Source organism: Accipiter gentilis, chromosome 14, assembly GCF_929443795.1.
Source record: "Accipiter gentilis chromosome 14, bAccGen1.1, whole genome shotgun sequence".
Taxonomy (NCBI): domain Eukaryota; kingdom Metazoa; phylum Chordata; class Aves; order Accipitriformes; family Accipitridae; genus Astur; species Astur gentilis.
In genome coordinates this window covers 28,770,538-28,842,626 of record NC_064893.1, presented here as the reverse complement: position 1 = coordinate 28,842,626, position 72,089 = coordinate 28,770,538, and the positions used below count along the sequence as shown (strand labels likewise).

Here is a 72,089-nt window from a genome sequence, read left to right as displayed (position 1 = left end):
TAGCGCTGTGCCTTCGGAAGGTGAAATGATGCATGAATAATATACAGGAACCAAATCTTTACAAATAAACAAGTACTGAGTATAATGGTCTCTGTTGTTACTGTCTAATACTCCCCCTCCCCCCCCATAGTATCATGATAAAAATGTGGTTTGAAGTAGCTTTTTCTTGGGGAAATAAAGAGTAAGTGACCTTGCATTTACTGCAGAGCTGCTGATACACAGTGGTATGGTTTTTGTGCTAGACAACATGCTAAATTTGTCATTTTGTATTAGAATTTTACTATGCCAAAAATACAGCCTAGTCAGAACACTGCGTGTTTCAAATCTGGCTTTGTAATCTTATTTACATTAACTTGTACTCATGAGTATTCTCCCCAAAGTAAATGGTATGAATCCAGTCTTAATGAAATTATTTGTTGTTTATTTTCACTCATCTGGTAATTATACTTAGCAATCTGATTCATTTGTGACCCCTCAAGCAAAAGTCCCAAGAAATAAAATCTTCTTTGCTTCTGCACTGGAGCCAGTTCTAAAGAAATGAAAAGTTCTTATATCTTGTTCTTAAAAGCATCATACAGTCTGGCAAGGAGTATTCATATGGTATTGTGAAGGTTGCTTATATTTCAGATTTTTAAATATAGATGGGACTATGCATTACAGCTATTTTTTTTTTTTTATGAAAGACCGTGATCTAATATTGTACCTAGTTGCATCTGCCAGTAAGCCTAAAAGAATCTTTGATAAATTGAGTCATCACACAAAAATACAAGATAGGAAAACTAGTAAGTTGTTATTAAAGTCTAGAAATAAAGCATAATAACACTTACATATAGTAAATACACAATATAAATATATAATATTTATAATATATTTTAATCTTCCTACTCAAAAGCAATAAAAAAAACTTTAAAAGAATTTAATCAACAGAAACGTATTCAGGAGGGCTGCAAAAATTGCAAATTTTGAAGCATAGGTTTCCTTCTCCCAAAACTGCTGCTTTGTATTTTGTATAAAGTTCAGAAAGGATTTAGATTAAGTTTATTTTCTGAGGCACAAGAACTGCTTTGTCCTCTTCCCCATCCTACTAATATTACTACAAATTTTACACCATTTTCTGTTCTTTTGTGGAAGCAATCAGAAAACATCCATCCATTTTTTCAGACTCTGACTATTCATGCTTATTTGTGCAAAGTATTTTCTCCAGATGTTTCAAAAACTAAGGTCCAAACTTTCTTTAAACAACTTCATAACATTCAGTAATAATTTGTGTAGCCAATTTACTGTGTGGGTTTTTTTATGCTGTTTAATATAAAATGTTTGTTACTGATTGAAGCTTAAATTAGGGGAGGAAAAAAAAAACAGGAACATTTTAACAGATTTTTTTTTTTTTTTTTTTTTTTTTCCCCCCCCCCTATGGAGTACGGTCAGTGATGTTAGCAGAGTTCTGGGCTAGAGGTTTTGTTGGGTTTTGTTTGTTTGTTTTAATCTTTGCTGTGGAAGAATTCCGAGAGGTTTGGTCAGCTCTTGTCTTGCAGACAAAGTAGTGCCTATGGTTTGTGCTATTAATCTGTGGCATTTGGAGTAGTTTGTTTTTTAATAGTCTTAAAATGTGCAGTAGCACAGTCTACTTTATTGCAGCCAATATACAAAATTTAAAGTGTCTTTCACTAAAATATGTTATATCAAAGGTCCAGAATTCTAAATTCTAATAAAAAGTAACAGACTTAGAGAGAAAAATAATTAAAAAAAAAAAAAAATTCCAAAAGCGCTGTGTGCAGAGAAACAGGTGCATCCAGATAACTCTGTTACAATTAAGGTGTGACATGTATCTCTTCCTGTTCCTTGATATATTACTTTTTCAGTAGGATGAGACTGACAACTTTTATCACATTGGGATTAGTCCTGCAGGTCTAAAGACCTTCTTTGAGAAACTCGAAGTGGAAATGTTGATTTATTGAATGGAAGCTTTTTTGAAATGTTCCAGTTTGGGTCATTTGTCACAAACCAAACCAAGTATCAAGGCAAATAGATGTTTATAAACAATGCAGGTTGACATTGTAACATTTTTCCCACTGCAAACTTGATTTTCAGGTATGTAAAAGGTCTTATTTGAATATTCTATTTTTCTTTAAATCCTTTATTTTCTTCCCTGGTGGAAAACTGTTACAAATGAAAACACAATCAGATTTTGACTCATATTTAAGTTTTTTAATTGTAAGTCTATTTTTTGAAGAAGAAGAGTAATTATCCAAATGAGACTGTAGAAAACCAGTGGTTTCTCTGACTTGGACTTTAAATGGATATTTACAGTTTTATATGAACTATAGAATTAGGCTAACAAAACAGTATGCTGGCTATAGCTTTTTTCTGATCTTAAATATTTTATGCATGATGTATAAAGGAGTTTACAGATTAAATGCCTATCTTAAATATAATAGAGGTCACTTGCCTTGTTTTTTTTCTATGATTACATAAGTCTTCTTAGTTGAAAATCTATGTATATCTTTAGAAAAGGAGGAGGGGACAATGAAGTCAAAGGACTGACAGATTATATAGTGTGCTCAGAAATTAAATAAGTAGAAACCCTGGATAGATTTAAAGAGTATTAATGGAGATATTTTTATCAACCCACTTAAGATCTTCTATCTAATCAACTGTGAATTGGTCTCAAAGGCACGTGGTTGACAATGACCATGTGCAAAATAGTTTCTGTGAGGAACTTAGTGCAAACTATTTCAAAAAGTATTGTTGGCCCAAAAACACCTGTGGAAAAGTGTAAAGGAAATGTACTTCAGGGAGAAAATTCTCATTTCTGCTCCCACTCCAGATTATTTCACCCTTCAGTATATGTAGGGTCCCACATGGTGTAATTCTTCCATCCTCTTGAAGCTTAGAATCAGTGATCTTTTCCAGTTAGATTACTTTCTTTCTGACGTGTTTCCATATTTTTCTCTCATTTACATTTCTTAATCTGAAACAAAGTTATTATGCCACTTATGGGAACAGGCCAAGTAAAAGAAGTGTATGTACACATTAAAAAGATTCTAGTGGAAACCTAGATAGAGGTAAAAGTAGTTTTGGTAACCACAGCCATCTCTAAGAACAACCTAAATGACTTCACTGATTTTTAAAATGTTATTTTCTGTACAGTGATTCTAGTGGGGAAATGGAGCTCAAATGTTTTTTTGGTTTGAAGAATTATTTCTTCCTTTGGAAATTTTGTAACACATACAACACATGCACTTTTATTCCCATTGTTACCCAATAAAAAGGGAACAATGACTGATTTCCTGTTTTGCAGGGGTTTTGTCCAGAAGCATATACTATTCATTATGTATGCTGTTGGTAGAGATTAATTTTTCTCTTACAGAAGGTTTAAATTCTTTTCCTTCCCTGGCCGGTAAGCTTTGTAGGACTTCTTTTAGGTAAAATGTGCAGTGAATACCCAAGTAATTAATCTTTAGTCTATACTGAGATAAACCTCCTTACTCTAGTGGTATTTAAGAGTTCTTTCTTGGCTTTTCTTACAGAAAACTTTTTTTTATTTAGCCTTACTTTTGCCTTTACTTGAGATAATAGGGTCATCTTGTGTTAAGCAAAGGATGATGCAAGCTTAACATGATTCTGAAGATGTCCGCATGTGTTCAAGGTGAGGCCAAGCATTCAATGGAAAGTTCCATATGAGAGTGAAGCAAACCTAAAGAAAAACCTCAGTCTAAATGTACTAGTAGCTAGCTATCTTCAATATTACTAGTTGCCTATCTTCCTGTAATTATACAAGAAATTCTTTGGCTTGGTAACTATGTTTCTAAAACTGCAAGGTACCACTTAATAACAGCTTTTCTGTTAATCGTGTTTCTATTAATCACATATGACTAGACTGCGAAATTTAGATAGTTTCAATCAACAATTACTTCCCTCACACTGTTTTAAAAATACAACTGTTATGTATTTTTTAAAAGGAATGACATTTAGAAGCTTAAGGTTTTACACCTTATTAGTTCTCAGTAAGTCTTGTTTCTAGGATAGTATGTGTAACTTGAGGGTTTTATACTGAACTATGCTGTAGTTGATGACATCCCCATTGTACATGTAGAAGAACATAAGAATTCACCACAGAGGCTGCATGCAAAACGTTCTTTTCTATAACACTCACTTCTCTGACTTGTTCATACAGCTCCAAACGGCTTCTGTGGGAACTGCATGCTCGTATCTGAAGCTAAAACTAGATTTTCTTTATTCAGTGTAATTATCTCATGGAAGTCTCTGATGTCCATTTCCAGACTCATTAGCCTATAAAACTGTAACTTTAAGGTTTTGCTGATGCATTTCCAATTACACCGTGGGGGTGGGAGAGGGCAGGCCCGAGCAGCTTCCAGGCCGCTAGGTGGCAGTGTTAGGTAGGCTTTAGCAGAAGAGTAGGCCGCATGAATGGATTGGGATCAAATAGTGAGAATTGATTAAAAAGTTTGCACAGGTTAGTTGTCTTGCTTGAATATAGTTTTCTGTAATAAGTAGATTATTTTTTTCTTGCCCCTCCAGTACTGACAGCTTTTCATCTTTTCTTGAGGGGCAGCTTTCGTTTACCAGGTCTGCTAAATTACCCCTTGTTTTTTTATTTCTTAGGTCCAGAAGAGCTGCCTTATTGTATGTCACGTAAAAATTTAAAACAATTATGTTGTTAGACAGTAATTTCTCTAGATTAAAATAAATGTTAAGCCCCTTAAAAAGAAAATAAGTAATACCATAGATTTAAGAACTACTGTGTGATAAGGTCTCGGGGGAGACTTTATTGCTCTCTACAACTACCTGAAAGGAGGTTGTAGCGAGGTGGGGGTCAGTATCTTTTCCCAGGTAACAAGTGATATGATGAGAGGAAACAGCCTCAAGTTGCATCAGGGGAGGTTTAGACTGGATATTAGGGAAAAAGTTCTTCACCAAAAGGGTTGTCAAGCATTGGAACGGGCTGCCTAGGGGAGTGGTTGAGTTGCCACCCCTGGAGGTATTTAAAAGATGTGTAGATGTGGCACTTGTGGACATGGTTTAGTGGTGGACTTGGCAGTGTTAGGTTTACAGCTGATCTCGGAAGTTAAAGGCCTTTGCCAGCCTAAATGATTCTGTGATAGTCTTATGTGTAATTTTTGTCTTGTGTTCTTAAAAAACTCTAAATAACACAGATTATATTTATACACTGATAACACATGCATTCATATATACTGCCCTTTGTTTTCCAGTTGCAGATCTCTGCAGCGTTAGGTCTTGCCAGCATGGCAGTTCATTGCTACGTTAAGTTCCTTTAGGGAACATTGTATGAAAACCAAGGAATATGTAAATCACAGCGCAAGAGTACAAATGGCTAAAATGATGCTGTTATTAAATCTCTTGTTTGTTTCTATGTGAAGAATTAGTAACAGCCATATGAATTGTTGTGTTTAACAAAATACAAATTGTGATTTATGAAGTGGAATCAGGTATGTGGTTAGGACAACACCAAGAGACACAAAGTACAAAGAAATATCTTTCAGTGCTAGTGCTGAAAATGGGAGGAAAGCAGCAAATCTCTGACAGGAGCTTTCAGTTCAGAATGCCTACTTGGGGGAAGAGGAGCAGTGAGCAATCAGGATTTAAGGAAGCAGTTCAGTTTGTGGAAGATGTTGGATTTTGAGTTTCTCAGTTCACAAAATAAAGAAATAATGGTGTTTTTTAATGGTAGAAGCTACCAGAAAGGCTACAGACAGAGCAAGTCTTCTTTATGATTCTTCTGCTATTTCTGTGGTTGAAATTCAGCCATATACAGCAAACTAGCAGGAAGCTATCTGGCACCAATTATTTAACTTGCAACCCTCTACTGGAGGATCTAGATCATGAGTAAAATTTAAGCTGTGCCTCAGTTCAAACATTAATTTCATTGTGTGTAAATTACATGATATAACCAATCTATAGATTGATTACTTTAGAATTCTTTCTAGGTTTGAAGATCTTAAAATATCATTTAGCTATGTGTAATTATTAACATATAATCAGGAGTGCATTTGGAAGAATTTGTGTGTATCACAGTTTGCCTTTATTACCTCTGAATCTTCCTTTTGAAACAGAACAGCTCTTTGTTGTTCTTTGAACTTCAAAAGCTTTTCTACAATAGTTTTCCTTGAAAGCAGGTCCACTGCATTGTCAGGAATTTGTAGTTCTGTAGCATTGTCTCTAATTTAATTTAAACCAACAAATTCTGCAAATTGCTGCTTGTCCTCAAATATCTTTCAGATGGTAAAAGATGTCATTCTCGTTAACTTGTCTACTACTCGACCTAGAAAAGTCTCAGGTTCTACAAAAAAATGAGTTGCAAAGTTACATAGAAGTGTCTGAATGGTTTCCTGAGCTTCCTCCTGCCCTGTCCGTGATTCGGCCTAGTGGGTGGTCTGTCAGCTGCTGTAGTTGATCATGAAGAATTAGAAAAAGCAGTGCGAGAGTTCCCATTGCATAGTGGCTGCAGAGCTCTTTAGTATGTAGTCACTTCACAATATACAAGCTGCTTATGGTATTTTTTTATTCCTTTTTGGCAGTAGAGCCTAGCATGACTTCCAGTTCGGCAAGGTCACCTTAGATGTTTGCTACAAATGGTGGAACTTCTGCTGTTGAAGCTAAACTTAAACTTTAAAAGCTGTCCTGAATTGAGATGTAAATGTTGGTCTAAACTCTTGTGAAGTCACCCATTTGTTTAATTGGGTTTAGGCTAGTTCCTTAAACTTGTGGCAGCTATTAGGGTGCATGATTGGGGGGGGGGAGGTGCAGGGGGGACAACCAAAACAAGAAAAAACAAAAACAAATAAACAACCAAATGGAAAAAAACCCCACCCAAAAACCCTTGAAAATTTGTGTCACTTTACCACCCCTGGACATTTCCAGGGCTTGCCTCCCATAAATTTTTGCACACTAAAATATAAAGTTACTGCAACGTGTTCTCCCAGAAAGCTCTATTTCCATTTTGCATCTTTAAGAGGTTTTCCTTTTCTTTTCTTTGAATGTATCAACTTTGAGCAATATTGATGGTGATAATAAAACTGAGAGAGCTATTGCTGCAGGTGCATTTATATTTTCAATCACACATGAATTCTGCCTCTGTGCACCTTCTTGGCAAGCAGTAGCTCATTTTCAAGAGACACTGATGGCTTACTACTGAGTTCTTTCCACCGCCACAGAGCAGCAGTTGAAGACTGCTTTGTTTCAGAGCACTTGGAGGTAATTGCTTGGTGACAGGCAGAGCTTAATATGTTTGAACTGCCTAAAGGGCTGAGCTGACTCTAAAGAACTGCAAAAATTACAAAACTCAATAAGCAAACAGGGCCTGGCCCCAAGCCTACATTTCAAAGAGGCTGTGTGACCCATCAGCTAGTGCTGTGATGCAGCATGGGAATCCCTATATTACACAAAGGGACAAAACTAGGAAGGCACTGTTGCATCCAGTGAGGATACCCAGAGGGGGCACACATATATTACAGAAAGCATATGTGACATGTCATGAAAATATGGGGGGGGGGGAACCCAACTGGCTGCTTTCCTGGATGTGTGGCAGCCAGGTATTCAGAAAGGTGGGCACTCTTCTGATGAATAATGTATTCTGTGTGTTTAAAGTACTACGTACACATCATACATTTGGTCAATGCCTACATCTGTTGCGTACACGCAGTGTCTGTCCAGATGAAGGCAATTCATGTGAGGGTGATGCAGAGTCACTCGCCACTTGCACATTTTATTTGCTGGGTGCCACAGAGGCTGCTACTCAGTACTCTATAAAAGGCATCCAGACTTTGTGAAATGGCCGCATTCATTCATTGTACAAGTCCATCAGAGTGAGAAGAATAATATTTCAGAAAGGAATTGGGCCTGAGGAAAGTAAGCAAGAGAGGTTGTCATTAAAACTTAGGGAGGAAGATTTAAAGATAAATATCAGAATGCTCTGGAAAGACATTTCCCAGAGCAGCAAGCTTTGTAGGCCAACTTACGCAAGCCCCTGCTCCCAGCTACTTTTTCTGTGATACATGCCCAGTCTTCTCTAGGTAGATTTCTTACAGCTATGAATTGCCAAAGGTATAACAGCAGGAATATTCCCAGCACTGGCATAACTTAGAGCGTTTACTTTCAAAGACAATATTTTATTCAGGTGTCTGAAATCTCCTGATATGGGGCGGGGGGAAGTTCAGGCTAATAAGCTGTGAATATTTCATTAGTGATGAAGCGTTTTTCTTGAGAGGACTTTTTAAAGAAAAAAGTGAGGAGAAATCAGAATCTAAACATGAACAAACACAATGCAATTAACAGGCTTGGCCAAAAGAAGGCTGAATTAAAGATCTTAAGTGTATAGAAAATCCCTTTTCCAGACCTGCCCTACCACAAAAAAAAAAAAAATTTCTCTAAAAGCCAGGTATGAGACCCAAGAATGGAGAAGCAACTGTCAGGACTTGACTAGAATGATAGCTCATTTTTTTAAAATTTTCACAGTTTTAATCAAAGTTCTTTCTCCCTGAATCAGTATGCCAAGTATTAGTCTGCATTGTGTCCGTCATTCATAAATATTCCCACAGCATAAAACAAATCTATTTTGTTTAAATGCAAATAAATCACTGGATTTTATTACATAACAAATTTTGCCTTAGGTTATGTGTAGTCTTTGAAAGTGACTGTAATGTATTCCAAGCTTTTAATATTCCTGCCTGGTGTTTCTTTTTATTATTATACTCTTTTTGTTTGTCTGAAGTGGAAGAGATTATCTGTACTCTAACGTAAGCCTCCAGAATATCCCACTATGCAAAGGTTATGGGACTGAGCCCTATTTTTTCCACAGAATAAATAACTTTTGAACAAAAGGCTTCACTATGTTGTTAGTCAGATTCTCTTACGTTCCTTGCACTGCTGTTAAGCTGAAATGGATAACATTACCTTCAGTAGTCGGAGAGAAGAAGGCAGGTTGAGATGTAGCCAAAAATATCAGAATTAAGAAAATAAGGTGTGTGCGGTTAGCCAAGGAAATTATTTTCTTGTAGCAGTGGGAGCAGCAGCTCTCACAGAGGAACTAGTCTGAAACCTTTGGCAAAATTAGGATTCTGAAAGGAGTTACAGAGCAGTTTCCAACAACAACGCGACTCGGGATTCTTGCAAGGATGGAAGGTCTGTTTAAATGTGACAGCCTGATAAAAGGACTTTTGGGGTTTTTATCTCCCAATAAATTTAGTGATAAACTCCTTGAGTGTTTGTTTAGTTCCATCTGTAAAAATAACTTAATTGGGATGGAGTCTACATTACAGCTTCTTTTTTCTTGTTCTATTATAATTTTCTGACCCTAATTTCCTGCTTCTTCATTTGGTTTGAATTGGGCCGGTTCATGAGAAAAGTCTTCCCCATAAGGCATAAATTCTGTGTGGGGGAGAATTCTTTGTAGATACTTGTTCTGTGAATTGGAATAATAAACTATTATAATACTACTATGGATTTGAAAGCTACTTTGGCCGATGGCAGCAAGTCTGAAACTTTTATTTCATTATTATTCATTTTTCAATTAATCCCACTGTGCAATTTGAGATAATCTATTTGCTCTGTTTTTTTCCTTTGGCAAAAATGCAAAACCTTTCTTATCCACCAAATGCATGTGCATAGTATGGACTTGTGTTGTTGACACGTCTGTACTTCTAATTGAATCTCTGAATGAATAATTTTTAATAACCCACCATAAATGTTTTTCACAGAGTATTTCATAAATGTATTTAGAAATTATAATGCGGATTATTCTCAATCTTGAATCAGTGATGTGAAGTGCATTGTGTTCTTTATGTGAAAGATTCAGTGGTACTGAATTTGCTATAGCTGTTCTTTGGCTGCATCCATGCAGGCTGTCCCTGATATTGCTGGCTGTAGACGCTAGTATTCTGTAACATTTTATTCTGAGTTTGTATTTAATTTTGAATTTTTTCTTGTCTTATCAGGTCAAAGAATTTGGTATTTCTAGCACAAGAGCATGTTCTTTCCAAATCCAAAATTTTCATTTAATATTATATATTATTTATTATCATTTATTATTTCATTTATTATAAACTTTGTGAAATCCTTTGCAACATTTTTTAAAAGTTTTTAATTTTGCAGCTTTGTTAAGGTTATGACCAAATAACATAATCTAATCACCTTGCATTGTCTTCGAATGCTGATTTTAATCTCTTGTGCGCAAACTGGTAGTAATTGTGTTGGGCAATATATGTCCACGGTTTTTGACGCTCTTAGTTAAATAAGCTGTGTTTGAGTGAGCAGATATTATATATGTTAAAAAAAAAAAAATCATACTGCAGCTGCTCTTGTGATACAGCAGGTTTTTAAGGCTCCGTTCAAAGGTGCTGCTGGGGAACTTGTAGGCACTGCCTTATTTATGATGTTAATGATGTGGTAACATTGCCTTCAGGGGAGGGATTTTTCAAAGCTTCTAGCTGCTTGACATCACAAGGAATTTGTGCTCCCAAATCCCTTAGCTACTTTTGAAAATCACATTGCACGTATGAACCTAACTGTAAGGATAGATACTTGCTTGGACCACCATTTGGATTAAATGGACCCTTTAGTGCAGAAGACGACAAAAAATACAGAAGGTTTCTGGAATTAAATTAAAAACAGATCTGCAAATGTATGTGGTTACCTCCACAGGAAAATCTTTGTGGATCTGGGTGAAGATTGCATGTCGCAATTACTAAAAACAGTTACTAAACAATGAATTTTCTAGAAGAGAATAATTTAGTTGTCAGGTTCTGATCTGAAGCCTGTTGAAATAAAAGGAACTTTGACTCTGCAGAGTATAATGCTTGGGGTAGTTTTTGAAAGCCTTCCTTTCATTGAATAGTACAATGAGTCTCGATGAAGCCTGTAAGATTAGTCATTTAGTGCCTTTAGGGATAGAGTAGTGATTAACAGTGAAAAACATCCTGATAAAGTAAACTAAATAAAATAATAATTGTATCCTGAGTGATTAACAGAGTGTAAGGTTGGATATAATCTTCTGGAGGGAATGTTCTAAAACATTGAGTGTCTGTTACTGCAAAATTAGTCATGGCCAGTCAAAACATTTCAGTAGCAAGTACCAGAAAATATATTTTATTTTGCATTCATCCACACAAAGCTAGCTTTTCTCATGTGCTCATGCTTGTTAGTGATTCTCAGCAGACTAATCTGAAATCAGATCATAAGTATGGAAGAGCAAGACCTTGCATTTTACATATTCTACAACTTTGGGCATTGGAAAAATAACAAAACACTTTTCAACAGACTTGTTATATTATTATATAAATTGGTACTGTTTCATTATTACACTGTATTACATCTAATCTTCCGTAAGTGTTCTTGCTTATTGCTTTTTTTAATGAATGCATTTCTCAATTCTGAGTTATGGCTAGTCTTATGGTTTTAGGAGGGGCAGGTATTGTTACAAACAGAGATGGTTTTGGTTCATTTCCAAAGTAAAAAATGATTAAATGTTGGCAGGTGCATCTACCATTATATATGTTTAAATATATTTTATGGTAAGGGTTGTCTTTTCTAGACAATAAGTGTGGGAAGTGCATCTATACCCTGTAACCTAATCAACCTTTCAGAGTTCACCCTGGGAATCAAGTCCTGGAAAGAACATTTTGATGAGAACAAAGCCATTGAGGAATTATCCTGAGTCCTATTAAAATGATGGTTTGGAATTGACATAATGCCAGTACCTGTGACAAGTCTGTAAAACTCAAAATGAGTCTTATTGATTTGATTACAGTGCTTCATAGATTTTTCCATAAACCTGCTTTTCGTGGACCCTATAGGCAGATCATGCAGGGCAGTCTCCTGTCATGCTTTTGCACAGCATGCTGATCACAAGGTGGAAGTGTGTTTAGAACTGTTGTTATACTTTAGAGACTTTGAATTGCCAAACTAGTGATGCACCTAGTCTACTTCATGATGAACGTTGTTCAATAGTGTGACAATTCCCAGATAAATTGCCTCACTGACCCTGCTCATGATCGCCTTCAGGGCATCCCATTTAAGCCTCCAGCCGTCACCTTTTTTGGTATAGAGTTCCATAGAACACTTATTCCAATCTGAGGCCTTAGGCTCTAAACCTCTGTTGTTCATTGCAATCTCCTTCAGCAGGTCAGGTCAACACCTGCAGTTCCATTCTCTACAGCACTGTAGTACGCATCTTGTTTCAAAAAGCAATATGTTATTTAAAACGAAACACTTCAGAGAAAGCAATTTTTAAAAGAGCAATCAGTCTGACATGTCTCCACATCCACCTTTCTCAAGTCAGTGCTCTCCCTCTAAATTTAAAGTCCTGTGCTATGTCAGGTGTTTTGAACAAAGTGAAATTACTCCTTCAGCTCTCCTAATTGGGGGTGAAATACTCAGACTCACTTATCTCCTCTTTTATTGCTATCACCATGCTTTAAATATCTCAAATGTCTTCATTTCCTGAAGGATTCATTCTTTAACTATTTTGAAAACAAATACAAACACAATACATGTTCTGTAATGTTCTCAGAAACTTCTTGTCCCTGAGGGGAGAGAAGTGACTTTAAGGACTTTCTATGCCCTCAAATTTCATTTAATTTTATGCAGATATTGGGAAGATACTACTTCTTTATTTAAGATGCTAATATACTTGTATGTTTAAAAAAATTGTTACAATGAGAGAGAATTTAATAGCAAAACTGAAGTTGCATGGTTTTATTACTCTTTATCACAAATTTTGAATGAATGTCTTCCAATACGTAGAAATCAGCAGACAATATGACATGTTGATTGCTTCTAAAATTGTCTTGACAAATTGCCATCTCTGTTTACCTTGAAGGTTGTTCTGAATGCTATTACTTCTGCTATCCATTTTTAAAAGCTTGCATTTGTTTTTTAAGTGATTCTTTGCTTGGTAATAATGTTAGAGTTGTTCTTAACTGTCCTTTGTTATGCCTTTAAAAATGGACAAGAATGCTGTTATAAGTTAATATATCTTACAAATCCTCCTAATTAAAAAAGGAAAAAAGTCCCTATCTGACACAAAAGTCTAATGTTTACAAGGTTGTGTGTTGTTGTGGTGGGTTGACCCTGGCTGGACACCAGGTGCCCACCAAATCAGCTCTATCACTCCCCTCCTCAGCTGGACAGGGGAGAGAAAATACAACAAAAGGCTTATGGTTGAGATAAGGACAGGGAGAAATTGCTCGCCAATTACTGTCACGGGCAAAACAGACTCAACTTGGGGAAATTAGTTTCATTTATTAGCAATCAAATCAGAGTAGCTCCAGTGTGGGTCCCCTGTGGGGTCACAAGTCCTGCCAGCAAACCTAGTCCAGTGTGGGCTCCTCTCCACGGGTCCACAGGTCCTGCCAGGAGCCTGCTCCAGCATGGGCTTCCCACAGGGTCACAGCCCCCTTCGGGCATCCCCTGCTCCGGCGTGGGGTCCTCCCTGGGCTGCAAGTGGAGATCTGCTCCACTGTGGACCTCTGTGGGCTGCAGGGGGACAGCCTGCCTCACCATGGTCTTCCCCACGGGCTGCAGGGGAATCTGCTCTGGCGCCTGGAGCACCTCCTCCGCCTCTTTCACCTTGGTGTCTGCAGTTGTTTCTCTCAAATATTCTCACTCCTCTCTCCATCTGCAATTGCTCAGTTTTGTTTTGTTTAGTTCTACCCCCCATCCCCCCTTAAATATTTTATCCTAGAGGTGCTACCACTGTCACCAATTGGCTTGGCCCTAGCCAGCAGCAGGTTGATCTTGGAGCTGACTGGCGTTGGCTTTATCGGACATAGGGAAAGCTTCTAGCAGCTTCTCACAGGAGCCACCCCTATAGCTCCCCCACTACCAAAACCTTGCCATGCAAATCCAATACAGTTGTTATGATGTAGAAACCCATAAAGAAAGTGCAACTGCATGGCAAAATTGGAAATGGTTTCTTTGGGGAGTAGGGGGACTTCCCCACATGTGAAGAGATTCAGCTTTCGAACAGCTTAGCTCCACACTTCTATTTTCGTTGGTATAAAATTAATCTCAAAATTTCATCAGTTGGTTTTGCAGATGTAGTCTTAGATGAAGGACCATGTGACCATGAAATATAGTGTAGAGATGACCAAATTAGTTTTAAATCCATCAGCCTGGTAACAGCAGTTTTAGACACAGTAGTGTATAACACCGTGGAAGGTAAGTCACTCTTCAAAAAAGTAGTTTTATCTGTCTGTGCGTGTATACAAGGTAGATTCACTGACATGGAGTTGCTGTGGCTAAACCACTTTAAGTACCTGAGCTAGTTAACTTTAATTTTAAGGTTAATTCATCCATCCCTAGGCTGAAGAGCAGCATTGTAAGCAAACTGTAAGTACAGAAGTTAACTCAAAGAAAACCAGAGATAAAATACTGAATAATTAAATGTCTACTTGCCAAGTAAAGACAGTCTGCCCCACTACCAGGTACTGAAAGTGATCATTACGACACATCAGCCATCTGGAGCTGGGGTCATCTCTGGGTGTTCTTTGTGTGTTTGCTTATCTTGTTTTAGTTTCTAAAATATTTAATTTATTTTATTTCTATAAAATTACATGTGGTGATCCTTGGCCTTACTCATAAATATGCTGTGGTAGCTCCTTGCTTCACTTGAGCCCTCCATGGGTGCTTTGTAGCTGTTGTGATGCTCTCCTGGGAAATTACTGTGGGCAGAACAAAGAGATGGCATGAGGCTTTCTCAAGTGCTTCAGTCAGTTCCAGCTGTCTGTACTGTGGAATATTCTGTAGAGCTAGAGGTGATGAGAGTCCTTCCAGATGGATGACTGACTCTGGTTCTAGAGCCAGTAACATCTGTTTAATTTTCAATAAAACTTAGCAACAGAGAAAGAAGACTGGTATGGTATAAGAACAAACTGCCATCACTCCAACTGGAGTTTTTTCTTTAAACAGCTTTTGAAGTGTCTGTCACTTTAAGATCTTCATGTACAGTTTCTTTTTTTCCTCAAAAGGTACATGATGATGCTTCTGAAAATAAGCAACCTTCCAGCGGCTTTAGAGCAAAAAAAAAAGATTTACAAATATCTCCTTCAGCAGATTGCATTTATCAGCTTTCTAATCTCTTTTCAAGATGAAAGGTGAAACATTCTGACTCGAAACAAAGAAATAAACCCTATCTTGTCTTTGAACTGTTTTCCAAGGAAGTAATGGGCTTATGGGGTTTAACTGTGCAATGCTGAATTTTGCTGAGAACAGCAGCTTTTAATGAAGCATACAAAATATTTGAAATTTAGATACATTTTGGCATGGGAGGAGGAAAAGGATTTTTCTTTGAACAAACTGTAATTCTGATATGCTTCTAAGTATTCACCTAATAATTCTATTAATATCCCAGGGCTGGTTTCTACATATCTGTGTGCCTTTATGTACTTCAATTTCAACTCAGCCTTGTATTCTACAAGTCATTGCTTATATTCTGAAAACAAAAATAATTGTAATAGCCCTAAAATATGGCTTTAATTTCTTCAAAGAGGCCATACGTGGATTTTAACTTCTTGCTTCTGGGAAACTTGAATCTTTCAGCATTCATTTTCCAAATACATCAGCTGGTACATAACTTCATATGTGAAGCTATTCCTATTGATTTCAACAGGACTATTAATATGGAGAAAGTATGTACATGGACGTTTGTAGGATCAAAGCACTATGAAAAACAAAACAGGAGGATAAATGTCATTACAACCAGGATCATCCAGCAGTTCTGTGCTGATGAATTACTATGTATTAATAAGATTAATGCATAGAAAGGTTTACCCAAAATATATATTTGAAAAAGATAAGAGCTATCCCAGAAAATTTGAAAGCATCATATAATAGGGACTCATAAGAAGAAAGACAGATTATTTTGCTGTAGAGCCTTCAGCTGTACAGTAGACCAATACCTTCCTGTACTGAAGACACATAGTAAACAGATGGTCATGGAACGACAAAATGTGAGATAAAATAGACAAATTGGAAGCACAAGTAGATCACAAAGACTATGAGAAGCACAAAGTTAAAGTTCTTACCAAGGAAGCTTTATAAGCAGTGAAAAATTCTGCTAGGTCTCATGCTGAAGGAGAAACGTAGGGAAGTGTTTGAAGTAGATTATTAATATCGGTACGGGCATTTGTATAGCCAGGATCCCTAAAGAGAAATTACTTAGCTAAGATTATGAAAAAGGAGCTTCCTTGACCCCCCTCCCTTTTTCCTTCTCTTTTCCTATCTCTATTGCAAAAGTAGTATTTGAAAACACACAGTACTTAACTTTTAAGAAAACATCTATACATACTGTAGCAAACTGCACATGTCCATCATACAGAAAGCCCTGAATAGTTTCTTTTTTGGTTCTGCTGTGCTTAAACAATCAGATGACCAAAGAGCATGCAGAATTAACATGACACAGCCAGAAACCTATGTGTGCTCTACCGAACACGGCTCTTTTAAGGGGAAAAATGAGCCTCCACGCATGGCATTTAGGATACTTATACTGAAAGCTGCTCTCTCCTGCTATTCAGTGAGGTGCTGGTCTTTATTCTTGCAAATGTTCTGAAACACATCATTATAATACTTAGCAGATACCGACCCGTTATTTCAGGTGTTCCATTAGGCACCATGTTTCTCCATTTCAGTCTCCTACAGTCACACTTGAGTCACCCTGCAGCTGATGTGAACCAGAAGTCTAGAAAAAGGCTTTTTTAGTCATGGCAGTTCTAATTAGCTCTTCAGTTTTCAATCAAATCTGCTTACAACAGGTAAGTTTAGTACTGCATGGTTCATTGCTAAGCCATCTTTCTTTTTATGAAAGACTACTGAGATTTCTCAAAAATTCTAGTATTGTAAATGTTCTTAGACTAAGCTGCTTTGTGATTAACAAACCTACTGTGATTAGCCGAAGTCTGAAATCTTTGTTCCCTTTCCATTTATGAACTCCCAGGCTTCATGCAAGAGGAAAGCACAACAATATGGATTTCTTCAGTTTCCCTAATACAGTTCAGAAATTTTTTTAGTGAAAAACTGCTTGTAATCTCATGGGGTGTGATGAGCATTACAACATATGGTGGCCACATTAGTTCTTCACACCCAGAAGCAGCACAGTGCAGAGTGAAGCTGTACCAAAAAGAGTATTTCTTAAAGCATCATCATGACTGTCTTCATCCTGACTCATCTTTCTTGCTCACTTGCTTATTGGCATCCAGGTTCATGAAACGAGAGAAGCCTTGAAATAATATTCAACAGGAATAACATTTGTTCTAATTTAAGAAAGTTCCAGTAGCCAAGATGGAAAACAATTACTGCCTTTCTTTTTGCAGTAGATTAAATATAGCTGAAGGCTGTTTCCATGTGTGCCCTCCCCCGATTGTCTATTCTTTACACTAAACCAGCTTTTTTCTGCCTGCAGACAGTTTGTGAAATAATTGTGTAGACAATATTTTTTTAAACCAGGTATGCATATATTCATATGCATGCAAGCAAAGCAGAGAGGAACAAACAGTATTAATTAAACTTAAATTAATTAAAGGTTAGTGTAACATTTATTTGATTGAAAGTGGAGACTAGTATGGGAACATTGCACAATAAATCTAAGAAATTCTGTATAAGGATTAGCTGATTCTTGGACTGGAAAATGCAGAAAAGCATAGGCAGAACACCTCCAAATTTTCACTTAACTCTCACAAGCATGTTTGCAAAGATGTTTGACTATCTTCATTGTTCTTTTGGGCTCCTTCTTTACTTGCTGATCATTCTTTTTAGACACAGTACTGCAGAAGAGGAAGGATTACTTCATGCATCTTTCAAGCAATACTATTATCCAAAACTACCAATGCTATTATTATTGTTTTGGTGCAAGCGTGATGATGTCTATCCCAGGTTCAGTTTGTGACCAGGTACAGTCCCAAACTCTCCATTGTAGTATGCCAACATGCCCAATTATTTCCCACCTTATGAGGTGGTAGCAATACAAAGAACTGTAGAAATCCATTCTATCCCTTCCACAGTTCTTTCATGTCTTTAGGGAAAAATCCACCCCCTTTGGGGGAAGTAGGATTTGTGGTAAAGTGGAGACCAATGGTTCATTCTGACATGTTTTGATCAAAGCAGTTATAACGTACTTTTTTGCTTTGATGCATCTTGTTCTGAGTTAAACGCATTCATGCAGATAAGCCCTAGGGCATGCAGGATTTGGCCCTAGTGAGGGTTTGAATGAATGCTGGGTAAAGTCAGGAAAAATTCTGTTATTTTTCAGTAAGTTTTGAATTAACTCTTAGTGGAAATTTATATTCTAGGCATCCCCACGCATCTGAATTTTACTGCTCCTTCATTTCTGTCAATGCAGCTGAAGGCTATCTGCAGGCAGAAAACTGCCAGAGGGCCAAAGAAGTGGTTATTCCCCTGTATTCACCACTTCTGAGATCATGGTTGGGGGCTTGAGTGGGATCCCAAGCTCAGGAAAGATACTGATGAACTACTGCAGAGGGCCAGCTACTGCCTGGGGACCTAAAGTACTCAATGTACAAGCAGAGCCTGAGAGTGCTGGGTTTGTTCAGCCTGGAGCTGAGGCTGCAGGGGCTGTCTTTGTGATCTTGTGGGTGGTTATGCAGAAAAGAGACTATGGCTCTTCTTGGAGGGACACAGATGACCAGGGACAGACACACGTTACGACAGGGAAAATTCTGACTAGGTAGAAAGAGAAAATTCCTCCAAGTGAGGGTGTTTGGTCACTGGAGTAGGGCCTGAGAAAATCTGTGGAAGATTGGAGATTTTTAATATTCAATTGGTCCTGAACAAACGGGTCTAAACTTGAAATTTTCTCTAACTTTGAAGTTAGCCATGAAATTGGACCAGATGATCTTCAGAGGTTTCCTCTAAAATATATATTATTTTATAATTCTAATGTAAGCAATGCATGATAAAGCATCTTTAGAAAGATTTTTCTTTCTACTGATCTGGTTCACCATGTGGTCCCACAAATGGCTGCATAAGCACAGCTGTAGGGGCAGTGAACTGTGACATGAAAAAAAAAGATCAGGGTAGAAAGGGAGAAAAGTAGTAGTCAAAGGAAGCCTCCTAGATAGGCTCCGATGCTAGACACATTGACAGTGTGAGTGTGTCACCAGGCACTCCTGGCATTTGTCCTTGACTTTTGCTTTATGCCAGGACACCACCACACCACTAAGGGTTTGTGGATCACCTTCTTAATGGATGCCATATGGGAACAGGAGATCAGACAAAGATCATCCTGTGCAGCGCTAATTGTTTAAATCTGGATAGCATCTAGGGGCTGAGAGCTCTGCATACCAAGAATGGTATGACAGATCAGTGCCATGTATAGAGGCCAGGTTGATCAGCATCAAGAGTCTATGTCCCAGCTTTGGTACAAAAAAAAATAAAAATAATCAATATCTTAATCTTGGCTTCTCATAAACGTTTCCTTGTCATGATTCTATCAATCACATCAGTACCTACATCTTAATTAAAAGTGCAGCAATGTGTAATCCTATAGCTTTGTATTTGAAAGACAGAAAGAAAAAAAAATACTGCAGTAATCACATTTGACAAGGGAAGAAAGCACATATGGAATGCACATGTAGGTTAGTAGGTTAGTGGGGAGGCTTATTGAGATTCTTGCAGAAATAAGGAAACTGAAAAAACTGTTGTAACTACTAGAAGCTGGCAATTCCCAATTTTTTTTTTTTTTTTTTTTAAGCTAATAAATCAAAGAGTGTCTGTTCAGCCTTTAGGTCATTCTTGGACTTTAATAAGCTAGGGTTCGATGCAGGACATGTGGAGTCTTCTTGTAAGTCATAATAGGACTCACTAAAAGGCCTACACTGTGACTCAAAATCATAATTTCTAAACTATTATATTCCAGATGTCTTTACTGGTATGCCCATGAACACAGTCTACAATAAACTGATGCTGGGATGTTGTCTGCCTACACTTTTGTCTGTTATGGTAACAAATGTTTACATCTGGAGAAAAGTCTGCTCTATTGCTGTACCTTATGGAGGAAAGCAGAATTTCTCATAGTTTGTGTCCTTACTTGGGAGAACTTAATTGAAGTGAATAAAAAAAAGTAGTCACATTGATGTCAGATCCTCATGGAGATGAAATGCTAGAAGTGTTGAAAGTTGCTGCAACTAAATGTGGTGAGGTGAAAGCCATCTTCAGGAGTCTATTTCATGGCTAACTTTTTTCAGTATAGAAGTGCGTTCATTTTAGCAGTTTGCACAGATGCAAGCTCAGTTTTTATCATGTTTGTTTTTAAATAAAATCATCATAGAAAAGAGATTCTCAGTGGTTTTTGAATGCAGTCCTATTAAAGTCTGTGGAGTTATACTAACTTTACAGTAAAATAAATTAAAAGCTGACTACAATCGCCAGCATTGTGCCATGACTTTCTATTTTAGATGAGATTCAGTAGTAGACTGAATTGCTGTGATAAGTAAAAGTTCTGTTGCAAAATTCCTATGATTGATCAGAAAAGAAAGAAAAAGTTGTGAAAAATTGTCAGCTTTATTGTGAAAAATATTTTTTCCTTAATTGAAACAGTTTAAAGTCATTCTTAAGTTATGATTAATGTTTTTTTCATCCTTTTCCCCATTTTTTGCATCCCTCTCATTTTCAAAGTTAAAGAAAGGCCAAAAAGAGAGAGTGGCTCAGAAGAGCAGATGAAGCAGCCACTTCCTGGGTGCCTTTTTTTTTTTTTTTTTTTTTCCTCCCCTTCCCCCGAAAAACCCACAGATTACTGGCAGCAGGAGGTCTGGGAGCATTACACTTCAGAGTGGAAGAGCTACTTTATTGTGCTAGAACACAGATAAAATGGCTGTGGACTTGGTAGCTCTTTGTATCATCTGTGATTTTGGGGTTTGATGCTGTCCCTAAAGTTAGCACTACAAGAGTGATGCTTCCAGTAACTAAGCCTTAGCAGAAGTACAGCTAAAAAATGCAATTAAATGGTTATTTATCCCATGAGCTAGCAAAGGTAGATATTTTCTTATTCTTTCCCTAAACCAGAATGGAAAAGAAGGATTAGGTAGAAACAAGAATGACAGAAAGTTAGAGTATGATAAGTATGTATTTTCCTCTGTTACCACATCTGCTTGTAGTCTTTCATACATGCACAGTGCAGTCACAGGGCTAATACAGTAACTGTCCGCTGGCAGTGAGCCTAAAGCAAGTTCTACTTTTAAGAGAGTTTTTCAAAGGTACAAATGAAGGTTGGTTGGCTGAAAGAGAAGGTAATGTCACTAGGAAGTTACAGTATCCAAATACAATTTTGCTTTTAGCTTTAGTAGTTTTGTTTCCAGTAGTCCATGCTGTGGACTATTTGGTTAGGCCCATCACTCCAATGTGCATCTACATATCTTTCCTCCTTGTCTGTCTTGTGTATTAGATAGTAAACACTAAAGATTTTCTTGGAATGTGTGTGTTGAACAGTCTGAATGCTCTTGTAAGCATACTTACATATGGAATGATGCGTTCTTTTCCCCTTTCATATTTTCATGTTATTAACTTAGCCATTTTTTTTATTATTTTTTTTTTGTAACATAAAACTGGAATAGAAATGCTGGCTTCCTTTCATGTTCCTAAAAAAAACTTGTGAAACAATAATATATAAAAGCAAATTTTGTATTCTCCTAGCTTCCTAAGTAGAGGAAGAGGAGAAAACTAAAGAATTTGGGCTTTGGTAATCTATTTTTGGGGAAATGCATAATTTTCAGATCTTTCCAGGTTATGCATTTGATTTTTTTTTTTTTTTTTCCCCCTCCCCCCTAATTTTATTTGGATTCCTATTTTGGCTAGTAATTCCCAAGTCTGGACCGAACCTGAACATAAATTTTGGTACTGAATGTGCAAGGGGTGTAAGCAATTTCAATACCTCAGAAGAATTCTTCCAGAAGGGTTATTTCACTCCTACTGAATGAGAGATTAGAATTTGTTTTATCAAGAGTGCTTATAAACACAGGTCTTCCCTTCCAGTCAAGGTTGCTCAGGAAATTAGTTTATTAGTGATGCCTAAATCTTACTATGTTCAATGAAAACACTAGAAGGCTCTGTGTCTGGCCTTAGAAATTATGTCATCGTTATTGAAGTTTTAGAGAACTACTTACGGCAGATATAAGTTGATGCTTCCTGTATTTGGAAAGATTAGTCCGTGGAAATTGCCACTGAGGAAAAATTGCCTAAACAACATGAATATAAGGTATTGATGACACTGACGGTACTGACAGCTATTCTCTTTGTCCCTCATGCCATCGCAGCACCTTCCTTTCTTCTGTAGTCTCTAAACTCTTATTTCTTGAATGTATTTGCCCTCAGAACTTCTTAGGATGTACAAAGTTGACATCACCAGGCTTAGACTGAAGGTTTTCATAAGCAAAGTATATGTGTATGTTTTTAATCAGTTTTCTACTATTTATGCCAAGGTACCATGATTAACTATGTTAGTAGCATTTATAATTGTTAATCATTTAAATCAATAACTACTTCCACCCCATTAGTGCATTGCTTTGATCACTGTGGATGAACAAATACCTATTTTATTCCTGGTTTAGGACAACATAGTCAAGTGCTGTATTTCAATTAAAAATCTGGACAATGGTTATATGAAAATTGTTAAGGAGAACTTTTAACTTCCTTATGTAAGCAAAAGTTTGAATTTAACTCACTCTTGTTATTCAAGTATCACTCCATATATGGACATTGTCGGTTTTTTTTAATAAGAAATGCTTTCTGATTTATTGTTTGTTGCTTGGGAATTGGTTTTTGATTTGGAAATTGGTTTAAACAAGCCATCAAGAATCAACCAAAATTGCTAAAAACAATGTCTGAACAAGGATATACACCAGTACAACTTCAGTAGGTAACACTAGCTCAAAAACTATCAATGTACATAGTCTTGAATTGCATAGGCAACTTGGAATCACCTGCAGAGTTTGCAGCTGAGGAGGAAAATGAATTCTAGTCTCATGAAGCATAGGTCCAGCCATTTGACCACTCTCTCAAGTTTCTTAACTTAGAAGTGTACCTCCTGCAGTTCATACTTACCTTTTTGTGACAGCAGCACAATGTATGAATTACAGATAATCCGTTCAAGTTTAGTGCAATTTTGGAATTTCAGAGCCAAGCTCCAGTGACTAACATTTATTCAGAATAAATGAAAAATATTTAGGAAATCAGAAAAGGACTTAAAACACTGACCTTAAATCTGAATTCCAAAATCCTTAATTATTGAGTCAGGGATTTCATTGTAGCTGTGAAATTATATTCTACTTCACACCCCTCCAAACTATACAACAGCAGTCTGTGCTACTGCAAGCATTAAGTGGGATAGAAGAATTAAGTTTTGGCTATCCTTCTCAACATCTTTTGCAATATTAATGTGAAATAGAGTACCCTCTCTGTTTACTATTAAGTTTTCTTTCTAAAGCTTCTGTCCAAGACTGGTTACTGTTTTGCTAATGTTCACTCTTTCTTCTGAGTTCCTTTGTAATCCTAGTTCATGTGGAAGTGCTGTAGGTACAGTGCCACACTAGTTGCATGTCTGAGAAACATTTGCAGGCATAATGTTCTGCTCTGGAAGCTAAGAAAACTGTTCAGGACAGCTACTTCCCTTTGTCCACTGCTTTTGCAGATGAGTAATTACATGCTATTGTTTATTCTTCTAAAAATGCACTTCTTGAGAACAGCATTTTTCTCATGCTTTGGTAGTATTTGTGGAGTATGCCCTCTTCCAACTGCATTCAAGAGACGCTACATAAATACAGAAGTATTTGCAAAGTGAACTTGAATTCTGCAAGATATTACATACTCAAAAAACAGAAAGATGGATCTGATCCCTGGAATGCTGAGATAACCTCACAGATTGAGAGGTGAACAAAGTTTTATGGGGGAAGAGTTTTATTTTCAGTTGGTGAATTTGGGAAAGGCATTGCCCATTTTACAGCCTCAGTTTGTTGTTGTTGAAACAGAAATGATGATGCTGACTTCTGTGAATTGCTTTGAGAGCTGTGGATAAATTATGGCATATAAGAATGAGATAGTACTGTTTTCCTAGCCTTTGTGGTAGAATCTCTGTAGTCCTCAAGGAAGCTGAATACGTTCACTTCTGGCAATGTTTCAAAAGCAAACAGCCATTTCTACTTTATTCTGTGTATCTTTGTCTGCTAGAAACGATATTTCACATTAAGTACTGGAGTAGTGCCATTGTTTCTAATGGATGTTATGATTAGCACAAAGTGTTTTGAGGGTAAGGTGTGCTACAAAAACTAACGAGCGAAGCCTTAAGGCTTGGATAGACTATAAGACTGCAATTGAAGATAATTGCCCTTAATAGAAAAATGGAATATAGTCATCATCTTTGTCCTGTTCCAGAGACTAATCTCAAATAGACCAAAAACTGTATGTTGACAAAAAAAATAATTAATTAAATACTGATCATAAAGGTAATTTTAGTATTTAATACCCCCTTCCCACTCTTCAAATTTGCATTTAAAACTTCAAGCATTACTGCAGAAGTTGGATTTTTTTAAAAAGTCACAAATTTTACATTAATTTCCATAGATAAAAAAAGGATACAGATGTGGAAGGCAATGCAACTAGTAACTGGTGTAGCAAAACTTTGCTATATAACATCAAGGCTTAAAAGTACTGAGAAGCTATCATTACCAGACAGCTACAGACCATGACCTGCCTATCTCAGGTATTATAGTCTTAAATCTAACTGAATTTTTATTGTCTTCAGTGCTTTTTCTCTTTTTTTCTTTTTCTTTTTTTTCATGCAAAAAATGTAAGAGAAGGTGTGAAGTGGTATGTAACAATGTGTGAAAGTAACTCACACAGGCATTTGGTAGTTGTGCAGATACTTTTGAACGAACCTTTAAATCAATTAAGTCCAGATCAGATCATTCATGACCACAGATTATTGCCATATGAGGGCTTCTCCATGAGTATGATAAATAAATCTCCATAAGCAAAACCAGGACTGCCACTAGCCTGCAGTGGCGGTGTCAGAGGAAAGGGACAATGGAGTAAAGCAATTAAACTACATTCACATGAATTGTTCTTTCAAATGAAATACTTCAGAACAGCAAAGACGCCCTGCAACATTTCTGCTTTTGCTGCCACATAGACAAATTTTTGTTGTCAGTGAGGCATCTCTCACGGGAACTTCATTTAACCATGGTGGGGTACTTGCCTGTCTTGCAATAAGGAAAATGCCATAGTGTAGATGCTTTACGTGTAGGAAGGTGTAGAGTGAGAATGCCAAGACAGTCAAACAGTGAAAGTGGCATGTCATATTTATGGGCAATTACAAGAGTGAAGTCTCTGGCTAACTGCCACTTCAGTAGCATTACAGAAAAAACCTCTATCTTGGATTTTTTTTTTTTTTTTTTTTACAGTGTCTCTCAACCATAAACTTCCTCCTTTATGTTGATCGAGTTGCCATTTTCCATGAAATTGTAACTGAAATAAATTATTTTATTATAGTTTTGAGATGTACTTACTATTTGTAGGATGGAAGGCCTGTGTAAAAAGCTATTTAGTTAGGCAATATGTTATACTTTTACTTTAATTTGGAACAATTCTGAAATTCCAAGCATTTTAGCTTACTTCCTATAGAAAGCAAACTTTTGCCTCTTAGGTAAATGCTGTGTTTGAACCTTTGAAACTTTCTGCTGCTTATGACTTTGACAGATGGCTGGATGAGTTAATAATCTTAGGTATACTTAAATGCCTACAAGTTCAGTATAAGTAGGTCATCAGGCAACTGAAAGTTCATTCACAAGTTTGTCCTTAATTACCCATCTACCAATGTTTGTAATCACTCAAGGCAGCCTGCCTGTTTCTACCAAATTCCTCTGAAGAACCAGGGGGGGTTAGGGGGTAAAAGGACAGAATTGTATAGATATGTGGGGAATTAACAGAAAAAAATGTGTACAATTCAATTTAAAAGTTTATTTTAAAAAATACAAATTCATAAGATGTCAGACTTCTTTTGATCTGTTTTCACAGAATTAATGCTTTGCCTTTATAGAAGTGGGCATGATATAGCAGTGGACAGTTAGCAGAATTTTTTTGTCTGTATAGTTTAGAAAACAATGTTTTGTATTTGAGAAACTGAAAAAATAACTGGTTTGCAGTACCATTCACATGATGCTGGTAACAGAAAACATGAATAAATAATATGAATCATGTCTTTCTAATGGGTCTATGTCTACAACAATTGATTATTTAAAAGTACATTTCAAGTGCTAACAACATATCAAGTGAGGTTCCTCAGTAAGGTAATTGTTTAATCATGAGGGATTGAGCTAATATGAATGCTGTATAGAATATGAAACAGTGTGAGGAGAATGGTAAGAATCTGAGGTAGAAACAAGATTTTAGAAGAGCCTTTGGTGGATGCCACGCAGATTAGTAAACATGCCTGATTGACAGACAAATTAAAAATTTCCAGAGGAATTTTTCAAGACAGTGATGTTGTGATGTTTTGTACAACACACAATGTTCCTATGGCTTTTAAGTGAAAACCAAGCTTGGTAAACATCTTAAGGCTGTTTTCCATAAATGAAATCTGCAAACAGTGGAATCTGCAGTAGGAGAAACAGATGAAGCACAAAAAGTAGTGAGAGAACTATTTTGTGTACAAACAGGAGAACACTTGAAAAATAAAAGCTGACTAACTTAGGAACTTTCTGGATCGGTAATGTTCCAATTCATACTGTTAGAAAACCCCATTATAAAAGAACTATTAAAGAGACTGTTTAAAAAAAAAAAGTTATACCACATTCAGGCCAGATGAAAAAACCCACACTTATCAAAAATGTTGGCAGTTGTGCAAAAAAAAAAAAAAAAAAGTTGTTGAAAGATTGTACTGAATTTACTCTTGCTGCAGCAGAGGCAACAGATGCTGGAGGCCTCTCTGTTCCAGATAACTGTAGCTGTGCCATGTTCTTTCTTTAACAGCACTTCTTGAAAATTAGGAAAGGGGAGTTTGAAACTTTTGTTTCTTGCAATAAACAGTGTTTGTTTTGAAATTGCTATTTTTCACACAGTGAGGCAGGCATACTAGAAGAAGTCTGGAAACAGGTACTAGCTTTTGAAAAAAAATTACTGATAGTGCTGCATATGTGGAAATAAAGTCTTTGAGAACTATTTATGAAGACAATGCGTGTGTCTGGCAAAACTTGTTTACTCAGTTTGCTCTGTAGTATTTGGGACAACACATTTGCAGCATCAATGAAATAAATAATTGTTGCAGTAAAATGCCCTCCTCTGGAATTCTTTGCTTGGGTGGCATAGTTCCATATCTCAAGACAGAGGGCTCAGTGCCCTCACTGTCATCATCTCAAGTAAACACATGGTGGAACAGCTTGCCTGATGCTACATTGCATGCTGCTTTTAAGAATACATGCAAGATCATATACAAAGTTGTACCTCAGGGGCTGGATGGGGGCAACTAGGATGTGCATTTTAATATTACTGGTGCTACTAGCAAATGTTGCAATATTGAGACATTTCTGAGCATGTTGGCATAGTGAATGCTGTGTACATTAGTTTACTTTCTGGCACTGTTTTTCCCCAAGATTCTTGCAGGGAATGTATATTGCCAGTGAGTTGCTAATCAAATACCTCATGCCTTTTGCTTAGTTTTCTTTAGGTTTCTACCTAATACTACAGTTCCTCAATTAAGATAGTGGTGATAACATGTCAGCTTTCCTTTAAAAATGTTGCTAACCCTTCTGGTTGACAGCATGCAGGAGGACTGGAACCGACCAGCCAAAGAAATACCAAAAATGTTTCAGGACAACCAATATATACCTGAATGTACAGGCAGCCATAACCAAAGGAAACAGCTATTCAAACCTTCTATATGCCTTAGTTCTGCTCTGAATCACCACCAGAACCAAACACTTGGTTTCATGTGTGCATGCTACTCTGCATACAGTATGGTAGTGTTTTGCAGACTTTTTTTTTCTTTTTCTGGTAGGCAACAGGCGACCAATTCCTTGAAAATGGTCAAAGAGGTACAGTGACAGTTCCACCAGAAGACACTGATCATTCACATGTTCTCCAAGATGACCAGAGCACTTACAAGTAAAATTGTTATTTGGAGAGAAACATGGCTTAGGGCTGGGCCTGTAGGGATCTTAACATGGACCTTGCCTTTGGTCTTGCTCTCGTGTTAGTGTATGCAATAAGAGCCCAAGTAATTTGCCCAAGATCCTGTAAGGAGATATTAGCAGAATCGGAACTATGATTCAGGGGTTATTGAACTATAATTCAGGATTTCCTCTCCTTAAGATTTCTTTTTTTTCTGTGCTCCTCCAAATACAGAGTTAAATTATCCAATCTCTTTGGAACTCTGCTTAAAGAAAGAATGTTAATCAAAGACAAACCTCAGGTTCTGGCACAAGTGTTTTGAATGTTTTAATTCATGATCAGATTTGTATAAATAAAGGTCTTACATTTAAGGATTCAAATGCTTAGGTTCAATCTGGTTCTTTATTTTAGTGTCTTAAAAACACTGAAAACATGACCCTTAGCTGACCCATGACTGTCCAAATTGACACCAGAAGGAGCTGTAAACTGGCTTCATTGTGAAATTAATGGAATTCTTTTCTGTGGTAGATACAGGGGAACAAAGTACAGGTTTAAAAAACATCTATTTGGGGAACTGCATCTTAATGGTATCAGAATTGCATAAATACATGTATAGTTCCAGGAATCTTCTAAAAGAGCCTCTGGGCTTTGATTTTTACACCTGCTTTACTCTGTTAATGTAGTTCACCTAATCCACTAGCCATTCAATATATATATTATATTGCTACAATATTTTCACATTTATTTTTTAATGACAAAAGGCTCCAACCCTCTTCACATCTGCATTGAAAGTATTTGCATAGCTAAGGGCCTGCACTGGTAAGCAAAAGCAGCTGACCTCTTGAGCAACACAGATTGCCAGGCCTGGAACACCAGAGAGAAATATAGGGAGACACTGAAGCATTTCTGAATTGTTTAGTAATTTCTTTGGGGGGGTGAGGGGAGTAATTATAAAAATAAGACAGCTCAATCAAAATGAACTATGAAAACAAAAATGAAAATTCTTTAACTGATTGCAATAGAACACATAATTCCTGAAAAAGTATGGCAAAATTACCATTCATGAAATGCGTAAACACTCACTAACTTAAGGGAGAGCTGGTTCACACTCTGAGAAACAGCTTTAACAGAAATGATTGGTTAATCAATGTGATTTGTTTTCTAATGGAAAATCCATTATAAACAGTAAAAAGGGAACTCTCATCTTCTCTTAAGATTATTTTGTTGTTTAACATACTGGCTCTTTAGTGTCTAAATAATTGTGTCCATATAGGATTTTAAAATATCCATAGGAAAAATGGAGTCTGAATGTAAAAGACTTCTAATCAACTTATTGTTAAGGGGCTAGAACTTCAGTGCTTGCAAGTCATTACAATTCAATTTATGTTGATCGAGACATCTGCAGAAGTTTGAGTCAAGGTATCGATTTACTGATGACTGAATGGTAAAGATGTTTAGATGCCTAAAGAAACACAGAGGTGCAGAAGGAGTTTTTAGATGGGCTTACATATCTACCTCATTTCTAAAAGCGGTGCATACAGGAAATGACTAGCAACCTGGTGTGTTATAAAATGGATAAGGATCGTATTGAAATACAATGAGAGAACTAAGCTAGAAGACCTGGATGTGGGGAGGGGTGTTCAATGTGGATACTGGTGCGACTCCAGGCTAAAAGCCAGTAAAAGCCCAAGGATTCAGTGAGGTGTTTTCCATGGCAGAACAAGAGCCGAGACTTGAATCTCATCCCAAACCTCTGTTGAAGCTTAACTGTGCTACTGTCAGCATGGGTCACTCAGCTACAGAGATACATTGGGAGTACAAATCAAGGCACGCTTGTCTTCTAAAGCACTTCTAAAAGTCTTGGAAGTCAAAATGCTTTTTAAAATATGCTTTTAAACAAAGTTTGGCAAGATACTACTGCAAGGTAAACAGAGTTCAGTACGCTTTGTTTAACTTGCTTAATGTATTTTAAGTCTCTCAATCCTGACGTTTCTTTGTAGCAAAAAGCTCTCCAGATCAGGCTGTATGTATATCTTTTCCATTGTAAAACTCTAGTAGTGAAAACAGACGTTGTTTCCAATCTCATCTGTTTACAATTTTGCTTGATTACTATTCCAATAGATTTCAAGCTGTGGATTTAAATATTTAATGTTCATATGGCTAGAATTTGTTCCTTTTCTAACAATAACTTCTAGCTACATTATTCATTCTTACTTATGTTAGCCTGCATTTTAGTTTTATCAAGACACACAATTTTGTCTTCTTAAATCACCTTGAACCAAACTACCATGATCGTCCTCAGCAGTCTTTCACATCAGAGTTATCTTTGCCTAGCTGTTCTGAAAACCAACTCCTAAAAGCAACACCTGAGTATGTGTGAAAGATGCTAGATGCTGCCAGTGGGAACATCTTTCAGGCTTGCATGCTAGGTATCTAAAGTATTTGGGGTGGATCTGTAAGAACACATTCCAGAATTGTGGCCACCATTTCTTTTGGTCATTATAAAAAGAGTATTATAGTGCATGTAACAGTTGCATTCTTTTCTTGTAGCAAGAGAAATTCTTAAAAGCTCTTTTTGCTCAGTTGTGTTTCATGAGAGAGAGAGGCTTAGATGTCAAACTTGGGGATTTTAAAACCAACTGTCAAAACCATTTTCATTCAGTCTCTACTGGCACATCATGCCAGCAGTTTCATGTTTTATTATGCAGAAAAAACAATTCAGTTCTGCTGTATTTAATAAATAGTTGGAGGATACAGTAAATATGATTTACCACATTTTTAAAGCAGGTGAGGAATGATTTAAGTCACAGTTTAGCCAAGAGAAAATTACTTCTGCCTGTATGAAAAAATAACCTTAAAAATGTATCACCTTCTCCCACTCATGTATCTGGTAGACTTCAGTGTGTTACAAAAAAACCTTACTAAGGGTGAGGATAATTAAATGAATAAATCAAGGTTCTATTTTAATTTGTGTAGATTTCCTTATAGAAATGAAACATCTTGCCTGGTGAATTCAACTAAAAATCAGCTTCTTTTCCTCCTACATGCCTTATTTTGTCATCCCTATATTGACATAACAGGAGAAGGATCTACAGAAGAACTTGACTCCCAGGTTTTACAAATATCTTACAGTATGTGGGAAGAACTAGAAGCAAAAGAATGGTATCCCCAAAAGCTGGCACAGCAAGCAAGGAGCCATTTACTCTGATGTACAGGAAACAAGCTATAAGCTCTGCTCAGGGAATAGTCACCTAACTCTGTAGGAAGACATAACCCCTTTCACACAGCTTTGATGGCACTCTTAGACTCTGACATCAAAGCCTATGCCTTTCACAAGGCATAGCCAAGGAGTAAGAGTTGGAGGTGGTGACGGAGACCGTTGTCTTTATGGCACTTAACCATTCTTGCTGATATGTTTACCTGAATGGCTTTGCTGTGATGTAAGCCCCCTGCTTCTTGTACTTCTGGGAATACAGGGAACAAAATACTGCTTTCCTCTCTGTCACAGCCATTTGCACTTGATAACTGCATTCACATCTCTCTTCCTTTTCCTTTGTAGGGTAAAAAACCTGAAATTCTTCCAAACATCCCTTCTACATTGTTTTCTAGACTTTCAATCGTTTATTATTCTTACTGCTATTAACAACTGAAAACTGAACTTCTACTAATGGGAACTAGAATGAGAGCTATGCAACTCCCAACAGAATTAGAGCAGAGTTGTATATATAAATGGTTTTACATGGAACAGAGTAAGAACCAGACCCAATTTGTTGTTAGAAAGTAAACACAAGTGTCCTCAAAGTAATATCCCAGACCAAGAGTAATTCTGCATTACACCTAACTATGCTAATGTTACATGTTGAAAGAACATTTATTTCTAACTTCTGCAAATATTCATTTTATGCTGAATCATGCTGAACTGTATCAGTTGAGGAGGCACTGACAGCCTTGTTAGCACTGGGATGTGCTTGCAATGCCAGGGGGGAAAAAAAAAAATAATGACTGAAACTGAAGTCAGTGAACATATTGTTCACAAAAAACCCTCCCAGTCCAAATGACCATTAACTCCTCGTTTGTCCCAGGATATAAATTAGGCCAGATGAGGGTTATGTTTATAGCAAAAGGGACACAAAATTGTAATGTAACTTTTTATGCATAATTATTATCAAAGAATTTTTTATTATGTTTTCATATTCAGTTCTGAAACTGTTAGGAGAACTATCAATCTCTTTAAGAAGGCGAGTTTTTGTATGACCTGGGCATATACATTTGGGGGCAGGAATTCCAGTTGGTGGTTATAAATGAACATTAAGCATTCTTTATAACAAAGCTTGATTATTTTTTAAAAAAACCAAAACTATACAGTGTCTTTTAAAAAATATGGGAAAATAGTATGTGAAGTGTTTTTATACAATAAATTATTTTCTATGAATGTACAAAATCATTTGTACAGCAAGTAAGAAACTGATACAAATGCAGTAACTGAAAGATATATTTAATTTTATAACTATAATAATTTATTTATGAAATATATCCACATATATATAAAATATATCATATATATTTTGGCAAAGACCTCCCTTTCTTGTTTCAAACAAAGTCTATTACCATCATTTTAAACCTATATAACCATTTTTACTGTTAATTTCTTTTCATTTTTCTTTTGGTCTCTATCTTTCTTCTGATAAAATATAATTTAATGTCATTGGGTTGCAGTTTAACCTATGTGCCCCAGGGAAAGTCTGCGTGAAGGTCAGTTAAACCAAAAAAATATCTGTAATGTCACAAGTAAGGGATTTCCTCTCTTTCTTTTTAAATAGTATAGAACAGGATTTGCAAAAGTTACTCTTTTTCCTAGCTTACTCTTGCATTGTCCTATCAAAAAAAAGTACATAATTTCTGAAGAAATCATTTACATTGAAAAATGTCCAGGGTTGGATATAATCCTTATTGCCAAGTTTCCAAGTTATTCAGTGATGATGTTTCAATGAAGAGATAAAAATGTGATTTATAGTACTAGCAAAGATGAATGTACGTACTGGGGATGATAATGTATGTAGGGGCTTAGAATAGCAAACGGTCTAGTACAGTAAGTTACTCTGATTGTATGAAGTTTCATTTGAAGTTCCACAGTCCTACCCTTTCATCTTTAGGAAATTCTATGGGATGATTAATTGGAGTTCTGTTCATCAACCACAGTGCATCCTTAAATAATCACTGCAAATGTTTTTGAATGGAACTTTGAAGTGCAGGAATAATTTGTGCCTAAATTAGGTAATCTATTGAATACTCAATGTATACTCTTAACTTGCTATAGTTCATAATAATATTTATATTAGCCATTCATATTTATTCTGCATAGATACTGTCATTTAAACATCTGCCATGAAGTTACAATACGATCATTCAGGCTTGCATACATTAACAAGAGAAATATTTTGCATCTGTTTATTCTTAATGAGAACTCATGTATAGGGAATCTCTCTCTAACTGATCACATTCTCCAATTACAGTTGCCTGTATAAAGCTATGGATGAATTCTTCAGACACATAGCACGCAGTAAGTGGAACAGTATGTTTCCATTGTACTACTTTAAATCTCACAGAAAAATGTTTCCTGAAACTTTATGTCGCTGAAGTTTGGATCTGTCTTTGAATTTTTCTTCGATAGTGATACATTCCCTGCCAGGTTACATGATAAAGATTATCCTTTACTGAGACTCTCACGAGGGGAGCGTGGGAGAAAGGTTCTTCATACAGGTTCACATGCCCTCAGGTGGCATTGTTGAAATGAAAGTGTTGCATACTGCTGAATTCTCCACTGGCATCAGACTGAAGCGTCAAGTTTGTGCATCTCAAGGGAGAGTTGTAGTTTAAGTTCTTGCTTCTGAGCTTCAGCAAATAAATGTTAAAGCTTCAAAAACAAAACAAAACAAAAAACAAACCAAACTGCTTAATTATTCAGAACTAACTCCCTATTACCTGATAGAACTATGGTTTATCTCCCTGATTATGTGTACACAGACTGAATGCTACGCAGCTGTCTAATTAGCTCTGATCAAATAATCATAGCAATAAATTCAGCTTGGGGACTTCTAATCCAAGTGCTTGCCTTCATAGCTAAAAATTTTGGGTGTGATAACTTTTTTTTTTTTAAACTTTTCTTGTTCTCATGGCTGCTTCATTTTACCCAGAACTACAAGTATTTGCTTATCCTGACATCATTTTGCATTTCGTATGTAGCAACAGTATTAAGGGTAGATTTGGAACTGGAACTTTTTGAAACTGGCTACTAGGTCGCAGTAACCTCTTTATATCTGACATCTAAAGTAGATTTATTTTTCCCTCCAAATACCTTTTCCACAAAGTCTGTTCTGTTTCTTTACCTTGATAATTTAAGTTTTATTGAATCACTGCATTGGGACATGTACCTTAAGTTGTTGCAGTGCTAAATGAGCAAAAACATGATAGACAGGAACAGCCCTTGCCTTAAAAAAAAAAAAAAAAAAAAAAAAAAAGGGAGGGGACGACTGTTGCCAAAACATGTATTGGCTTCTAGCCAAATAATCCAGCTTTTGAAAGAGCTATATCAGCATGAGGAAGGTTGTAGTAGTTCTGTGTGTACTAGAAATTATTTTAAAAAATAAATTAAAAAAAAAACCAAAACCCAAACAAATTATGGTCCAAATACTGCCCTTATTTAGCAGGAAGTGATAATATTCAGTTGAAAGAATTCAGAGTTCTGCAAATACGAAGAAAATTTATGGAAAACTAATATTTCTTTTCAACATTAAACATCTGTAGCATACCTGACTGTTCAGAATCCTCCAAACTCTCTGTGCTACTGAGTGAAAGTGTGTTCCTCTTCCCTGCATTGGTCTTTCTCCTCTGTCTTTTTCATTGATCCATGATTTCTGGGGAAGAGAGATTTTCTAAGTTTGACACTGTGTTCTCACCAATTACCCTTACAGAGCCATTCATAAAATGACAATGTTATACTCTACATTAAGCTAGACAAAACTTAAAACATTCTAAAAATAATACAATATTAAGCATGCCCCAACCAGGACAGGAGATCTGCTGTTTCAAAAATACCACATCATAAAAAGAAACAGCAAAAAGAAAATTCAAAGCTGTGCTGTACTGGGTCTGGCCTGTTTCCTTCACCCATTAAACTCTCCTGATTGTGACACATGAGTTTTCTTGCTTTGCTCTTCCTATTCACTCCCAAGTCCCACTTAAGGGGGAAGTGAACAAGCAGCTGTGTAAGTGCTTGGCTGCTGGCCAGGACTAACCCACCACAACCGGAGATGAGAATTTTATTTAAAATCAATATATTTGTTAATTGGGTTCATCTGATACGTGCAATTTGATTAATTTATCTCCATAAAACAGTCAAATTGTGTAGACAGTTTGCAATATTAAGAAAAGATACTCACCTTCTTCTCTCTTGCATTCTTCTGCAAAACTGCATACACTGTTTGTCATGAGCATCCAAACAATAACACCGAAATGAAGACTGGAAGGCACTTTGAATCTGGACTGTAGACCTTTTGCCTCTGAAACTGCCTCTGTAGTTAGACAGCCCATATGGCACAGTCCTCCTGTTGTGATAATCACAAATATTGTATATTTTAGGAGCCAATTAAAATTACATTCCATATTTTTTCTGTTTTAGAAAATAGATCTATTGATGCAAAGCAATAAATAGCAGCACAAAAATCAAACCCTATGCTTATGTAAGAAGTTCTCCCTGTAACAGATGACAACTTCTGCTCCATCAACTCGGGCTTTCACAAAGTTATGAAGTAGCAGACAATTAGCTTAAATGGCAGAATTAATTGGCAACTACATTGGCTATCTAAAAAGAATTTGATTACCTAACAGCTGATAAAAATGCATCCCCAGGTTATTGCTTATTTTATACTGCTTATTCCTTTATTGTGTTGGTTACCCCCCACAACAGTACAAAATTTCATATGTGCCGTAGCTGGTATGAAGTGACAAAGGAGCTGTGCCGACTTCCACCAGATAAGTAACATCATGTTGTTGTCATCTTCATGATTCAGAGCCTAATTTGCCATTAATTTTATCACTGAGAAATGGAGAAAACTGTCAGCATGATTCATTTACTGCATCGTGTTTGGAACATGACCCACGGAGTTATAAATGTGAGAAACAGCTAGATAATCTTCCTCATATGTATCTACTACTACTTTTCTACAAGAGATCATATTCTGTACTACAGCACACCAAGAAACAGTAAGAGGTAGTTCTCCTTGTTTCCCTGCAGTCAGTCTGGCAAGCTTTGCTCCTTCATGGGTTATAGTCAGTATCATTATCAGAAAAGGACATGCTTCATCATTGCTTGCTAACATCCCCAAAAAGCACTGGGTAGCTTAGACTGATGTCATAAATTATTCTCCTACAAGTTGTTAAAGAATCTCACAGATGTACACCACATGGAACTTCTGGAGACCCATAGCAGTTCCTGTGTACCTGAGGGATGGGATAAGCAACCCACAAATCCACAAACACTAAAAATCTGAAGAGCATCTCGTGTTCAAAAGCAAGAAAGAGGAGTGGAGGAGAAAAAAAAGGCAGGGGATAGGAAGTAAGAATAGATCTAGAAGGGTTACAGACAGGATACAGAACAAAGTCTGAATAATCAGTTTGGAACGACTAACTTCACATAGTTGGACTTCTTTCATTTGCTTTCATAAAAGCATCATTAGGCTATTAATTAGAAAGCTGTACATTTTCCAGTTTCCCACACTTACGATGGGCTGAAAGGTTCAGAAACATTAGTTTCCTAATCTCTGCAATAATTTTGACGTAACATCAGTACTGTTGATGCAAATCATTTATTCAAACCTTTGCACTTATAGCACATATGAGCTTGTATGTAGGGATTGGCGCTCGGAAGATCTCGCGATGTACGGAAAGAGAAGGGTTAAAGGAGGCGGGATGACCGACAGACAGTATATAAGGGCGTGACGCAGTTGAATAAACGCCATTTGCAGCATCCTCATATTGGTGTCAGTGCTCTGTGGCCCAGGGTATGGTGGACCCTGTGCCGAGTCCCACGGGGTGATCAGACGAATGTCTACACTTGTAACAGTGCATCTCATCTTTCACAGCCTGAACCAGAGCATACCTGTCATATATAGATTTATCATAAAATCATACTGAAAGATAGAAAATCACAAGCAGTATTTCCGTGTGTCAGAGACCATGAGATGGTCTTTCTCCAGCACATGGTACTTCCTTCATTCTATGGCTATGTCTAGACACTGGGAGAGACCAAAAATATGCATATTAGTCTTAAAAGACTTTAGGACTTTATTTTGGCCCCCTTCATAAACAGACATTTTAAAAGCTTTTTTGCTGTCTTCAGGATTAGGTACAAGTCCCATTTTATAATTGAAGAGTATTAATAATTCTTTACTGCCATCTACTTCACAATAATGAATGCTAAATAGCTAATGTAGGTAAATTCTGACATAAGTAATTGCTGTATGGTCATATTTTTTATACATTAATGGTTTTTATGAAGTAATGGCTGGTATTTAGAGACAGGAACAGGAGGAAGTTCCTGTATTTTTAAGAGTGGTGAACCCTCTGAAAACTGGTAAAATTCTGTTGTTCAACTTCCTGCTCAGAATTAGGCTGAAATGAAAAGATGAATTTTGCTTGTTCTAGCCAAACGTGAACCCCCTATTTCATGGCAGATAGCTTGCCAGGGGATAAAGCGGCTTTTTACAGCTTTTGCAGACATCATCCCACATTGTGCTAACAAAATATAAAATACTGTGTATGTTATTCTCATTATTTAAGGTGGTTCCTTGTTAAAAAGTCCACTTTTCCAAAATATGATACTGTTTTTTCTTACTCTAATTCTCTATATCAGAATCTCTGCGGGACTGACCTGCGGTTCACCCTGTGTCAAGAGGTTCTGCCTGAATAGCCAGAGAAGAAGGGCATGTGTTTTATGCCTTAGTTGCTGCAGTTTGCAAATTAATGGACCAACTAGAATTGTCATCAACTTCAATATTATCTTAATACCTCAGTATCTGAACTACAGTGATTGAGGAATGGGCCCATTACCAGTCTGCTGTCTTTCCTAAGAGACAATAAATTCCAGCAAACAGGCAGGGGTGGAGAACATAGTATAATTATGAGTGATAAGAACCATGAATCACAGCCCTAGGCAAAGGAGGAGACTGATATTTTAGATGCTGCTTCTGATCTTTCTAATGAAGTGCCTTACCTTCTATGAAACGAATAATGCTTATAAGAGTATGCTTCATAGCTTGGAAAACATATTCAAGACCACTTTATTCTCAGTGGTCCAGAAATACATGCCAATGCAATGACATTTTCAACTGTCAGAATTTTAACTAGAACGCCCAAGCAAAAATTTTTATGTAAGCTAATGTGCAGACTTGCCAATCAGAGATGGAAATATAATAATACTCCCAATATGCCTGGTTTTGATTTCTAATCCAAAAATTCAAACCCAAAACAGATAAATTTCAATAGCAACCCAGAATGTTTCCAGCAGTATTCAGAAAGAATTAAAAAATATAGAAGTTTTCTTGCCTGACAGTTACTCTGATGCAACTCATAAATCACAACATTTAAGCAAATGTTAGTGTGTGTACGGTCATCATTCCAGCAGCTGAAAATGTTAGTATTTCAAGTTAGTTCATGCCTCTTTCTCAGCACTTCAGAAGTGAGAGGAGATGCCGAAGAGATTCAGTTGAACCAGTATCAGAAGCATTTGCCTAGCAGCATGCTTAATCTTAGATTGTTACACGTGATTAACAAATTATTATATTTTATGGTGCTGTAATGCTAAGGTTCAAAGTGAGTAAGTACAATCACAGTTTCTAGATGCTAAATGGAAATTAATGTCAACATGTAACTGTCACCAAGCATTTGTGTTGCTAGGAAGTCTCTTTGCTTTCCATTTCAGGTGAGGCATCTGTTTTCTTTAGTCAAACCTTGCTGACTTTAGTATACACAGGGCAGTTTGTGTCTCCACAGTGAAGATGAGGAACAGCTGAACTAGGCAGAGGCAAATTTGTTGGCTAGCCATCTGCTAGACTTCTGGGGATCCTGAACCCGCCAGTTCCCTTACACTGTGTTCCTTGCGGTTATGACCAGGTCCCTGGCCAAAGTACTGGCTAAGAGCCATTTACAAACCTTTGGGAAATTTCTATGCAAAACCCACAGATTTTTTAAATGTTTTAACATTTATATTTACCAAGAAATTTTGAATTTCTGACCTTTTAACTCAGTGTGCATAATTTCTTCCTTTAAGAAAAAAAAAATTCTCCTGATGCAGTGAAATGGGTTTCCACATATTTAAAAGCTAATGTGTACTATGTCCTTTATGCCTTTCTTCTCTACAACATAGAGAACAAGCAAACCTATGCAATTCTGGATCAGCCTTTCCAAGATACCACTTTGAATTGGTATCTGTGTGGCAACATACAAACCTGAGATTTATGTGGAAGTGACCCTCTTCTGTAGAGTTCAGTTACCAGTATGATTACTGCAGCCAGGAAGTGGGTGCATAAAAGTCTGCATGTTCAGTTTTAAAGCACCTTCTAAATTACAGAAGGTCTGAGTTTAAGGAAATAGTTTCTTCTTCAGTATAAGCTATTTGTTCTTTATTCTATATGCAAAAAAAAAGATGCTAACACAACTCTCCAGCACCTGGACTTATCCATATGATGAAATTATGATTAGTCAGTGCAACATATCTGTTATCTGAAGATAATTCTGTGTATAATATAGAGCAGCACAAAGCTAATCAAAGCAGTGTGTTCTTGTCACTTGAAACATAGTTTTGATTTCTGCAGTGGAAGGAACACAGCAATCTTTAGGTCAGCCAATGTTTCTCCTAGAATTTTTAAAGAAAAAAGTATAGATATGCAGATTGGATACTCATATGCTGAAATAATCTAGATTATTTCTGTATTTTGTGTCCACAAAACAGTCATATAAGCTCTCCCCCTAAAAGTCAGCTAGCTCTTGAAGCAAGTTTTTGCCATTAAGTTAACAGAGATAGGCATTTATTTGTTGAAAAAGACAAGTAGTACTGAGTAATAATGAAACAGCCATTGGGAACCAGTAATATCAGTGAAAATTTCCCACAGAAAAAAGCTGCCCATTGAATGATTACTACCTTCAAGTCTAACTGGGAAGTATGATTTGCCCAAGTCCTGCTGTCCCTCATTTATACTATAGTGAACATTCAGAATTCAGGCAGAAAAATCCAATTGGTTTATTTTCATTTTTATAACATGTGGCTGAGTTTCTCATGCTATATTATAATTGACCTATGAGCTGCTATTATTTTCTACTTTCCCAGGCACTTAAACACAGTAGATACCTCCAGGGCACTTGAGAGTTTCAGCCAAAACAAAGGGATGAGGGGGTTGCAGCAATCATCTTAGATGCTGTGATTTCAGTATTCAGCAATATATTTTCTGGCAGACACCCAGGCCAGCAAGGCTCCCAGCAGTCTCCAGTGTTTTCAGACAATCTTAAAATGTGTGAGATCCCTGTCAGGACCACTGAGAACAAAGAACATGGAAACGAAGCAAAATTTAACATCCTCCAAGTGAAACAAAATGTCTCCAGAATGAAAGATGCTTGGGGGAAATAACAGATATTTCTGTGTATACTTTTATATAAAGCTATTGCAGTAATATTGTGTAGCTCTGTAGATGAAGAGATCAGTGGCTGCTCTGAAAGTTGGCTCCAACTCTTTCTGTAACAGGCGTACTTTTTAACAGAGTAGTTCACAATAGGTGTACCTCCCGTATTATCCCTTCTTTCTCATCATCATGATTTAAGAAGTAAAACATCATCTTCAAAGAAGTGCCTGACTTCTTGGTCTTCCGTCCTCCTAACAACATGCTCCATTCACAGAAGCTGTACTTTTTCCGAGTAGCTTTTTGCGGTTCAAATTATTTTCAGGGGAAACAAACTTTTATCCTTTATAGCCACACCTTTATTTTCCACATCCTCAATTTAGTAGCAGCCAGTGTTCCTAGATGCATAATAGGCTACTGTTATCCAAAAAGACATACCTCCATGATCTTACTAGATTTGGTTTAACCTTCACTTTTTTTTTTTCAGTCTTAAAGTAGTACTTGCTAATTTGTGAGGACCCCAAATTAGTTAATTAGTTATAGCTAACTTAGGTAATAAGCTAAGGATTGCACACATCTGCTTCATCATCCAGTTTCCCTGACCATGTGAGTTCTTTGATTTCCCTCCTACTGGGACTTCACAGCACCCAAGTTAAGTACTGTGAGAAAATCTGAAGGGTTTTTATCACTAGTTGTCCTCCTCCTGTAGCTGTCAAAAGGATGTTATATATTTTCTGTTTCAAATATGATCAGAAAAATATCTGAGTTGTTGAGTGAAAAGCTGGGGTATGTGCCCAGAGGTAAGCAATATGAAGCAAGTGGGGGACAGGGGCAGTATTTTTCCATTAACACCCCAAATACCCAGAGAGGCTGGGTAGAGCTCACCTGACCTCATAAACTGAGCTCCTGTTTCACAGAAATACCTCTCTCAAAACAACACTGCTCATCAGTACCTCATACCAATCCTAATCTGCACCCAGTTTTGTTGCAAGGTATGTGATTGTTAGTTTAAATAAATAAAATCCCATGCAGCATTTTCCGTCTCTGAGGCCCAAACTCCCATTATTCCTTTTTCTTCCTCTGACTGGCAGGGAGTATTACTAGTAAGTGGGATGGTTCTAACACAAATACACTGAGGTAAATCCCAAAAGGCAGAGCAGCTGGAAAATATGGATGAAAGGAAGAATCAAATTAAGTGTTAAATGGTAGCTTTTTCAAACTAAAATTCAGAGTACTTATTGCTAGCTTCTGAAGCCACCATACCAGTGCACACAAAGAACACACACTCTAATGCATGTTTCTACCACTCTCCACAGTGTGTACAGTTCAAAATCCACTGCTGGTTTAAAAATGAATAAAACAAAAACCTGGGGGAAAATAAACACATGGTGTTACAATTTAAGACGGATGAAAGTGACTGTGGTTTGACAGCCCTCGAGACTGTTTATTCTTAGAATTAGACCAACATGAGCAGCAATAGTGAAATTTCAAAGCACTGGCTACTAGTGTGTCTCATCCCTGACCCCATCTTCTGCAGGGCCAGCTCCTGTGGTGACATGGGATTTTAGTCTGCAAAGCCAAATCATTTCAAGTCTTTCCAAGAATACTGCTGTTAAAACATCAATACTATGAGTACTGTAAATAAGCTTTACAGGAGGACTAAGAGGATATATTCTACTTTTAGACTGTGGAGGGCATGCAAGCTGTGCACGTTTCAGACAGTAAAACACTGCAAGTGTGATGATGTAAATATGCAAGAATAACTGTGTTTGAGTAACAGGCCTAAAAATCAAATCAGTTTGTCAGTGATAAAACACAACAATAACAGCAGAAGCCTGTTACTGTGTTCAATAAATCTATTTGAAATACTCTCCATTTAATGTGAAGATTTGTGCAGCTTTTTAACACCAAAGATTCTCCAGGTTTTAGGATTAGAGATATTTACAATCTGTCATTTAAATTTTCACAAAAAAATTGTAATTTAAAAAAAAAAGAAAAAGTTAAAAGGAATTGATGGAGATAAGGAAGATTATCTGCTTTATACCTGGTATTTTTTCTACCAGTGAGTATGACCATAGATTCTACAGCTTTAGTTATTTCAATTGTTACTACCTTGTTAAGATTTTTCTTTTTATCCTTCAATATTCAGGCTACATTAGGATATACGTGGATAGTAAAGTCTGCAAAATGCAGGGAAAACTTCATTCAGAAAAATAAAATCAACTCAACAGCAGATTCATTAGTTCACTTTTGGCACTTGGTTCTGATGGTTAACCACGCGCACTGTTTAACCAATAGATCAGCTTCCTTATTTGAACTGCCTGGCTTGCAGCCACTGTTTTATCATCATGCCTTTGGCTAGCAGATATTTTCAGTCTGATCTATTAAGATTATAAGCACATGCTTAATTGTTTTGCTGAACAAGAGATCTTTAGCTGTGTGATTTTATTTCCAGTAATATACAGGACATCATCTATACTTACCTAATGCTGAAGATAATCCTCAAAAAATGGGTAATTGTAATACTTTATAATACCACTTAATATCCATAAGGATGAAAAGCATTTTCATTTATGTGGGCTTCTGTTCAATCATCAATGAGATGAATGTAACAAAAAGATGTTATGAAGGAAAAGTTAGCCAGCAGAGCATACAGTTAGAACAAGAGTATCCAACTGGTTGTCTTAAGTCTTCTCTTCTGTAACAACATCCCAGGACATCACTTCCTCTCTATATATGAGCAAAACTATGAGTGAAGCGATGATAGGGTACAAACTGTTTCCATTCTAAGTTGATTTTCTGATGGTGACCTAAGCCAGTAGTGAGCAAAGATCATTAACTTATAACTGTAGAGAGAACTGATGGTATGTGGAATCAGCTGCTGTTGTCTGTTTAGCTTCTGACAAGTCCTGGACCCCTAACAGACTCCCATTTCTCACCTCTTTCAGGAAAGACCAAAAAAATGAAAGTGTATGAAGAGCCTTTCTCACCCCAACACATGGTCACATTAGGTCAGGAGAACAGCCTTTTACAGGGGAACCATCTGGAGTCAACCTAGTGCTAAATTATGATGGCCACTTAGGAATATCTGACTTGCATATGTTACAGAAACAAATTTCTTCTTTATTAAAGTGACAGAACACCACTTCATTGTAGCGTCACTATGTAATCACACACAGTGAAACACTCACCACATCCTCTACCAATATATCCCACAGAGCAAAGCAACAGACTACAAGTCAGTGCATGTCCTCGTCCTTCCACTGAGGAAACAGAACACGTGTAAGTACAGAGGATCAGAGCCACAAACACAAAGATGTTACATCAAATTCTTCCTTTCACTTTGTCCATTCAATTCTACTGATTCAGAAATTCATGTAATTGGCAGACAGAACTCATAGATCATCATGTAAGCTGGTCTTTGTAACATGGTCACAGATTTCATTCAGTTACTGCTCTTGAGCGTAACAGCAAATACTGAATTAAGCCATGTCATCTAGGAAAAAAAAACACTTTTGCTTTGATTTAGACACTTCAAGAAATTATTATTTTTGGTGCTTAGTTTGAGTGAGGAAATAACGTTACCATTGTGGATCTACACTAATTCTCCTTTGAAAACGTCTGGATTATTGCCATAAATTCTCATTATGCTTTTATTTCAGAACTGAAGACTGCTTGAGTATCTGATATTTTGTCCTCATGATAGCTGTCACCTTTTAATTTTTCACTAATCATGCTGAGCACCTCTAAAGCTTCACGCAGCAACATTAATGTCATTAATTGAACCACATTTTGCTGTCTGATGCATGAGCTCAGTTCCTACTGAAATATTGGACCCCTTTGAAGAAGTACAGATCTAGAAGAAGTCTTGCCTATATTTTCTTCTTTAACTTACAAAATTAAGCAGCAGGTTGTGGCTGTATTACAACTGTGGGTACTGTTTAAAAGACAATTCATTCTTTCTTCTTTAAAATATGTCTGTAGCTATAGATCAAAGTAAGCATAATTAATCACTTGACAAAAAACACATTGCAAACTAATTCCTGAGTAATCAATCTTATCAGTGAGAACAATTTACCAGCTTTTAATTATCTTTGTTATGCAACCTTTGTCTACACCATATAATTGCATTATTCTATTCTGACTTACCTGACTTTCTTTAGGTCATCTTCTTTTCTACTTAAGGCTCTCGCTGCTCCCAGCATAAAAGACTCACTATGTGAAAATAACACTGCTGCACTTAGTGGTCTGGACTAACAGAGTGGTTCACGGGCAAGTATAAAGCAATACTCAAGCATGTGCAGACATAATTTCTCATTTAATTGGCAATAGCTGCAGAGAGTCAGAGGCTACATATTCTGCAATTTTGTGCTTTTCTACAGCTGTCACCCTGCTGAGCTAAGTGGTTTCTCAGCAAGGATAGAAATAGACCTTCTATCATCACTCCACCTCCAACAGTTTTAGTAAAAACTTTAACCACTTTTCCAGAAAAGGAGAGGCCACGACCAAGATTTGTTTTGAATATATTACAACAATGCTTAAGGGCAATTTCTGTTGGGAAATGCAAGGGGAAGAAACCAGAGGAGGAGGTAAAGTTTTCTTTGAAGTATAGAGAAGAGAGTAACCTGGAAACAGAAAACATTAAGGAATTTGTGACAGAAATAATAAAGTGAAGGACATAAGTCAGGGGAAATAAGAAAATAATAAAAAGCAATTATAGTGTTTGATGTAGGAAATAAAACCAAAAAAGATGTGCGAAGTACATAAGCAGGAAAAAAATCAGAATCGGCAGATGTCAGGAAAACTTCCCCAATCTGTAACACCATCTTTCTGGCCTCCCATTGTGTATGGTCCTCAAAGTTGCATTTGAACCAAATTTTTAGTAAATACAAAAACTTTCAACAACAGCCGTACAACAGCAATGTAAAAGCCCCATTTACAAACAGCCAGTCTCTACAGATCCAGTGGTTACTTCCATTTAAAAGAAGTAGCATAACTTTCTTGGGATACTAAATTGCACAAGCAGGCCTGATTTCGCTCATTCACTTCCAGAAGTACCTTCTGACTTACTGTGACATTGTTCTACGTAGGACACCAGGCCAGAATTAGCGCCTGTTCATTCAGACGTGTGACATGAAATCTTAATCCTGCTTCTGTTGCGCTGAATGTGGTCTAAAATGTCTAATATCCCCATCCATATGTGCTTATTTCAGTGATTACCTCTGCCCTCATATACAGAAGCATTCCTAGGAAGAATCCTAGGATTTTTGAGATTGTGTTCTTTCAGCTTAGAGGGAGATTTGTACATCTACCTCACCTGTAAACAGATCTTTTCCTTTCATCGCTCACCTTGCTGGCTCAGACCAGGCAAGTCTCAAGAAACAGCTAGAGGAGCAGGCCAGCAAAGCAGCCCAGTTCAGACACCTGGCTCTTCCAGCCAAAGTACACCACTCTCTAGACACTGCAACCAGCCAACTTTGAGAGGACCTCCATTCTCCAATTCTAATGAGCACTTTAGGTTCCAGAAAATTCAGATCCTACTGGACTAATTCCCCTACTTCCCGCCATTATCCGCTCACTATATATCAATGCCAGAGGGCCCCTAGCATCCTGATTAACCTAGTTCCAACAGTGTTGTTAGGTTATACAGGTTCATGTCTTTGGAGCACAGTAGCTAAAACATATCATTCTATGTGAATATTTAATATTCAAATTGAATATTGAAATTGAATACATTCATTCTATCGCTTCCACAGTAATGTCCACTCACATGGCATTAAAATTAAGCGTGGTAAGAATCAGAACTTCCTACATGTCACGTCAAACCTATACACTGGACAGTGGGGGTAGACTTTACATATCTGAGAGATTTGCTGTTATTTTATGTACAACTGACTTCAGTTAAGAAAGCAGAGACTTATAGCCCCAAATGTTTAATATTTGGATTATTATACATACTTCATTGCTCATGCTATAGGTATCATGAAAACATTCTGTATCTTTATGCTCTATTTTTTGTTCTTTGGTGATGTTTGCACAAAGCTTCCAGGTAGGAGAAAATTCTCCGCATTACTGAATTAATGCACACCATATACTTTTCCCACTGGAATAAAAATTATAATTCCTGGAGACGTAAAACAGGGTATCCTAAAAAAAAAAGGGGGGGGGGCATAAAATTAGCAGAATTCTGTTTATTCAGTGTGTATGGGAAAAGGAATGTTGTTCCCCTATTTTCACTGCTGAGCTCTGACTTAAATATACTGAGTCATAAATATTTGGCTAAAATAATTCCAAGTAATCCTGGGGTGGATTAGTGCAAGTATGGAACTCAAAGAATTGAGTGACTTGTGTGAATACATGATACTTGCAGGTTGGTAGAAGTTCAAAAGACTTGTCATCAGACCTGGCCTCTAGCCAGGACACACACGTGAATTTACAAATGAAGTGCCCTCAACCCCATTTGACTTAACCTTTTTTTACTGCTACTTTCTAGTGTTCTGTTCCTTTTGTTATTTTAATCTGATTAAAAGCTTTGCAATTGATTCAAAGGCAGATCCGAGTTAGCACAACTGTTCCCAAACTGTAGTCAGTGGAGCACGTGATGGTGTGTATAGAAGTTCACAGTCATACAGTCTGAAGATCTTTAATTCTTGAAGTACACCAGAAGAAGTCTGGTTTTAGATTCAGCCCATCTCCTGATTATTTTTTAAGGAACTGACTGCTGTCGTTGCTACGGGACTGAAACCTATTAGCCTATGAAAACCTTTACAAATCCTTAAGCCTGTTTTAGTTACTCAGAGAGACAGGATATATACGGTGGTGTAGGAAAAGGAGGCCTCTAACCTTTAGGATGTAGGCACAGTGTCACTCTTCCTGGACGATTTCTTTTCATTTAGTGCTGTTAGTACCAGACCCTGTTTTTCTGGATAAGTGCTCCACTCCCACTGACCTGTGTGAAACTCCGCATTTCCAATTCATGGGACATGTTTTCAAATACTGTTTTTATTATGAGCTGAAACAAGAACTTGTGTTTGCCATTCCCATAAAACATAGTTGTAAAAGACGTCCTTTTGTAACACCTTAAATCTGGTATATTGAGTTTTTCAAAAATTACTATTTTAACGTCAAAGTATTGTTCCACATAAATTTTTATCAAGACCAGCGCAGTTGTGTGTGACACACTATTCTTCCTTTCCCAGTGAGCGGTTTATTAGAAACAGATTTCCCCTGCAGAAGGGCTCCTTTTCCCCCCGTGACTAGCCTCACTCGGGCGACAGGCAGCACACGCGTCCGCCGCACAGCCACGGTACGCGCGTCCCGCCGTGGCCCCGACGCCCGCCTGTGCGCGGGTACCGGGGACGGCCCGCACTGCGCCGGCTGCCACCGCGGGCGCTCGCCCGAGGCTCCCTTCGCCTCGCCGGCCTCCCTCCGTCCCTCCGCCCGGGCGCAGGCCGGCAGGTGTCAAGGCGGCGAGGGGGCGGCGCGCCCCGCCGGGCTCCGCTCCGCTCCCCGGGGGCTCGGGAGGCCCCGCCGGCAGAGCCCGCCCCGGCAGCGGAACCCGGGCTACCTGGCGGGCACGGCGGCCTCCTCGCGTCCCGCCCTGACCCCGGCATAGGGGGAGGGGGGCGGCCCCGTCCGGGCTCTCCCTCGGGGGTCCCCCGGGGGCGAACCCTCCCACCTTCCCCCGCCCGCCAGGGTCGCGCCCTTCGCATCCCGGCCCGCCATTTCGCGTCCCCCCTCACTCACTCGGGGGTGTTGATCCAGATGATGTCGAGGTGGCAGTAGTAGACGCACTCCTTGTCCTTGTAGGTGTAGCAAGTGCAGCGCCGGGCTCGGCGCCGCAGCCCCCCGCCGTCCACCTTGGCCCTGCCGCCGGCCGGAGCCGCCGCCGCCGCTTCGCTCTCCTCCCGCTCCTTCTGCCCCAGCGCCGCCGAGCGCGGCTCGCCGCCGGCCGGCAGCGGCAGGGAGCGAGGCCGGGGCAGCGCGGACCCTGCACGGCGGGAAGAAGGCAAGAGAGCGGCGCTCAGCTCCCCCCCCCGCGCCAGCCCAGCGCCCCGGACCCCCCTCCCGGGGAGGACTCCCCCCTCCCCCAGAGCCTTTTGTAACAGGAGCCGAACCAGCGCCGGTCCCGGCGAAGTTTCAGGGCCGCTAAAAGCACCGTTATGTTTCTATTTACTGCAGCGCGGTGGGGTGCACCCCGTAGCCCCCGCAGGCGGGCGGTGCATCGCTGGGGAGTGTTTTTGGCTTAAACCTACGTAGGGCCAAGTGACCCCCCCCTTGGCGTCTAGTTATTTACCACGCATCGGAGTGGGCTATTGCTTACAGCCTTTTGGAAGGAGAAAAAAAAAAAAAAAAAAACCCAACCCCCCAAAAACCCAAACAAACAACCAAACCCAGCCTTTCTTTGTGTGCATGCGTGGAAGTGGCAAAGAAAGAAAGAAATTCACGTTACCTGCAGTCGACGTAATTGTAAGTCCAAAGAGGAACAATAAACCCAGCTCCATTAAACCCAAATTGCACGCTCGTTAACTGCAGGCAAAGGTGAACTGCAGGGGCGACCGAACCGTTCCAGGAGGAATCACTTCAGGTTGGAGGCAGGGAATATCCTGGGGCTGGCGGCACACGCTGCTCCCCGGAGTTAGTTCCCACACGGAGGTGTGATCCGTGGGTCTCCCTCGCAGTTCTTTTCCTCCAGCGCAGCCTTAGTCCTGAAGGGGAGAGTGTTGTCAAAAGAAGGGAAGACCCATCGCTTGGCTTTTCCCACACACACCTCCCACCCCACCCCCAAATCTGATCAGAAACCGGAGCTGCTGTTTTCCAGCTGCAGACGCCTCCCACCCGCGGACAGCTGCCTGCCTGCCTCCCCCGGGGCCGCGGGCCGGGGGCGGGCGCGGGCCGCGCTCCCCGCCCCCGGCCGCCCCCCCCCGCTTCCCACCCCGGCAGGTAAAAAGCAGGGATAAAGCAGCACATCCTTCCCGGGAGCGGGAGGCGCGGCCTTGTACTTAACTGCTAACGCTGGTCCGAGTTCATCGCTCTGAAATGAGCCGATCCTGTCGCGCTGGGTGCGATTCCGAGAGGACAGAGGCTTGCGCGTGGGCAAAACGCAGAGTTTTGGCCCAATTCTGAATTGTTTGGGGCTTTTTTTTTTTTTTTTTTTTTTTTTTTTCCCCCGGGACTCTGCCAGTGATCTCCCAGGTGAGATTAGGTCACCAATTCATTAACGCTTTTTTTTTTCCCCAGTTAACGATGAACGCCTCTTTGCCCACAAACCTACCTAGAGAGCAAAATCTAAGGTAAAAGGGGATTTCGTATTGGGTGAAATACTTGACACTCGTGCCTAGAAAAACACCCCTGTGTGTGGCCCCATTTGCTATCCTAATATCAGCTCTTAAGTGATAATAGGCAAGGGTTTCAGGGAATTGGCTATAGCTTTTCTTAGAGTAGTATGTGTGATATATTCTGTTATAGGAAACATATGACATAGGTAGTACGTGGAGAAAGGTTAGCAAATTTAGTCGTGGATATTTTAAACCAAAACACGATGTTTTATTTAAGAATGTTTCAGTACTAACAGAAAGAGCTGCTGGCTGCTGCCAAAATTGCTTTTATGTATCATGCCAATTTGACGTACTGACTAAAAGTCTGTTTTGTGAGTAGAAAACTAGTTGCAGGATCACTCAGGTTATGTTATCCGAAGGAGGAATGCCACTCTCTACTGCATCACATTCTTCTCCAGCCCTGCCCCCAATTCCAGCTTCTGGCGTGGACTATTCAGTAACAACACTTACCAAAAATACTCATTAAGGTGTCATGTTTTGTCAGTTTGTCAAACCTCGCCTTCTGTCAGTTTCTAAAGATTGAGAGTTTTCTGGGAGAACTTTAGTTGACCACGTTCCCAGGTAATAACAAAAGCATGGTCGTCATCAAAGACAGGGTAATAGCTAAAAAGTTCCTTTTTTTCAAGTTTCGCTGAGACCATGGCTCTCTGTGGAAACTTAAGTTGCTTTTGTTTTGCACGGTTTTGTGCAAATGATGAGACTTCGCAATATTGAACTGAAATGTCGGAAACGTTAATCATACTCTATCTCCAAAACCCAGTTAGAAAAGACAAGATTTCAGTAAATTTCTAAGGTTTGTACCCTCTGCAGTGAGCGCGGTTCATTAGGACGTAGCTGCAAGAAGTTTGCTCAGGTATTGACAACATTCAAGTACTGAAACAGAACTGTGAAAGTACCTTGTTGATTTTAGTTCTGCTAATTTTAAATAGCTTCACGGCAGTTGCTAATGTTCTCATAACTAATACAGTGGGGGGAAAAATAGGTTCTTTGTAAATTACTGAACTTAGCACTATATTGAAGTTCATGCCTGAGCTAGGAAAGTAAGTGCTTACTTACCTTTAAGGATGAGTAACTGCAGTGACCTGAATGTTTATATAGTTTGCTTTGCTGGATTGTGGGTTTGTGTGTATTAGTTATGCTCTCCAAGCATCAGCAGAGTTACAGTTAGGCTTCACGTTTGTATAGCTGTTGCTATTTTGAAAAATACTATGACAAAATACCTCTGAAAAAGGAATGGTTTTGAAGTTACTTCCATTTCTTACATGAGTAGAAAATTTAATTGCTTCAAATCAGGAAGTTCTAGATATTGTACTCCGATACTCTTGGATACAGGATTGATTTTGACAAATGCTTATGATTGCATTTTAACTTAACTGAAAAAGGAAAAGAAATAGAGATTTATTGTGCAGTTACTGTTTAACAGAACTCTTCACTGCAGTGAGTAGTGTAACCAACTGCTTACATGTTGCTGGTGTGATAAGTAATAATGACATGAGTCCAAATTTTGATTTATGAATTTCATTTTCTTTATTGCAACACTTTTTTTTTGTTACTAATGATGTAAGATTATTATAGTAACAAAAAGTTTATATATATATAAACTTGTGATATATAACTGTATCATATGTATAGGTTTGTTATGGCGAAAAAAGTCATGTGTTGCGAATTTATTTAACTACATTTTCCAAAAAAAATTGTTCTATTTTTTTAAAATGATATTTTGAAGGCCTTTTCTACATTGCTCTACTTCTTCTTCCATGTGCTGTTTAATCTCTGAAAAGCCAGGGGAGGCCATATCAGCACTGATACTGAGTCCCGTGTAAACAAAAGAAGTAATAAAATATATTCCAAAATTAGGTATCAGGGTTCAGAAATTAGAGAAGGGCAAGGTTTTGGTCAAATGGCCTCATGTAAGCTTTAGAATAAGATAAGACATAGACTCTACAGGAAGAAAGAGACTCTTATCAAAGGAATTAATACTTCTAGATATTGTGGGCCTGATTCTCATTTACACTGATTATCAAGTTATTTGTGTCACGTATTACCTAATGACTTGAGACCTTTTTATTTAATAAATATAGCAGTCATAAACCAAGAATGGTGGTTAAGCGAATATAAACAACTGAATTTTAAAAATCCAGGGCCCATTTTGAGTTGGGGTGGTAATAAATGATGTTTGGATATCAATGGCAGTGATATTAACATGTGATGCAAAATGGTTTTGTAAATCTATTTAAGGATTATATTTTCATTTGGTTAAAAAAAAAAAAAAAGACTAGCATCTATTGAGGTAGCTGGCATAGATTGGAGATCCAATTCATAGTATTTTAGAGTTTTTCCTTTAAAATTGTTTTAACTTTGTAGGTTCCTTTTTCTATTTCAATTTCAAGATCTTTAGGGTGGATGGGTACTTTGCAAAAATCTTGAGAGCCCTGGACTAAATGTGTGGAGTTAATCCTTCTCTTTATACCTTCTAATTTTCCCACCTCCAACATATTCCTTCCTGCCCTTGTGCAGAAGCAGTACAGCAGTGCTGTGAGAGCCAGCTATACCCTCTACACACAATGGGAATTCCCCTGTGCTAGGACACTTCCTCATTCTTAGGGCCACCCAAGCAGCTTAAGGAAGATAATCAGTAGATCTACCCTGTTGCCGGGTGTAAATACTGTATATTTGAGAACTTGTAATTGACTGAACGGCGAATATGTCTTAGAGATGAGGTCAAGGCTGAAGGAGTCCTGGAATGTGGAGCAGCTGAAACAGATGATGTTAAGAAAAGCAAGCTCAGATTCCAGATTTTATATTTGAAAACCATGGACTGCCGTTTCAATTAGGAACATAATCTTGGTTTTGTTTAGTACTTCTCTGCCCCTTGTATCCCTACTTTGTAAATACAGTCATGCAATTCTGAAGCAGAGAGCCTAGCAGTAATTCCACAGCATTTAACCTTCATCATACAGGTTACTATACGCAAAATAGTTAAGAGTTATAAAGAAGTTCCAGATGTGTTTAAATAAGGTTGGTTACTGAGAGAAACCACTTAAAAAGCTAACCTTCTAGGATATATTTACACTAGTAATAAAGTCTGTACTTAAAAGGTACAGTAGGCTTTCAGCAGCAGTGGAGAATTTTTTGGCACTGATACCTATTCTTACAGTTTCATAGCAAGCCAAGAGGAAAGCCTGATCAATACGGATAGGATGCTAAGTAAAGGCAACCAAACGATTTATGACGTTTGTAAACCATTCATATCTCTTTTGCCACTTCTCTTGCTTCCTTCTTAATCACGGCATTCTTCAGTGTTGTTGAAAGAAAAGATCATACTAAGCTGCAAATGCTGTGTATTTAATAGCACACTGCATCACTCTCGCAAGGCAAGCAACTTAATAGATGGTAGCTGATGTTTGAAAAAATGTGCTGAAATCGGTAGGTTCTCAAGAAAACCTTATCTTCTGATAATTATTTGTTGCTTTTTGCTTGGGTTCTATAGCCAGAAAGCTGAAGTTAATCTTGTCTCCCCTCCTGTTACAGACAGCCCTCTTCAGAGCCCTTTGATGTCAGTGCGAAGAATCCCATTTTTAGTGGCCTTTGAACCAGATGTAGTAAAAGGGCAACTGAGCATTTTGTAGGGGTTGCAGTTGGGTAACTTGCTTAAAGGAGGAGAGTTCTGTTACCTATTTCTGTTTTCCCATGCTTTTTGTTATTTTTAATATTTATATACCATTAAAAGTAATGTCGATACTTGGTAAACAGTCAAGAGGACAAATGCCTCTGCTCTGACCATATTGCAATTTATTTAGATAAAAGCAAAGTAAAAAAAGGAACTGTATGGCTGTTTTTCAGCCTTCATAGCAGTAGAGCAATAACACACAAATTTAATGATTCCTGCTTGTTTCAGCTATTGTGAAATTTAGGAAGGAGTTTGCATAAGATAACATATCCTGCTGTTGTAATATACTGGAGACAGGTCTCAGATCTCTGGATAAGGAATGCCGCAAAAATCCTAAGTGTTATTATCACTACACACCACTCACCCCAGGATCTGAACCTGACCTCACTTCCTGGATCCAAACAATCTCTGTCTTTGTGAAAATAACAGGATTTTACAGGAAGAGAATTTTCTATAATTATTACGTGAAACAGTTCTTTTCCTCGACATTTATTCAGGTTTAGGCATGTTACTGAACAAAGAGAATTCCATATTAAAATATGATCAATGTGAACACTTCTTGTGTTTGTAAAGAACGGACGGAGAGCTGCCAGCAAATAAGAAGCTAGAGGCAGAAAACTGGGGCAGCTGTGTTGCCAGAAGAACTTAGCACATTTAAAAATTAATAAGGCAGAGAGGCAGACCACTTGGGAGGGACAGCTTGTTTCTGGACATGCACTGGCAGGAGAAAGAAAACACAAGTACCAAAGCAAATCATTTTGGGCAGAAGCCATTCTGGAGGGTGATGAGAAGAGGGAGGGAGTAGTGTGCACATATAAAGTGGTTCTGGCCTGGTTTTCCTTCCTCAGCGGCCTGGGAGGAAACTTCTGGTCAGTTGTTTGTAGTGTGAGTGACTGGGGAAATCTGTAGTCCTGGGAGGGAAGGGAGGTGTAAAGATAAGCTGGAGGAAGGTGGCTAGAGAGTAGGTATGTCCTGAAGACTATGGCTGGCCCCCAGGCTATTATACAAAAAATGAAATTCATGTGCTTCTCTGACAGCACTTCCCTGAGAGCTCCCCTTCTTGGAGTGCACTGAGCTGAAGCTTGCCTGGATGCCCTTGAAGAGGGCATTTTTTGCATTTGTTGGAAAGCCAAAGGAGCAGAAACCCTGAATCGACTGTCCTGTCTGGAGCAGAATCTGCAGAGAGGAATACAGAGGACTGCTGGAGAGGTAAGTGTCTGCCATTGCCATTGCTGTGCTCCTAGGAGCAGGATGGAGCAACAACGTGAAGTGTACTGGGGCACTCTAATGATGCTGCTTTTACGGCTCCCTTTGTCCAGAGATGTAGCAGCTTGGGTGGAATAAAAGCCTAAAGCTTGTGTTGCAAATCATGTGGTTCGTAGCCCTTCTGGCTGTGAAGGGAGCTTTACAACATCTGCTGGAATTTAATTAAGAGCATGGATTTTGCAGAAATGGTTGGCCTTTTTGTGTGGTGACAATTCCTGTTTGCCTAGCTAAGCAGTTTGGGGGCTTTTTTCCTTTGTGTGGCTTCATGACGTGACACGCAAGTGATTGTAGAAATTTAAAAAAACCCTGTGGTGGACCACTGACATGCAGGAACATCTTTTTACAAATCTGTAGATGAGACAGGTGTCTTGTAACAGCCTATCTCGTTACATAATAAGGGCAGTCTGGAACAAAGCTTAATAAAATGTAGAGTAGCAAAAAATGTGCATATGAATAAAATACCCCTAATTTATATGATGTGCCCAGGTGGACAAGACTGTTAATGTACATGCAGCAGTCAGTATACTGTGTGATAATAATTTATTCACCTATATGAAAACCAAACAGGCTGGTCATAACTACCTTTATTCTGTGGCAAATCTCTTCTTCAAATTTGTACTTAACAACATTAGTAAGAGATTACTGTTTCTGGTGCTGCCTTGTAGGATAGTTCAAATAAATGTTCTGTTGCAGTTACCAGCTACTAATGAAGTTAGCATCTCCTTATTGCAACTTCTTGGTAAATCCAATTTTAAAGACGAGTACAGGTCTGACCATTTCTTTTCTTGGAGGATCTACAGCTGAGACTCATCAGTCTAGCAACAACCCTGACACCATGTTTGAATATATAACCTTTCCTCTCCCAAGTAACTTATCTCTCACTAAGAAAAGACTTTCAGAGAGAAATAAACAAGTGTCTGCCTGTATGAACTAGTAAAGGGAAAATAAAATGAAAAATGAACTTGTATTATTTAAACAGTGTGACATGACAAACTGCAAGCGCTGCTCACACCTAGTCCTCTGAGAGCAGCTTGCTTTGTTGATAAGCTTTGATTGAACCTGAACCTTTAGTTACTGAACTTAGCTTTGTGAATACACTACATTTTACAATGGCATGATATTATAATCTTCCGGGTTTTCTTCAGACCATCTGTTGGGATGAAATCACGCAAAAAATGTGAACGCAAAGACAAGGCCAAGTTGGGCATCCATGTTGTGAGTGATCTAACTCTCAGCCCTCTGGGAGTATTCAGGTTTGGTGCAGAGGCTGAGTAGGTTAAATCATTCTAATACCTAGAAAGACTGTGAATATGGGGATCAGGGGGCTGTAGCGTGAACTCTGGGGTAACAACTGTGAATCATCTGTGCAGGTTGCATGGCTGAGGGCTGGTGCAGGTTTAACTAAATGGGGTTAAGGAAGCTCACGCATCGCCAAAGTGTATGCACTATGCTCTAACCTTTTATCCAGTGCATGTAAGGGTGCACAGCTATTTTTGTGCATTCTAAAAGTCCATTTAGGTGTACATTACGGGCCTAGCACATCTTATGGCAAAGAGAAAATTGTCATTCAGATCCAGATTACCAGGCTATTTTCAGTTTGAGATGCTGTTGGTAAATAACAGATGGCACAGATATCCAAGGTAGTCATAGTTACGGAATTCTTGTCTGTGGCTATGTTGTGTTTAGTCTGATTTCTTGGAAGCATTGGAATTGGTAGCATCCTTCTTGATGGTTCAAAGAGAACAGCTCTTTCCAGAAGAGGCAGAAGTCTGCAAAATAAACATCCAGAGTTACAAGATGAACATAAGCCTAATGTAACATGGTATTTCTTAATCTATTTAGCTGTTCTCATTGACATGATTGTACTTATTCTGGAGGGTCTTGACCTCACGTTCAGTTTAATAACATAAGCCTGGGAATAACAGCAATGCAGTACTTTAGCTGTGGCAGGAGTTCTGTACGTTTTGTACATTGAACTACATATATTATCTTCTCTGTGGTTGAAACATCAGGATAGGAAGAGAGGTAGAGGAAGAGTAAGGGCACTGTACAACCTGCATCTAAGTTTTGAATGCAGCTGATGTAGCTTTTCCCTTTCTCGCATTTTCCACAATTGCCTTTCACTCTACCTTATTAGGGCTGGTAAAGCAAGTGCTAGCAAGTCAGATTATAAGAAAAGAGTGGGTGCCAAAAGAATGTTCTCCCCTAGCTGCTAGGGAAGAGTACTGGGGCATTGACCAAAATAGGACAGGGAAGGTAGCAGTGGGAAAATAGGAAAGATAATAGGGAAAAACAATAAGTAAAGGAAGGGGAAAAGAGAACATCCATTAACTCGATTTTCACAGAAGTATCTTTTCTTTATAAAGACAACAAAAGGAAAAAGGAGGAGGAATAATCAAAAAGTAAAAAAAAAAAAAAACACTAGAAGACTTAATGGGGGAAGGAGAGAAGAGGAATACAGAAACAGGGTAGAGGAAGAAATTGAGTTGCTAATCTCTTGCCCAGGGTAAGTATATCCCTCTAACAGCATGGCTAGAATTTTGCTTCTGCTTTTTGCCTCTGAGTGCTTCTTTAAAGCAAATTGCTAACCAGGCACCAGGCTGTTTAGATTAGTTGATTGTCATTTGAGCTTCCTAGGTATAACACTATTTCCCTAGCAAAAATTCTTCAGCTGCAAACGTTTTTAGGCCATGGTTGTGTTGTTAAGGGCATGAGGAAAAGAGACAATCTGAGTACAGTGTTAATTTCTTAGTACAGTGTTAATTTTCATATATTTTAGAAGATATATTGTGGTAAGAATTGAAAAGAATATTGAGGCAAACTAGAACAAAAGGCAAGTTCAAAAAGCTGTTTTATTGATTGAAGGACTTGATGACGGAGGGAATGAAGAAGGACTGGAATTTGTACAATTCTGTTAACAGTCTGGCTGCATTCCTTTGTCACTATTTTTATTGACTTTCACTTCCAAAGAAACAATGATGCTTCAAGCTGTTCTCTGAAGCCTGGATATACCTTGCTGAACTAATGAGACAGAATGCATCACAGCTGTTAGCAAGGGTTGCATGTGTGTACAGACGTTTGTACTAGAAGAACAAAGTGTTGTAGTCGTACGTTTCTCACTCTGAAGTACAATTGTTTCCATGCCTTTTGAGTTTTCGATAACAGCGCTTCACATGTTAGAAGGGCCATAGTGAAATTTATTATCCCTGAAATAATTTATTGTTGTTTTGACATTTTTCTCTTTTACTGTTTTGTCTTTTCTCAGACTAGGAATAGAGAAGTAGCAGTCAGACTTTCTGCTTTTGATATTTGCAATTTTGCAAGCAAAGATTGACCTAATGTCTATACCAGTTAAAGTTAGACTGGTAGCGACTATCTGTGTTAATGATATATAGCTGAAGAGGACGCAGGACTCGTATTCATTTTGTGATGAAACAGAATCTAGGGGCAAGGATTTTATACGTCCATCATTGTCATAATAGTGATGGGCAGGAATTCACAGTCTTACTACAAGGTAGCTGCAAAAAGGATGATAAGGATTTTTATAGGCTCTGGTTAAATAGCATGAAATATGAATTGAGTAATGATTGTCAGTTTTTCACTGAATAGTTTCTCACTGAATCTAATAGGTGTCTGATCAGATAGGGATTCATTCAGATAGCTTTATTTGCTTTTAGGTACTCGGTGAAAAGATGCATGAGTTATAAATTGTAACTAACTATTGCTTTAATGTATTTGCTTCAGATAGCTTATATGTGGGGTTCTGAATATGCACTGGGACCTTAAAATTTGCAGAATATAACAAAAATGCTAAAAAGGGTTGGCATCGAGGATAAGGAGATGTGAGCAAGTAAAGATAGTTACACTGCTGGAAACTGGCCACCCAAGAAGATCTGGCGGAGAAAGTAAAGTATTAATAGCTTTATAAATCTACTGAGTTCTACTGCTAGTAAAATAAGTAGAGAAAGCAAGATCAAGGAAGAGAAGTTATGAGGCAGCAACATAAATAATGTAACAAATTTACAGTTGTCAGAAGTATTGTTTGTGGTTCCTGTTACCAAACTGTGAGTATACACAGGGACAGCTGTGCCAAATGTCCAGATATTGTGGTTCACGGTGGGATAAAGGGCATAACACTGTTTAAACTCAGTATGCTTCTCAAATGTAGTAAATCCCCCATGATTATTTATTACAACAATCAGAAGCCATTTTTCATGGGTTTGTGGGGGAGGGGTTTGAGTGCTGAGTTAATTGAATGCATTTCTTCTACTTTTACTCTGCAGACTTCCGGTACCATGGCAGTGTGCCATTGTTACTTCTTGCATATTTTTCCAAAAATTAAAAGTTGTTTTCCTGGTATTCTGGACAGATTATTTTTTTTTTTTTTTTTAGATGAACAGTTCCTGTAATTTCAGAATGTCTCAACCCATTGAGACTGTCGTTCATGAAAAACTTGCATCACAGTTCAAATTGTTTCTAAAAAACCACTTCTTTCCAATCCAGCACCACTCAAGACAATGCCACATCAGGCATTGGAAATCTCCATTGTGCTTTCTGTATGTATTCACATCAACGCTTTGGCAGAAACGTGTTAAGTTTTAATCAAGGGGTATGTTTTATTTCTAATGCATAAAGAGAATTCTGCTCTAAGTCTGTGGTTTCTGTTAGCATTCAGATTTAGTTGCCAGTTTTCAGTGAATACTTTTCTTTTATTCACTATTTTATTTTGTTGCTCTCACCTTCCTGATACTGACCGTGACTTCATAGCTAAATAATGATCAGTATAAATTTTTCAGTATATGCTTTTCAGAGTTAAAGAACAGAAAGAGAAGAGCATTCAGCTACACAGGCCTCCCTGAAAATGACATGAAGCTATTTTACTTTTATTTTAATGTTTGGTTTGTAGCATCAACTTAAAGGGCCAAAACAGAAGGATGTGAGTGCTAGATCTACTGCATGTGCATAGGTAGTTCCTACCCCCTCTGTTCTAATTGTTCCTGGTCAAGACAGTAGGTTTGCACAGTTGGAAAACTGAAAGTAGTGATAGACTGATTTAGTTGATCAGATGATTTAGAAAAGATTGACTGAAAAAGGAAAATACTGTGAAACATCTTTGCCTGACATCAGATAGAATAAATAACTGACAGTAACTTTTTTTTTTATACAGAACATGTTCAATACGAGCGGTCTCTACCAGTCCCTCTTTATTACACAAAGCATGATGAAGCCAAGTGCAATTAAATCCAGAAACTGATCTATCCACTAGGAAATACAGACTTTCCAGGATATGGCCCGGGCTATTCCACATTACGTGGTCTAGGAGAGGAGGGAGGAAAAAAAACGAACACATTGGTGATTTCATATCCTACTATAGATATATTAGGATTCCTACAGATGGGTTAAGAAAGGATGCAGATTCCAGGCAAAAGGCCCAAGTAAATGCAATATCTGGGACAATAGCTTCAACACAGAAGACTGTAATACAAAATTATATCTGTGGGGAAAACAACATATATTCTTAAATGGATGAGACCTATCAACAAAGTCACATGTAGCTAGAATTTCCTAGAAATATGAAAGGCTGAATAGGAAAAAATTGTTTGGAAAAAGAGAATAAAAAACAGATCAGCAGGAAAATTGAAACTTGGTACTTTAGCTGTCAGAGAACCGTCATTCACTTTCTGATTCCTCAGAAGAAAAGGAGAGCACAGTGCTTTCCTCTGTTGCTTCAAATTCTTTTCTCTTCGTAAAAATCTGTTGTTTAGTTTGAAAATTCACATCTGTTTTATACAAAGTGCATGAGTATTTTAAACTTCAGCTATAAATGCTGTTAAGACATCATTTGCTGCTCACAGTATGGTTTATAATTGGGATCACGTACTCCCTTCTTGAACCAGGAACCAAAGCCAGGATTCGCTATCTCGATAATCATCTCAGAAATCGGTGACAAACAGAGTCTCATCATCTGTGAGCTGGGCTCTGGCAAGGGTGACAGACTGGTGGTCACTGCTGGTTACTATGTTAGCTCAGAAGGAAGAGGAGTGTGCTGGGAATCCAAAGGTACCAGCCTCTAGAGAGAGAGGAGGCTTTGGTGTAACAGATTTATTTTTTTATTTTTTTTTTTTTAACTTGTCTGTTTGTAGTAATTTGTTTGTTTTCAAAATCTTCCTTAATTCCTTTTCCCAAACTAAGTTAAACCCAAGCAAGCATCCTGTTTAAAGGTAAATAAATAAACAAAAAATCTAGCTATGTAATCAACTCTCAAGTACATTGCTTATGCAAGTGATCTGAACTAAGTCAGCATGAAAAATCCAGAGTTCTGCTATTTTTCCTCCTCAACGGTTTTAAAAAGATCTTTTTTTGTTGTTTGCTGGTTTTAGACACCTCTGAAAAACAGTTGCTTTAAAGATATAGTGCCTTTTGAGGTTTATTTTCTAACCTTCTTCCGATACTACAGTCTCCTTCTGTCTTTGGATTGTGTATCTAGCCATTTGCTTTTTTCTCTTTCTTTCTGTTTCTCAGGTTTACTCATAGTCTCTTGGGTCTATAAAGCATGTCCAGGTTGCTTTACCATTCAGAAACTGAAGATACAGCAGTATAGAAAGCTGAACCAAACCTTTTAGGTTTAATTCTGATAGGAATTTTCCATTATGATTTAGGAAGTCATCATCTCTTGCTGGTACTATCTGACAATCTGGGCACGTGGTGTTCTTCAGGCCTGTCTATTTAGGTTATAAGCCGTTTGAGGCAAATTCTCCTTGTCTTTTGTGTGAATACTGCCTTGGTGTTTGCATTTTGACTCTAAGTACAACTGAAATATGAAATATGTAATGGTAAGTCCCTCTAGTTAGCTCCAGCTTTGATTCACAGTTGCCACTGAAGATATGCTGATTATTCCCCATTTTAAAGAGCTATATCTTAAGTAAGCCAAAAAGTTGAAAAAACTGCATCTTGCATAAGCGTTAGTATTCTGTTTCAGTGATATTTTGAAAGTTGAATATTTTATTTGCGATGGATGTTTGGAGTTAAAATTCAGTGGTCTTACAGAATAAAAGCTCTGTATGTGGGGCATTTGAAATGTGTGGTTGGTTTTATTTTCCTCTTAATTTTTGTATGCTGGCTGTATTTACATTTTATGCCCAGATGGTTTTCTTTAACGTCTTAGTATAACTTACATGTAACATCTTGCACCAGTGTTGTTTTCTTGATTTATGCCTCTGTGTTTGAATAGTTTGAAAACTTTGTTAGGGCACCTAATGGAGAAACTGCTTTTTTAACACTGTGGATAGCTGTTCTCTATCAACAGAAAACTGGAAACCTGTGGTTTGTGTGTGAATTGTAGGACAGTATTAGAGTCATGTCATGCTGGTGTTTTTTGGTTTTTTTATTTTGTCCTTTAAAGAAGCCTAAAACCTTTACCCCCAATTGAAAAAGTGTTCTTTCTTTGCACATTAATAGCTCTGGAATTAAGGATTAAGTAAGTAATTGATATTTTTCATAAGGGATCATATGCTTCTCATGTAATAAAATGCCATAGAAGATGCTAAGGCCTGTATGACTAAGATAAAGATGAAACTTATGAGCTGATACATGTGACATGAACTATTCATGGAAGGAAAATCCAGTGTTAGGTAGAACTAGAAATGCTCATTGATAAAAAGCCTGCAAATACTACTGGCTATAACCTTTCTGTACACAGCATTATTTGAAAGAAAAGGTTGTACAGTAAAGAAATATTTATAGTAAATTTAAAAATTACTCTGCAACCTGAATGTGCAAGTCAGATGTCCTGCATTGTAGCAGATAATTTCATTCTATGAGTACTTGCTTTGCCATGGCAGCCTAAAAAAACAGGATGTATAGAAATCCATAACGTGTTAAATTGAACTAGCAATTGAGGGTATTCTCAAAACAAAATAACACAGGCTTCCTTCTTTCTGCATCTGGGGAGGGCCTGAGGGCTTTTGAGATTACTTAAAAGATGAAGTATAATTGTGAATGAAATTATCCAGCTGGCACAAGGAATTGATTTCTTATCAATTTTGACTAGGCCAGTCATGAAGTGGTTTAGCTGCAATGACTAACAAGTATTTCTGTTCCACTGTTGAACAAAATGGGTTAGTAATATTCACAAACAATGGAGTTTACATTTTCTCTTGAAATGTGCTGTTGCCAGAGTTCCATTTCATCCCTATTTAGGGGAAAGAAGAATAGAAAAGCATCTCATTTTTGTATAATGTGAATGTAATAGAAATTAGGCAGAGTACATCAAATTTACTGTAAATGTACCACCTAAACTGGTGAAGCTTAAGTTACATTAGTAAAATGAAGATATTAGCTAGTTATAGCTTGCCAACACAGTGAGATCTTTTCAGGGAGGCAGGACTTCTGTGCAATCCCAAAAAGATGAGATCTATTAAAGTAATTCTTGGTTACACAAAAAAAGTACCTACTTCCTGTCTGAAATTCTTTCCGTGTATGTTTGTTTGCATCTCATACCCCCTTCAGACAAGTGCTTAGAGGAAAATATTATGCTAAATTCACTAGGGTGGCAAAATGTAATTAGAAAACTTGAAAACAGCGGTTTTCACTAAATTGTGATTTGCAAGTAGTGTTCAATATTGTAAACCTGCACTCTACATTCAGACTCACTTTCATCTAAAACATACCAGAACATATCAACTCTACAGACAACCTGAAACATGATCAGATCTGTAGCTTTGAGTGGAAGTACAAGTCTTTTTTTCATTGACTACAACATTTATGTTTGCCAAGGTCATACAATCCTGCAGACCATCAGTGGTAAAGTATAAATTTTTCTGAATTAATCTTATGACTTGATTGATTTAGTGGAGGAATTTAAATCCTTTTAGTCTGACAAAGGACTACTGGCCTTTCATTACTTTTAGGACTTCTTTATATGTCTGCTTTTTTGCAGAATAGCTAGTGTTCTCCCACCAAAAAAAAAAAAAAAAAGACGGACAGACTTGTAGGGTTAGGATGTAATACATATTAGGCAGATATTGCCCTTGGAGCAATTTACTGCTTTCTGTTTTGGGGGGTTTTGGTTTGTTGGGGTTTTTTTTGGAGTTGAGTGTGCTTAATGCAGACTTGTGGTCTGTTTTAAGTTGTGCTGTTCTATGAAGCCATTGTCTCCCAAATGATGTTAATTCTCCCTACATTGCATAATTTTGATTTCTCAGTGGAGGAAGGGAAAGTACCTGTGAATACATTTCAGTTCTGTAAGGCTCCTCTTAGGAGCTGCATGCAAGTGGCAGTGCCACTCAGTTCTCTGGGAGACAGAGGAAGGTCTTCTCTGGTTGGTCTGATATCGCTGTGGTGCTCCGAGTCTCCTCCTGACACTGCTTGTACTGCCACTGAGAGAGAGGCTTCACAAGCCTACGCTTTCCCGTGTGTCTGGGCAATGTTCTTCCTAGTTCATGTTCATGACTTTCCTTTATCTGCTGCTGATCTCAACTCCCATGCCCGTTTTTCAGGCTGTTACTCTGTTGGTTTCAGCACCTGCTCATCAGCTAAGCCCCTGAGCCTCTGCCATCTTTCATAGCAAGGGAAAGCACCAGAGGTCTCTTTGATGCTCTCTGCCCTAAAAATGTAGCTCTTCAGCATTAACTCCCTGAACCATATACATGGCTCAGTAAGACGCTTTTTTGATCTGAACTTTTCTTTGCAGCTACATGCAGTCTCCCTTCAGCATCCCATTGCTGTTGCATTCCTGTGCTTCGTTTCCTGTCCTGAATTCCTGTAATCCACAATGACACTTCCTCTCTTTGGCTGCTTGAATAACAGAGTTGTCTTCTGGCAGATAGCTATTGCTATCCTTCCTCTAGTATTTTTTCCACAATGACCCACAGCCTAGCCATTTCCCTCCTCATCCTTTCGAATTTGAAAATAAAGAACCAAAATATTAATTAAAACTCTACTTGACTGGGTCCCCTAGCTGCTTTTTCTTCCATTCTCTCAAGTACGTTAAATTGGCAAGTGAAGATGGACTTAGTGAACTAGAGATTTTGTGACTAGACTGGAAACGTACTCAGACCTGAAATGTTGCATTTAAACCAGTCTTCAAGGATATGTTGGAAGTAGTCTGATGACACAGCTATTCATTAAATGCTTTGAAATTCCTTTTTTATCAGTTATGGAAGTTCCAGGGCTTCTCAACAGGGCTTATTGGCTTAGGTGCAGCTCCCCATAAGCACAACTAGACTCTGAATAGGTTTACTTCAAGCCAGCTCGATTTGTTAGTTCGGATCTTCCATGTTCCCAGTATTAGCCTGAGTTAATAGAGTTTGGACAGAGCCAGCTTTGTTCTTCCTGAACCCAAAAGTGTGTAAGAATGTCCACCCAGCACATAAATGGAGAAAACCAGCACGTAACTGGAGCCAAGGGATGTGAGAACAATGGAATGAAGTGGAAAGACATGTGGTAGTGAGAAATCAACATATTCCTGAAAAGCTCTTCCAGAAGATGCAGTACTTGCTGTGAACAGACTAGTTGAGAAAAACTTGCTAAATTTTAGGCTTGTTTTTAGTAATAAATGTTTTTTCTGCCAATGAAAATACTTTGTTAAAATAGCAAACTGCAGATTTTAGAGTAGTAGAATGTGTATAGCGAGACAAAAGAAGCGCAAGCTATAAACATGTTCTGCCACTGGTGTATGCATATTAAAAAGGCTATTTTTTTTTTTAAGCAAAAGTCAGGCACTAGTTAAATAATTATTGCGCGTAACTGCCTTTTTTTTTGGCTTTCTTTTCAGATGTCTGACACAAGGCATGTAGCTCACTACTGTGTTATCATTTATGTAGATTATGAGAAATAACTGAAAGATCCATTCATGGGTAATTTAAACATACTTTTTTTTTTTTCAACAAAATTATCTGACACACTTAAAAAGAGGGAATTCAACATCCAAGTTAACTGCCTTTTGGAACGCTAGCCCTGAGTCTTCCCAGAAGAATGTAGAATGAATTTAACTTTTCAGGGAGCAAAGATATTTAAAGCAATACAAGCTATGTAAAGAGCTTAGGGATAGTCAACTAAATAGTTTTCTGTTGACTCAAACACTCTTTTTCTTATTGTCACGCAGCATGGGATTCAAGGGTAGTGGAAATATGCATGTGAAGAAGTGTGAAGAAATGGCTCGCTCTCTTTGTATATCTTAGTGGCTTTTTTAGACTTGGCCTTACTGCAACATAGTTACTGTTGCTACAGTCCAATCTGGAATCTTTCCATTAGAAATGCTATTTTGAGTACTGACTTCTAAATGTTTCATATCTCATTGTTCTGTAATTTGTCACATCTAGAGCTTGGGAGGCAAATTAAATCCCATTTAATTTTAGATGGATTCTTTGCTATGCTAAAGACCGGATTTGGTTTTGTTACTTTTTTTGGCTTAAGATTCCTATTGATTTCTGAAGCCAGAAACATTATAGAGTCACAGAGGTGGGTAGCAGAGTCATCTGAATGGCTCAAGTAACTAGGCACGGGATGTGTGCTTTGTGTGTAGACTAGGACATATATTTTTTTTAAATGTTTCGTATTAGTCTAACTTTGTTTCAGCTGAGCTGAATTAAAAGTACAATGAACACAGTGCTTCTGGAATTCCTATTCATGCAATATGGATGCTCATATATAAATAGCATCTAGCTAATTTGCTACCTGTTTTCTTTGTTCCACTTAAACAATAATCTTTCAGGTTTGTTTTTGTAAAATGAGTAAAGCACGTCTCTTGCTCAGCTTGTGAACCTCAGCTGTGTCCTGAAGAAATTCCTGGACACGCAAAGAGGGTCATGATTGGGAATAGTCAGCATGGATTCATTGCATTCTCTGATGAAATTACTACATCCGTGGATGAGGGGATTGCAGTGGATATTGTCTGCCTTAACTTTAGCAAGATTTTTGACATGGTCTCCCATGGCATCCTTGTGTCCAACTTGGGATGTTAGTGTAGACAGGTGAAATACTAGATGGATGCAAAAAATGGCTGGACTATTGGGCTCAGAGGGTACTGATTAATAGTTGATACTGCATCTGGAGTCCAGGTACCAGTGGAGGTCCTAAGAATCTGTTCTTGGACCTATCTGTGTAATATCCTATTTAATATCTTTATTGCTGACCTGGAGAAGGAAATGGAATGCAGCTTGTTTAAATCTGCATGACACCAAATTGGAGGGAGCAGTCACGCTACACATGAAGGTAGCATTGCTGTTTAGAACGACCTAGGTAGCCTGGAGGAATGGACCAACCACAACCTCATGAAATTCAGCAAGGACAAATGCAAAGTCCTGCACTTGGGATGGACTGACCTCATTCAGTGGATGACTAGCTGAAGAGCAGCTCTTCTGAACAGGATCAGGAGTTCTGGTGGGCTAAACATCCTGGGTTGTGTCAACCCAGTATCCTGGGTTGTGTCAGCAGGAACATAACCAGTGGATTGAGGGAAGTGATTATCCCCCTTTACTCAGCACTCATTAGACCCCATCCTGATTACTGTGGCTCCCCAATACAAGTGAGCAAGTTTAGTGCAGGGTCACCAAGATGAGCTGGAGGCTGGAGCCCATGATCAGTGGGGTGAGGCTGAGACAATGTTCACCCTGCGGAAGAGAAGATATCTTTGGGTTTGAATACCAGCATGCCTATAGTTCTGAGGCAGTTACCAACTAGATGGAACCAGACTCTTTACTGAACTGCATGTTGGGACAATGAGCCACAATAGTCATAAGTTGAAAACAGGGGATTCCAGCTGCATATAGAAGTGTGTGTGGGGGATCATTCTGAGGACAATTACGCATCGGAATAATTTTCTCAGAATGGTGCTTGAATCTCCATTTGCAGAGGTTTTCAAAATCTGACTGAAGAAAGCCATTGGATGCCTTCCAACCTGAATGATTCTATGAAATAAATAACATCTAAGCAAATAAAAGTAGTCCAGTCCACTTGCCTCCTCATGGAGGGTTTTATTCTGCCTACAGAAACTACCACCAGAATTTGGATCTTGAATTTTCATCCACTAAGAAATGTGGTGAGACAGTCACATTTGTTTTGAGTTTCATCACACTAATGTAGATTTGACTTAGTCACTCTGTCTAAAAGCTGTTATCTCTATACAGAGATTTTAGTTGTAAGACTGGAGGAAGGAATCTTAAGGGGAAGGTCTGAAAGTTGGAAGAGGAAGAATACAGTCAAGAACATAGTCCTAAGTCTGAACAGTGACTGACTGATTTCAGAGATTTGGCAGATACTTTTAATCATGAACAATAGATTTCAGTGATTACTGCCAGGGTACTTTTTACAACGAGGCTAAATTTCCAATTGTTAACCCTGAACATGATAGTAATATGAACGTTTGCAAACATTTTTCTGCCTTTTGTACTTCTACCTGGATTTGCACTTGCAGAATTTTGATGCATTTTGGGCGTAAGTGCATGTGCTCAGAATCTCTTTGCCTAGTGGTTAGTAAATTAAAATACTGGCAAACGCTGTTGCTTCCAAAAGCAAAATACCAGCAAATATATGTATTTTCAGATCTATCTTAGAAACCTCTCTCGATCTTATTTTCTAGGAGGCAAGGATAAGTGGTAAGATTGCTCTCCTTCTGGCCCCATTTTTTTGCAGTGTCATAGTATCACTGTAATTAAACCAAGAATGGTGATTTTTTTTTTTTTTTTTTTTTGAGAAGCTCTTCTTACACAGTGTGTTCTTGATGAATGCAAAATGGAACATCTGGTAGACTTAGCACATAAAGGCAATGCAATTACACTTCAGTAACTGATCCAGCCTGGATAAATTTTCATAATGCATTAGTCACTACTGTGTGAATTAAGGTGGAGAGAAATAATGGATACAGGCATAAAAACAATGAATGTAGACATTGTGTCTGATTTTGTGAATGACAGGGATATCTAAGAGAACTGCTTGATCGCATTCTCTGGCAACCTCCTGTGTATAATTATTTTGTATGGTGAGTGGCTGTGTTCTAGCTTCATGTTAAATATCCCAGAGGAGGTATTTAGTAGCTATAACTGCAGTGGAACATTCTCTGGCTGTATTTTTCTTCTTTTCAGTTTAAATCTTATTACAGGACCTATTGCTTCCCTAAAATATTTTACCAATTCCTTTCCTTCCTAAAGGGAATTCTTTCTCTGAGTATTTCTAAGCAAATTCTTCATATCATATGTTTCAGTCAAACTTTTCTCCTGGTTATATTGGTACATCATCACTGAATTTAATTGGACCACATTGGTGTAATTGAGAACAGAAGATTTGTTCCTTTAATCTTTCTGCATAAGTAATCTATTTCCCCAATCAGTTCTTTTCCCTGTTTGGAATTTCTTCAAATTTGTCAACATCTTCAGGGTAAGGACATGCTCCCAGTTCTCATAGCACCTGAATTCTTTTTGAAGCACAGAACATGTTTCCGCAGGCATGTTATTAATTATGGATATTTCCCTAATTCCACCTCTCTGACTATTGTCCAATAGTTCACATCTGCCTATCCACATCTGGTACAAATAAAAAAAAGGTTTTGTGTTTTTCATACCAAACATGTGATAATGACCATTTTGCTTTTGTTCTTATTTTAAAATCAAAGTTTGTAAATCCTTTTTATATAATCTCTTAAGCTTTATAATATTGCACAGGATGAGGCAGCTTTTTTATGCTTTACTTAGCTATACTTACTTTCTTGCTTCTGGACAACTAGTGTTTTGAGGTCTGAGACCTTTGAATCATTTCCCTTTTGAGTATTTGCTCCATTTGGAGCTAGCATAACCCATAACTAGAATCAACAAAGTTACGCAAAACTTCTTCATAAGAGGGATGAGTTGGAATAAAAACCACTCGTGGGCTGCAGAGGCTGTGGTGATGTGTTTTATGCCTGTATTCCTTTCCATCTGAGGAGCTCAATGCAAATTATTCTCTGTAAGCAATGGGAACATTAAGAGGCATTGTAGAGTTAATGGTCAAATTACTTTTTAAGAGGTGTAATTTTCCTTGTTCCTCCTTCCAGCCAGCACACATAAACATGTATGTGCACATAGCTATCTAAATTGCTAGTTTTGCCAGTCTTGTAATTGCATTTGTACATACAGGTTTTGAGATTCCAGCTAACTATTATAGCCCTGGTTTAGCTTCCCAGTAAAGTATTCCTCTTCTCAGACTGTGGTTTCCTAACACAGGTAGGAACAACCCTGGCTCCCTTTCCCCTATTTAGTTGCTAATCTAGGTTGCTGCCAAAGCATGCTACCGAAATAAATTTTGTTCTTTTCTTTTTGCATTAACCATTTTGACGGAGAGGGGGAAGTTTCTGTAATGGCTTCTTTTTACAGAGGAGAGAGGACAACAGCAGCTCCTCTGAATGACCCTGTCATACTCCTAGCTGTGTATTTGAGACAAAATGTTTTACTTGGGAATGTACAATGAAAGGACAAGGATGTTTTCAAGAAAAAATGGAATATGGTATGTATAGTAAAGAATGATAAATCACAGAAAGGTTTTTAGATACAAACACCACAGACTGTAGCGCTATCAGTGTAAAAAGAGTGGGGAGGGCTGTTGATGTGACCTTAATTTTGCCCTGTGAATACCTCTGTTATGTGTAAGAGGCTTTGCTTTGCAGAGGTTAAGTGTAATTCAGGAAGATACATGGAAGCCTGACTCCATAAAGGCTTATCTGTCTACGTTTGTCTAGAATGATTGACCTCATCAGCAGTACTACTGAACCTAAGCAGTGTTCAGAGACATCTGGAAAACAAGACCACAGTAGTTTATGAAACACAGCTCCCACGGCTTTCATCCAATTGTTCATTTTGTTAATGGCCTAAGAATCTTTGAAAAAAATCAGTCTCATATCTGATCTAGCTCCCTCTGAAATACTTCCAATCATTGCTGGATTACGTACATACTCCTAATATTATATCCAACGTTGTAATTAGAATTGCTTGCTTTGTCAATCAGTGAAACAAAAACACATTACAAATGCATATACACGAAACTTGTGATGCTTAAAAAACTGGATTATGGATTAATTAATTGACTATATTAGAATCAGCTTGTTTTGTAAACACTAACAATCATTAGGGATTGATAACGAGACTTATATAGTAGGGGTTTTAAAGTCAAAATAGTCTATGCACCCATGGCACAAGAATCCCTTTTGACTACTTTGCAAAGCACCCACAAATATGTTCAAGTGAGCCCATCCCTTGTTTAACTGGCCTTGTAGTTCTTCTAAACTCAAGCATTACATAAATACAGAACATATTTAGGCAGTTGTCATGAGTAGTCAATAGATAAATTGACTTTGACTGTGAGAAAGAAAACTGCTTTTTTATATTTAAGTCCTGCTTAAATTTAAGAGAATGACTTATAACTGAACTGTGGTAACATTACAGTTCCCTGGAAGACACAGCTTTTAAGTTATGTGCTTCTACGTGACATTTATCCAGTTCCACCAGGACACTTTAAATGTGCTGTTAAAATCTCACGGTATTTTAAAGTCTAGGAAAAATAATACTGACCTTTTCATCCATGTGACTTTTGTGGAATGCCGATGGTAAATGAAAAATACAGGCCAGGAGTCTTAATCTGCAGCCATAATTCCACACAAATCCTTGAGGTAAAATTAATAGTTTACCAAAGCTATTTAACTACATTATTATAACATAAACACTCATGAATGGGAACAAATTTGATTGTGTAAATAAAACATGGGCAACACACAAAACCAGATGTACATTGTGAGTAATGCAAAACAAATGTGTTTAGGTACCACACTGTGTGTGTATCAGTAGTGCATACACAGCCACAGAAGTAGTAAATGTTTGGGGCATTGTGTTTTGGGGAAGCTATTGACAAACAAGAATTTATGAATAAAAAATAGGTCTGGAAAGAAAGTCTGTTCCAGCCCTAAATAATATTATCCCTATAATAAGAAATACTTGCCTTAACTGTTACTGAATTCCCAACTGATGAAAAGTCTATAATCTT

At 38.0% G+C, this 72,089-nt stretch overlaps 1 protein-coding gene across 1 annotated transcript; it reads right to left on the bottom strand.

Annotated features, from left to right (window-relative positions):
* Window positions 1-33,577: 33,577 nt before the first annotated feature.
* Window positions 33,578-49,647, bottom strand: EDN3 (endothelin 3). Its single transcript, XM_049817164.1, has 5 exons — window positions 49,264-49,647; window positions 48,558-48,801; window positions 35,583-35,747; window positions 34,953-35,057; window positions 33,578-34,057 (listed from the first exon to the last, which is right to left on the bottom strand). The coding sequence occupies exons 1-4, from the start codon at window positions 49,313-49,315 to the stop codon at window positions 34,985-34,987; spliced, it is 534 nt and encodes a 177-aa protein (XP_049673121.1). The 5' UTR covers window positions 49,316-49,647; the 3' UTR covers window positions 33,578-34,057; window positions 34,953-34,984.
* Window positions 49,648-72,089: the final 22,442 nt, after the last annotated feature.

Bases quoted from the DNA above. Each gene is read 5' to 3' on its own strand.
- EDN3 (XM_049817164.1), bottom strand. From the start codon at position 49,315: ATGGAGCTGGGTTTATTGTTCCTCTTTGGACTTACAATTACGTCGACT. The intron at 35,748-48,557 runs GTGAGTGAGGGG...TTATCACAACAG, and splicing joins ATCTGGATCAACACCCCCGA to GAGGACTGTGCCATATGGGC. The intron at 35,058-35,582 runs GTGAGTATCTTT...TCTCTTCCCCAG, and splicing joins AGAATGCAAGAGAGAAGAAG to AAATCATGGATCAATGAAAA.